The sequence below is a fragment of the Sarcophilus harrisii genome, chromosome 3, assembly GCF_902635505.1.
Source record: "Sarcophilus harrisii chromosome 3, mSarHar1.11, whole genome shotgun sequence".
Lineage (NCBI taxonomy): Eukaryota > Metazoa > Chordata > Mammalia > Dasyuromorphia > Dasyuridae > Sarcophilus > Sarcophilus harrisii.
Genome location: NC_045428.1, coordinates 562989748 through 563050695, shown reverse-complemented (window position 1 = coordinate 563050695; position 60948 = coordinate 562989748). Strand labels below are relative to the sequence as shown.

Sequence of the window (60948 nt, the reverse complement as noted above, 5' to 3'; positions counted from 1 at the left end):
GTTCAAATCCCACCTCTGAAATGCTCTAGCTAACTGACCATAGGCAAGTCACTTCACTTCATCCAACCTCAGTGGCTTCCTCTGTAAAATGGAGGAAGAAATAACTCCCAGACTATCTGCCTTACCAGGTAAGCAAAAAGTTCAGAAGAGATAATGGATACAAAAACACTTTTAAAATTAAAGCTTTAAACAGCTTGAAAAACACTAGGCAAATTTTAGTGACTTTGAATATTGAACTTGGAGCTAGGAAGGCCCAGGATGTATACCTTATACTGCCTTATATATAGGCTGATCTTCAGTATTCATATTTGTAAAATGGGTATAAAAAACAGCACCTATTTCGAAAGACTATTGCAAGCATCAAATGAGATCCATCAGGACCCTATGCTGTCCATCATTGACAGGTACTTATTTATGTAAATGTGTCTCTCATTTAAAATATAAAGTCCTTGAAAATGTAATCTGGGTGTTTTTTCTCCCTTGCACTCCCCCTTGCTTAGCATAGTGCCTGGCACATAGTAAGAGCTTAATAAATGCTTGGTGATTAAGGGCCAGATATGTGCTAAGTCACCTCCTAGGCTCTGGAGATGCAAAGCCAAAATTCAATCCTGAAGGAGCTTTCATTCTGTATGGAAATTATTTTGCAAATCTTTAGGTAGTAAATTGCATGTCAGCTCTAATCATACCTGCTTGGTGCTTGATATTCCACTGTTAGAGTGCTATTCCTTTGGCTATAAGACCAAAATTCCTCTGAAAATGCAACTGTCCTTGGCAGGGTCACACTTCAAGCAGCCATGAGTCACTGGGGCCTCGATGGGAATGAGTTTCAAATTGTTCCCCCCAGCCAATTCAGACACTTGCAGAGGACATCAGAGGAGGCTGGATGCTGCAGGGGATGGAAATTATGCCATTTATTTTCCCAAGACTGGTTACAGCCCCTTAGATCTGTGTTCCTTACAATCCTACAATCTTTCCTCCCCAGCCAGAATTTCAGGATTGTAGGAACCTCAAAGGTCCCAGGATTCGGAGCTGGAAGGAACCTGAGAGATCGCACCTCTTTAAGGAGTGGTTTTTTGACAACAAACCACTAAAACTGGCAGTTTAATGAGTATCCTTCTCATTTTAGAGGTGCAAACTGAGCTCCTGAAAAGGGAAAGGACTTTCCCATTGTGGCTCAGTAAATAAGTGTCAAAGACTCAGTTTTGCTGCTGTTGAGTCGTTTTGGCAGTGTCCATCTCTTTGTGATCCTATTTGGGGTTTTCTTGGCAAAGATACTGGAGCACCCTGCTGTTTCCTTCCCCAATTCATTTTACAGATGGGGGAACTGAGGCAAATAGGGTTAAGTGACTTGCCCAGAGTCATACAGCTAGTAAGTCTCTGAGAGTGGATTTGAAATCATGAAGATGACTCTTCCTGACTCCAAGACCAGCCCTCTAACCATTGGACCACCCACTTCCCATCAAGCCTCAGCAGAAATCTCATTTTCCAAATGAAGAAACTTTGGTTAAGTGAGTTGCAATGGAGTGATTTGTCCAAGATCTCTCCATCCCCATTAAATATCTCCAAAGCTGCTCCGCTGAGTATTCTGCCGATAGCAAAAAAAAAAAATCCAACTATCATAATAAATAGTGACTTAAAATTTGCCACACATCATTTTATTTGGGTCTTATTAATAGCCCTGTGAGGTAGAAGCACCACATCCCCATATGACAGATGAGGAAACTGAGACTCATAGGGAGAAGTAATTTACTCATGATCACAGCACCATCATGTATCAGGCAACATGGGATGTGGACTGCAAGTCCAATACTACCCACTCTGTATCACCTAGAACCCTTCCCAGAGCCCAGCTCCTGAGCCCATCCATTTATAGGTAGTCACAGGGGTCCTCAAACTTTTTAAATAGGGGGCCAGTTCACTGTCCCTCAGACTGTTGGAGGTCTGGACTATAGTAAAAAGAAAAACTTTGTTTTATGGGCCTTTAAATAAAGAAACTTCATAGTCCTGGGTGAGAGGGATAAACTGTCCTTAGCTGCTGCATCTGGCCTGCAGGCCATAGTTTGAGGACCCCTGAATAGTAAGTAATAGAGATAAGATTTGGTGATTTGTAATTAGATTTGGATTTGAATAATCTGCTTCTAAATTCAGTATTTATTCCACCATCCTATGATGCTCTCCAATGCTCCCTCACCCAGTGTTCCCTCCCTTTCTGGGGGGGGGGGGGCTCTTAAAAGCTATGTTCAGGCTCAATTGGGCCATACCCAGCTGGCAGGGCTCTGAGTATTGTCCAGGTGGCTGACTGAGTCTGCCATCCAAGGGCCCACCTAGCTATGTGCAGAGCAGAGATCATTAAGTAATTAATTTTCTTGGCTGCTAGGACCCAAGAACCAAGTTAAATTCTGAAATGGCCCTCAGTTGTCTAGGCCTGAGGGCTGTGATGAGAGCAGAACAGCCAAAAGGGAGTGGAGGGAGATAGGAAGCACAAAAGATCCTTAACCTTTATCGCGACTTGCATCCTTTTGTCAATCTAGTAAAGCCTGTGATCCCTTTCTCAGAATAATAAATATACAGTATTACAAAGGAGAACAATTATGCTGAAATAAAAATGTATTTTTTTTCTAATTCAAGTTAATAAATCCCTTGAAATCTCTCTGCAGACACCAGGTTAAAAAATTTCTGTTCTAGAATTGCACATGATTAACATTTTGGATTACTTGCTGTCTAGGAGAAGGGGCGGGAGGAAGGGAAGGAAAAAAAACTGTAAGACAAAGGTTTGCAAAGGTGAATGTTAAAAATTATCTATGTATATGGTTTTGAAAATTAAAAAGCTTTAATCAAAAAAATTCTACTCTAAACACATTAGTGGTATCATATTGTAGTAACTGGGAGCTAGCTTTGAAAGCTTTAGGACCCGGGTTCAAAAACAGCCTCTGATACATCCTCCCTCCATTCTGCATCTGCTGCACTGTTGGATTCTATTCCATGAAACAAGATGCCTCTTCCAAGCTTCCCTTCCCCTCTGATTGGAGGGCTGGAGGGTGGAGCACTGAACTCCTCCCCACGTCTTCCTTTTCAGAGGGCAGAAACTGGACTTTTAGGCAGTCCTGCATCCATTGCTTCCCTACCCCAGATACCACCTGCCCTGTTGCCTCACACACACACACACACACACACACACACACACACCCATGAGTCTGCAGAACCTTAAGGGCAAGAACTGTTTATTTTTTAAAATGTTACCTCCAGGACTTAGCTAGAACAGCTAGATGATGTAGTGGGTAGAGTGCCTCACCTAGAGTCAAGAAGACTCATCATCCTTAATTCAAATCTGGCCTCAGACACTTCCTAGCTGTGTGATCCTGGGCAAGGATTACCCTTGCCCTGTGTGCCTCAGTTTCCTCATCTGTAAAATGAGCTGACAAAGGAAATAGCAAACCCCTCCAGTATCTTTGCTAACAAAACCCCACATGGGGTCACAAAGAACAGGACACAACTAAAATACCTCAACAACAATACATTTAACACAGTGCCTGGAACGTGATGGGGGCTTAATAAATGTTTATTGGATTGATTTGTAACTCTAAGCCAGTGACCCCGAATTCAAATAGAATTCACTAAGCCCTATATAAGGATACCTGCCAGCCACAAAATGACTCAGAAAATCATATATTAAATCATCTATATTTTATTTTCTTTGTTATATTATGTTGTATTATTACATTCAACTCATGTTATATTTACATTCTGGTGGATCCTACTTTCCTTCTGGACCTATGCAGCCTACAGCACAAATGGTACCAACATATGGATGGTTCTGGATTATTTCTTGATGTATGTGATTTCTTGCCATAGTGATCCTTCTTCAGCTTGGGGACAACTCATACAGTGTAGACTGTGGCCTTCCCATGGGTCCAATATTTATTATATTTTATATGGTTCCAGTGGTCCTTGGGAGTGTTGAAGAGACTGAGTTCAATATCTCGGTATCTAAACAATTCTTTAAGACAATAAATTGTAGAGAAGCACCAATCTGTACTGGTGAAGAGACTGGTAATAGCACGGTCCCTATCCCTATGATCATTAATTGTTGGTGTTCCAAATGGGGGCTCTTTGTCCAGTGATCAACTAGTTGAACAGTGATGGTATACCATATGGGGGAAGGGAGAAGGAATGTTCAAAAAATTGGGCAGATTCCTGAGGCGATGATTTAAAGGCTGAACAGAAGATTTTATACTTGATTCTAAGAATTCTAGGAAGGGGTGAGTGGGAGAACTATCATAGAATTGAAAAGAAAACTGATGGGACATACTTTGACCACAAAATGAGAAGATGGGACTCGTTAGAAAAGACCTTGACACTGGGAAAGATTAAAGTCAAAAGGAGGAGGGGAGAGTGGATGATGAGACAGAGAGAAAGAGTGATGGAAGCAACAAACAAGAGCTTGGACAGATTTCAACTCTGAAAGATAGTGGAGAATAGAAGGGGCTGGGGTGCTGTGGTCTATAGGGTCACACAGCTGAACAACAACAAAGGATATGTGGATTGAGAGAGAATGAGAAGTCAAAGATCATGGTTAGGTTACAAAAGTCTAAGACTAGAAGGATGGTGGTACCTCAGACAGAAATAGCAAAGTATGGAAGAGGGGTGGGTTTGGGGGGGAAGATAATGAGTTCTTCTTTGGACGTGCTGAATTTGAAATGACCATAGAACTTCCACTTTGAAAGGTCTGATGGTTAATTGACAAGGTAGCGTGGAAACTGAGGGGGAGAAACCAGGGTTGGGCTTATCCATCTGAGAGTCCTCAATATAGATATGTCATGACTACTTTTCTCAGGAAGAGAATATGAAGGTGCTATGCTTGGTAAACACTGAACAACATCATCCAAAAATGAAATTGATTATATTTTAAAAAACAGAAAATTACTGTTTACTGATGTTGTGGGAGTCATTTCCGAATTAGCTTTGTGTCTGCAGTCAAATCATCAGCTGGTTTTAAAAAGGCAAGAAAGAGAGAAAAAGTAGAAGTTAACATAAAACTAGAAGAATCTGTGGAGTCTATATGTCAACTGTCCCGTTTCCTAACACAGTTGGAATAAGGTTCCCAATTAGGGTCTCTCTCAATAATAATCTCTATAAATCCCTTTGTCCCCCACCCATAGTTTCCCAAGAGAATGTTTTCTGTCCCCACAAGATCCCTTAGCTCTCTTGCAAGTATCCAAGCAACTCTCTTTCCCTTTCTGGAAGGCTTCAAGCAGCCCACATTCTGGTGGATCCTACCTTCCTTCTGGACCTCTGCAGTCTACATAACAAATGGTATCCACATATGGATGGCTTTGGATTGCTCCTTGATGTATGTGGTTTCTTGCCATGCTGGTCCTTCTTCAACATAGGGGATAAGTCATACAGTGCAGACTGTGGCCTTTCCACTAGAGGCAAGGAGGGCTGGGTCTCTCCATCCCCTCTCCCACCTTCTCTCATCAGGGTTCCAAATAAATCCCTTTTCTCTCTTACTCATTTAATTTTTCCTTATATATCTCCACCTGGCACTGGTTCCTCTCCATGTAGCTCTCCATCTGGATAAATATCTCCTTCTGTGTGTGTCTTATCTCCCTTTAAAGATGAAGCCCAAGAATCAACTTAGATTATGAACTCTATCCATTGCCAAGATGCCAACTTCGTGATCATGAGTAGTATCACCTTTCAGAATAGTGAAAAGTAGTGGAGACAGAAACACTATGGAAGCTTTGGCACAGTATAAGATCCAATCAAGCCAGACCGTCCTCTGAGAATTTATAGATGAAGTAGGTGATGCAGTGGAGAGAGCATCAGACTTAGAATCAGAAAAACTCGTGGTCCTGAGCTCAAATCTGGCTGTATGCTCCTGGGCAAGTCACAACCCTGTTCACCTCAGTTCCTTCATCTATAAATTGATCTGGAGAAGAAAAGGACAAACTAATGAAGTACCTTTGTCAAGAAAACCCCAAATGGGGTCACAAAGAATCACACAAGACCAAAAAAAAGACTGAACAAAAAGATGTGAAATGGAATAGATTTGCCAGTATTTCTATAGCAATTAACTCTCATCATCCATACAAAATCATCACATTTGGAATTTACCATCCCAATACCCAAAGCACTAAGTGGAGAAGTGAAAATGGCACTCAAGAAAATTAAGTCAGGAATTGCAACTGGGCCAAGCCAAGTAAACATAAAAGAAATTCATGCTGCAAGTGACACCATTTTAAAGGCAATAGTGGCTCAGTTTTCAAGATATCTCAAAGACAGGTAGGTTCCAAAAGAATGTTAATAATCAATACTTTAAGGATTCATGATTTTGTTTTAATAGCGTTCTCCCTCCCTCGCTGCCCTGTTCCCCCACCACCGACACAGATACATATTCCAACCCTGCCACAACATCACAAAAAATCTCTAAGAAAATCCCTTACCCGGCAGCCAACCGGTGATGAGTCTGAATTTAACTCAGTCAGCCCTCAGGTGAGGGATATATCTGAGATTTAGACCCAGAAGGGACCTTGGAGAAAATTCAGTCCATTTTTTGACTGTGTAAATGAAACCTCCCTCAAGTAAATTGCATAAGATCATAGAACTAGAAGGGACCAGGGAAAGGTCTTCATGACACAAAGCTCAGTGAAAATGCAGTCAAGACATGAAATGGGAACAAAACGGCCTCTTACTGGATTGCAGACTACGCAGAGAGGGAGAGGGGTCAGGCTGGCCATGTTTATCACCTAGATAGCTGAAGCTAGGATGGATTCCTCCCTCATCCTCTGAGAATATTGCTATTTCAGAATATTGCTAGTACTTTCTCCTATTCCCCACTCTCTCAAGTCATCCAATCCACTTTCTCCTGCTGCAGGGATGTCTTCCACAACCTCCCATTAAGTGTTCATGTAGCCTCTGCTTAAACCCTGGCCACCCAGAGAGCAGGGAGCTCACCATCCCCAGACATGGTCCCTCCCATTTTCCAGTGACAGCTCTGAGGGTTGGGAAGTTTTTCCTTTTCAATCCCAAGGCCATCCTTCTATGGTAAAAACTTATCACCTCACACCTTGGCAATCGCCTGGGCCTCCAAACTGGCCTCTCTGCTCCCAGTCTTTCCCAACAGGCTCACTCTGAACAGACTGTTCGATTCCAAATTCCAGAGTCCAGCTGGGCTCAGGTCACTTCCCCTATTCAGAGATCCTGGAGTGGGGGAAAGGGTTAGACCTGGCATCCCCCCAAGCCTGCATTTCCTACCCAATTGATTGGGCAGCAGCTGCTGGTAATGGGAGTAAAAGGGTCGGGAAGAATTGATTAAGACCAGAAAAGGGAAGGAATGAGCCAGGAGCTGAAAAAGTCACCAGATACACTGAGCAGGGCCGGACATCTTGGGCCCCATAATCTATCTCACAGGGCTGCCATGGCCCCTTCTGACATCATCATGACAGGAAGAAGGTAAGGTTAGAAAGATATTAGACCATAAGTTTGGTCCTAGTGCCAACTCCTCATCCAGCTTCCTGAGTATCCAGGGACTTCTCATTCCACCTTTCTCCAGTTATGAGAGAATGTAATTAGATGGTCTCTAAAGTCCCTTCTACCTCTCATCTCCTGTGTTCTAAGGGCCCTCCCAGCTCTGACATCTCATATTCTAAGGACCCTCCCAGCTCTGACATCCTGTGTTCTAAGGGCCCTCCCAGCTCTTACCTCCTGGGTTCTAAGGGCCCTCCCAGCTCCAGAATTCTATGAGTAGCTATAAATCTCTGCCCCTGGGGCACCCAGCAGGTAACTTTCTCCTTCTGGCTCAGGCCTGTCCACTGTGATCCTGTTCTCCACATTAAACATTTATGAGCCCTGGTCCTCCCCAGCAAGGGACAGAATCTTGTCCTGGGCTTTTGGACACAAGCCAGAGAATTATGTTCTCACACTCCAGATATCCCTTGGAATCTAGCCCCATACTGGGAAAGCTGCAATGCCCCACCTCAGAGCCACTTGCACTTTGAGAGGAACAGACCCTTTAAAATCCTTGCCACTAGCACTGGAATCACCTGACTGCAAGGTTAACTTGGTCCCCATTTCTTCCATAGGACTCAATCCCTCCTTACTCCTTTATTCTCAGAATAAATGTGTTCTTTCCTCCTGGGAGCCAGGAAGGAGTAAGGATCATTCACTGGGTTTTAGGACTGGGAAGAACCTTAGAGACCATTCAGTCCCACCCTCTCATTTTATGGAAGAAGAAACTGGGACACACAGATTGTTCCAGAGTCTCGTGCTAAATGTCTGAGGTAGGATTTGAATCTGGGTCCTCCTGACTCCAGGACCAGCGCTCCAGCCCTAACTCTACACATCCTCTTGTGAGACATTGTTCCAATGAAAGAAAACCAGAGAACTCAGAACTTGTCCAAACAGCAAAGTAGCCAGAGCTTGAAGGTGAATCATGGAATTTCAGAGTTCCCTCCCTCTTTTCCATAGAGCTCTAGGGCCTCAGAGCAGGAAGAAGCCATAAAAAACGTCGTCCATTTTTTACAGGGAGAGAAACTGAGGCCAGAGACCTCCTCCAGGATTAGAATCCTAGACCTCTGGCTCCCTGTCCATGAGGCTCTTTTCCCTATAGCGCAGCCACTCCTCCAGATATAAGATGGGGGAGTCTGTGATCCACTGGCCCCAGGGATGGAGCAGAGCCAAAAAGTGACAGGTGCAGAGAATTACTCCCCTGGAGTGTGTCCATCTGTGCACTCCTCCTGCCCCCACCCAACATCCCCTTCATTTATTGGGTCAGCCCCTGGCTGCGTTCACCCCTGGCATGAGATGCTGAGAATACTTCTTGGTTGCCATGGCAGCCCCAGATCAGGGGGCGAGGAGCGAGTTTGTGTTTGTGTGTGTGTGTGTGGTGTGTGTGTGTGTGTGTGTGTGTGTGTATGTGCATTCCAGCTTTAGAGAGAAGAAATACCTCAAGAAGCAGGAAAATGTTACCCCTGCCCCCACCACACAGAAGCTTACATTTCTAGGGCACTATGCAGGGTACAAAGCACTTTTCTCAGGACCTGGAGGTCAGAGGCTGGTGATATAAATTTTATTATCCCCCCGACTTTTTTTTCTTCAAATAAGAGACATGAGACTGTGATGGTCCAGGGTGACACACCAAGTGTCAGACCCATGAGACCACTCTTTCCATTGCACTAACATCCCTGCCCTAGATGTTCTCCCCAGCTCCCACCCCATGGCTACGACACAGATGTTGCTGGGTAAAGGAAGGAGGAGAGAAGATTCTGGGATCCCCTTTTCAGGGGGAGAGAAGATAGCAAGGACTTGAGTCCTTGCCCAAGGATTCCAGGGTCCCTAACAGGCAATACTTGCCCAGCCCTCTCTGAAAGGGATTTCACCTCCAGATGACTGGCTCAGTTATCTCCAAGAAAAAAGATGGAAGGATAAGAATTGGAATCCTCCTCAGGTCAATGACCTTGATCAAGAACAAGGGTATTTAAGATTTTTGTTGTCATGGATTCCTCTGGTGAAATTTCCGGACCCCTTACCAGAAAAATCTTTTCAAATGTATAAAATAAATTCATAGGATTAAAAAAGAAATCAATTACAATGAAATACAGTTATAAAAAATAATTTTAAAAGAAAAAAACCAGGTTCACAGACTCCCAATTAAGAATCATGGAATCTTTGGGTAAAATTTCTGGGGCCTTTATTAGGGCCCATTCAATGCATAAAATAAATTCATAGGATGACAAAGGAAATCAATTACTTAATACTTTAAATATTTTTTAAAAGAAAAAAAAAAGGTTCACAGACTCCAGATTGAGAATCATGGACTCTTTTCGTGAAATTTTTGGGCCCTTTATTAGAAGTGTTTTCAATGCCTAAAATAAATCCATAGTATTACAAAAAAATCAATTATTTTATATTTAAGATACTTTTTGAAAAGGGAGAAAAGAAACCAGGTTCACAGACTCCAGATTGAGAACCATGGGGCTGGATTGCCTCTTGCTCCCTCCCCACACACACACCTGTGTATATTCAATCATATACATCCCACACATGTCCTACATAGCTTCAAACATACAACCATTCCTATACACTCATCTCCCCACCAATCCAACCAGTCAACACACACACATTGCAGGGAAGAGATAAGAGAGTGAGTGCTGCAGGGAAACCAGAATGGAGGAGAAATCTGTGTTAGAAGACGGTCATTCTAACCTGTCAGGGCTGACATTCTCCCAGCCCTAGGGCCGACTGGAGACAACCTTAAGTTTGCTCTTTCCAGGGCTTCAGGATAAAGCACATGACCCCAGACCAGGGACCAGTCAGAGGACCTATGTTTCCCGGGTCAGAATGCCCAGGGACTAATTACTGGCAGGTGATCTTGGACCACTCACTTCCCTTTCTCAGAATCATCAATTTCCCTTTCTAAAAAATAAAGGGCCCGGATTAGATTCCTAGGCTTCTGTTGGTTCCAGTACTGAACTCTGTTCTAAAACACAAACACCCGGTGATTCTCACAGATACACACACCTCCACCCACATTCCTCTCCACAGGTCCTGTGGGTCCCACCCCCGCGCTCTAAAAGAACACAGCGGGGGACAAAAAGAATTAAAGAAGTCAGAGAGCCTGGGAATGCTGGCCTGGATAAGACAGGCTTTGCCTGGAAAGTCACAACACCCCCAAACAAGCTCGGAGCCTCCTTAGCAATGATTCTCCCAGGGGAATTTCCAGACTTGACCTTTTCAGGACTTTAGAGAAAGGGCTGGGTGGAATTTCCCTCATCCAGGGCAAGTCCCCTCCAGGGCCCAAGAGATGGGGTGGGGATTAGGGTGAGCTACCTCCCTTAGCTTGGATACAGACTCCTGTGTCTCTGTATTGATTGGCTAAGATCAATGAGCTCCAGAGTCCTTTTAGAAACTGAAATGCAGAATGGCAGAACTAGAAAAGCTCTCAGAACATAACTGGGCTAGAAAGGACTGGAACATAGAACCCAGAGTCTAGAGAGTCAGAGCTGGAAGAGGCCTTAGAAGCCAGAAGATCAGAGCTGGGAGGACCCTTAGAACACTGAATGTAGAGCCAGGAGGGCCTTAAGAACATGGAAGATCAGAGCTAAGAGGACCCACTGAATGTAGAGCTAGAAGGTCCCTTAGAACATGGAAGATCAGAGCTAAGAGGACCCACTGAATGTAGAGCTAGAAGGTCCCTTAGAACATGGAAGATCAGAGCTAAGAGGACCCACTGAATGTAGAGCTAGAAGGTCCCTTAAAACATGGAAGATCAGAGCTAAGAGGATCCCCCCAAATATAGAATTAGAAGGTCCCTTAGAACATGGAAGATCAGAGCTAAGAGGACCCACTGAATGTAGAGCAAGAAGGTCCCTTAAAACATGGAAGATCAGAGCTAAGAGGACCCCCCCAAATATAGAACTAGAAGGTCCCTTAGAACATGGAAGATCAGAGCTAAGAGGACCCACTGAATGTAGAGCTAGAAGGTCCCTTAAAACATGGAAGATCAGAGCTAAGAGGATCCCCCCAAATATAGAACTAGAAGGTCCCTTAGAACATGGAAGATCAGAGCTAAGAGGACCCCCCCGAATATAGAACTAGAAGGTCCCTTAGAACATGGAAGATCAGAGCTAAAAGGATCCACTGAATGTAGAGCTAGAAGGTCCCTTAGAACATGGAAGATCAGAACTGAGAGGATCCTTAGAACACTGAATGTAGAGCCAGGAGAGCCCTAAGAACATGGAAGATCAGAGCTAAAAGGACCCTTAGAACACTGGATATGGAGCCAGGAGGGCCTTAGCACATGGAATGTCAGAGCTTGGAGAGCCTTAGAATGTAAGTTTTTTGCAAGTAAGAATTATTTCCTTCTTGTCATTGTATCCCCATTGTCTAACAGTACCTGACAAAGAACAAGAACTGTTTGAATGATTAATTGCAAACCTCCAGAGGTTAGACCAAGGACTAGACTCAGAATGCCATAAGACCAAGTTTTGCTGGCTTTGATGGTCTCCCATACCTTAAAGAATAATGGCCCACTAGTCTGTACTTTTTTTAGACACATTCTCTCATTTAATTCTCCTAACAGCACCATGTGGCATGTGATACAAATGCTATTCTTTTTCTCCCTCATTATTGTTGTCTCACAGATGAATAATGGTCTTACAGATGAGGAAACTGAGGTCCAGAAAAGGAAAGGGACTCATACAGGATCACACAGCTTCTGAGTGTCTGAGGTCAGATTATAATTCGAGATTTCCTGACATGTCTCCTTCTACTGTCTCTGAAATTTAGAATCACAAAATGGAGCAGTCTTCTCATGTTACAGAAGGAGAAACTAAGGCTCAGAGAAAGAGCCTTGTTCAGTGTTACATAGGTAATAAGTAATTGAGCCAGATTTCAAACTCAGTTCTCCTGACTCCAAATCTAGTTGCTGGATTTGTTTGTTTGTTTTTCTTCTACCTTTCTTAAGAACAGAGTAAATTAAGAGATGCCTTAAGATTCTCCCAGTATACTGGCAGGAGTCTTAGGTTCTAGTCATTTGCCCCAAACCAGTTAAAGATCCTTCAACAGAGAAATTTCTTTTCCCTCTAAAGCAGGAGGGAGTGAGAAGGGAGCAAAACTAAAAAACAAAACCAAAAAAATACACACCCCAAACCCTAAAAAAAACCTCCAACCACCAATTTTGTGGATGCAGTTACCAGGGAAACAGCGAGAGATGCATCTGGTGCTGGTTCCCTGCCTGCCTGAGCCCCTAGCATCTCCCCAGGAGGGCATTCTCCTCATGTCACTATGGGGCACAGGGGGCCAGGGCTACGTAAGGGGACCCTGGTGATCATGTTGCCCTGACTGCCACCCATTGTCCCTGGGAACAGAAAGGCGGAGAGGAGACAATGGGACCTTCCACAATAGGCAGCCAGATGATCACCCCCAGATGCACCTGGGAATGGAGAGAGGCCTGGCTCAGCTTCCAAGAGCCAGTTTGCCCCATGGAGAAGGGGGATTAATGTTGCCAAGAATCCCACCCTGGTTGCCAGAACGTTGAGTCCTACGTGGATATTTACCTCAGTCCTTGTCACTTATATGAACAGTCAGGATTTCTACATTCCTGTGCAACCCTGAGCCCCGAGCTTTGCCCTCCCTTCTCCCCCACATATACCAGGTCATTATTAATTCATGGTCAGCTCTGGGCTCCCGTTCTAATGTTTTCTCACTCCCCAGAACTTTTATGGTCAATCCCCTTCCAGAGAAGCAGGAAAAGAGGGAGGGAGTCCAACTCTCAGAGTCCCCAGCCAGAGTCAGAGAATCATAGAATGTTAGAGCTGGAAGTGAACTTGCAATGTGGATTCTTACTGGAAAGCACCTCAGAGATCACCTAATCCAACCATTAAATTTTCCAGAGGCACAAATAAAGGCTCAAATCATCTGCTGATGAGCACATAAGCTAACCAACTCCCAGGCCAATGCTCTGGACACTAAAGTAGGCTGTGTCCGACAACACCCTTATAGTCCAAAGGAACTGAGGCCCCAGAAAGAGAAAGTAACTCTTTCTCTTTGTGTTCCTACCTCTGAGAACTGGTTTGTGTTGAGCAATCCACACTGTGATCCATCCCTGCTTATTATCAACAGCTCCAGTTTGCAAAATGGCTAATCAGAGCCAAGGGCATAGTGCCATAGATAAGAGCAAAAGTAGGGGAAACCATAAATACAACCGGATAAAGCATGTGCCCTAAGTTAGATGGTCAGTGGTCGAATCCAAGAAGATCAACTGAGGAAGGGAAAAAGTCAGACACCATAAGTGTAAGAAGGCAATGGGAATTTAACATGTATTTCAACATATTTAACATGTATTGGACTACCTGCCAGATGGGAAGGGAGTGGGGGCAAGGAGGGGAAAATTTGGAACAAAAGGTTTTGCAAGGGTCACTGTTGGAAAAATTACCCACGCTTTGTAAATAAGTAATTTTTAAAAAAAAGAAGAAGAAGAAGGCAATGGGAACAATTCAAGGCGGTGGTCATCAGGACATAGCCAAAAAATGACTTAAATAAGCAAAAGTCAGAAAAAAAGACAAAAAGACTAAGTGGTAGAGTAGACAAAAAAATAGATTTGGAGTCCAAAAAAGTCGGTTTAAATTCTGTTTCGGACACTGACTGGCTATGTAACACTGGACAAATCACTTAACCTCTCCAGCCCTCTATAAATTGAGCCACAAGCTTGATATTGAAACAATTATTGTCAGTCAACACTGGATTGGGAAATCAGAAACCTGAGTTCCAATCCCAATTTGCCATTAATTCATTATATGATGTGGGGCAAATCAACTGCACTTCCTTAGCCTCTGTTTTCAAACACAAAAAAATGAAGGGATGCCTCTCAGCTCTTTTCTAATGTTAACAAATCCACTTGCAAATCTGACAAGATAACTTCCAGTTCTTACATGCTATATTCTAAGGCCCCTCTAAGCTCTAAATTCTATGTTCTAAGCTCCTTTCCAGTTCTTACATTCTAAGTCCTAACATATTGTGATGTAATGTTTCTGTTCTACTATTCTATGTTCCAAGGCATATCATTTAGTGCTATAAGATCCCTTCCAAACTGTTTTTTAAATTCTATGTTCTAAGGTACCATCTAGTTCTAATATTCTGTGTTCTAAGCTCCTTTCCAGTTCTTACATTTTAAGCCCTAATATTTTGTGGCCCTAACATTTTGTGATGTAATGCTTCTGTTCTATTATTCTGTGTTCCAAGGTATATCATTTGGTGCTCTAAGATCCCTTCCAAACTGTTTTTTAAATTCTATGTTCTAAGGTACCATCTAGTTCTAATATTCTGTGTTCTAAGCTCCCTTCCTGTTTTGACATTCTCTGCTCTCAGGTTTCTTCCAGGTTCCAGCATTGCATGGTTGAAAGAACCCTGGGTACATAATCGGTTCTGCTCCTCCCTACTTTGGGCAAATCACAATCCCTTGAGTTCAGGTTGCTCTCCATACAAAAGAAGGGTTTGGGAAAGAAAACAAATGTTTGTTCATTGAAAAGAGATTAATTTACCAAATGAGAGGGTTTGGACTAGGTGGCCTCTAAAGTCCCTTTCAACTCTAACCTTTATGATCCTCCGTTCTGACATCCTCTAATCCTAAAATCCCACTGGCCTCCAACATTCTATAGCATTACCTGCTCCAAGTGCAGACAATCCTGGGTTTTAAAGTGTATAATAATAGCCACACCCAGCAAACTGGAGACTAAGGGCTTAGGAAGACACACAAATTCTAACAGGCCCAGAGTGTCACTCCCTGCGGTGCTCAGAGCCCAGACTTCGACCTCAGTCTTCTTAGTGCTTTCCTAATCTATCCCATGGGCCGAGCTTTTCCTAGTAGCTGATTTTCTCCTGTCATGGGAACTTTAAACAGACTCTTAGATGTAGCAATGGCTGTAAAAAAAGAAGTCCATCGGCATTTTTTTTATTCATAAAAAAGAACAGAGGGTGAACCAAAAGGAATTCAGAAATCACATAACCTCTGTGAGTCATAGTTTATTCATCCATACAATGAGGATATTACCCACATTGCCTATCTATTGCCAAGATCAAAGAAAAACAAATGGATGGAATTTACTGAATGAAGTTCCATAAAAATGCCAGCTATCATCTTTGTGTGGCAGGAAATTGGCCATAAAAGGGATGAAGACAACAAGGTCGGGGCAGCTGGTGATGGTAAAAGTAAACCCATCCCCGCTCACCCCCAAAACAAACCCATCTATCTGTACCCACAAGCCATTGTGACCTCACTGGGAGAGCACCAAATACTGGGATTTTCCCTCTATCCATTTTTCTTCCAGGTTCTTTGATGGGCTCCAGCATCTTCTGCGGTCTCATAGCCAAACATTTGACAGGTATAGACGGGGACATAAATTAGCTACAAGAACCTCCACGAGCCATAGTACAGACAAGGGGACAGGGGGAAAGCCCCTTTGAACCTTCTGCCAGACTGTCAGCTACATTTTCCTACAGTCTATGTGCTCCCTCATAGCCCTCCACAATCCACTGAAGAGCAGAGGAATGTAAGAAAGTGAACCCTGGCTTAGTAGTTATCTTAACTGTCTAATTACTTAACTTAACTACTAAGATAACTTAGTAGTTATCTTAAGGGTAAAAAATTTTCATCTGTAAAATGGGTACAGCAAGCTAGAACAGATGACCTCTTAAGTGTCTCACAGATCTACCATTCTATGTTCTAAGACTCTTTCCATTTGCAAGGGCCCTCCAAGCTCTGTGTTCTAAGGACCCTCCCTGATCTCATAATAATGGCAATCATGGTGTCGGCGATAGGGTGGATCGGGATGGCCCTAGTGGCAGCTGTAATAATGGTGGTGGTGATGTACTGATGATTATAATAATAATGATGATGGTAATAGTCAAGTGACAGAAACTCAATACATCCAAAATTCAATTCATTATCTTTGCCTCTCAAATAGCCCTCCTTCTGAACGTCCCCACTTCTGTTAAGGATACCACTATATGTCTAAGATTCTTTGACCAATTTTTCTCAAACCATGTTAAAAGGAACCCTGTAATATTTCAAGTTTCTTTTTAATCAATTTTTTGATGTTGGTTAATAAGCGTTAAGAAGAATCATTTTTACTACCAAGATTCTGCCAAAGTTTGTTTAAACTGAGGGATGCTACAAAAGGGTGCTATGAATCTAGATTTATAACCTTGTCATTACCCTTGACTGCTCATTCTTCCTGGGGCAAGTTGGGGCCAAATCCTATAATTTCTCCCTCCACAAGGCCTCTTGCTTCCTTTTCTTTTTCTCTACTCGTACAATCATCATCCTTGTTCAGTCCCCCATAACCTCGTGGCTGGACTGCTACAACAGCTTCCTGATTGGTCTCCCTGTTTCAAATCTCTTTCCTCTCCAACCCATCCTCCACAAATATGCAGAATGATATTCCAAAAGAACAAGCCTAACCACATCACTCTCTTAACTTAATAAACTCCAATGGCTCCCTATTGCCTCTAGGAACTTCCATTTCGTTTTTAAAGCACTTTTGCAACTTGGCCCCAACCTACTTTTCCAAGTTTATTATCACTTTTCTCCTTTCTGGACTCTGTAATCCAGACAAACCAGCCTATTGCCTTTTCCTACACACCACAATCTATTTTCTTTCTGTATATATTCACACTGGATGTTCCCATGCTTAGGATTCATTCCCTCCTCATTTCCATCTCTTAGAATCTTTTATTTCCTTAAAAATTCTACTCACACAAAATCTATAGGAAGCCCTTCCTTAGTCCTTAGATGATGATATCCTACCCCCTCAAAAAAGTTCTATATGTTATTTCTTTTTTTGCTTATTTTTGCTTTTTGATGAGGTAATTGGGGTTAAGTAATTTGCCCAGGGTCACATAGCTAGGAAGTGTTAAATGTCTGAGGCCAGATTTGAATTCAAGTCCTTCTGACTCCAGGAGTCCACTATTTCTATCCATGGCCCGCCTAGCTGCCCCTATATATTATTTCTGTATATTATCTGTATATATCTAAATATGAACATGCTACTCCCCCCCCCAGTATAGTGTGAGTTTCTTAAATGGTTTTACTGTTTGGTTTTTAGTTTTTTAGTCTTGGTTTTTAGTCTTTATATCCCCAGCACCTAACAACATACCTGGGTCATAATCAATGCTTCTTAAATGGTTGTTGATTGATTGATTGTGGTAGTGATCATTACAGTAATGACGGAGAAACTGATGCTAATCATAGTGATATAGTTAATCATAGTATTGATGCTAGTTTGAGGGATGATTATGTGGGCAGCAATGGTGATAATGATGGGATAATGTTGTGAGTGGTATCTGTTGTGACAATGATAGTAATGATAACATTAGGAATATTGGACAGTGATAGCGGTTGTAGCAATGATGGTCATGGTCATGGTCATGGTGACTATGTAGCGATGAGAGTAAGAGTGATTTTGGTGATGGTGGTGATCATGATGGTGATGGTCATGGTCACAGTTGTGGTGATTATAGTAGCAATAAGGGTAAGAGTGATGGCAGTGACAGTGGTGATCATGATGGTCATGGCCATGGTCAAGGTCATGGTCATGGTCACAGTCATAGTGACTATAGTAGTGATGAGAATAAGAGTGATGGTGGTGTTCATGATAGTGATGGTTATGAAGACAATAATAGTTATGGTGATGGGGAAGTTGGCAATGTTGGCGGTGGTGAAGTTGTAGTGGTGGTGGGACTGGTAATAGTAGTGTGGTGGTGAGAGTGATAATGATGGTAAGGTGGTGGTAAAGATCATCTTGGTAGTGATGGTTATAGTGATGATGGTGATGCTGAGATTACCATGGTGATGGATGATGGATAATGGTGATAATAGTGGTAATAGTGATGATGATAGTGATCGTCATGGTAACGGTGATGGCAACCATCTTTGTAGTGATTGTCATGGTGATGGTAGTGATGGTGAAGTTGCCATGGTGATGGTGATGACTGCAGTAATGGTGATAGTATTGGTGATGGTGAAATGGTGAACCATAGAGTAAGATGGGGGGAAGGGGTCAAAGTAGATGGAGGAAAAGAAGAGAATATCAGTCAAAGACAATTATCCTTGAGGAAGACACTATTGACCTTGCTCCAGTTTCCTATACCTAGAAAAATGCTTCGAGGACCTCTTCATCCCCACTTCCCTAGGGACTCCCTGAAGGACAGCTCCTGAAAAGAGCAGATTCTCTCCTGTTCTACTTCTGTCCAGACCTCAAAGCCTAAGCTACAGTCAATCTATCCAAAGCCTTTAGGCTGGGTTTTGTGCTTAAATAAGGAGATAGTTCCGCCCCCCCTTCAAGAAGCCTGAAATCTCCTGGGGTGGACAACACACAGAGGGTAAGTGTGTGCAAGAAACAGAGTCGTTCCGAGGGACATTCAGAGAAGGAGTATGGAAGAAGCAGGCGCGGCCTCGTGCAGAAAGCAGCCTGGGAGCTGCATCCTGAAGGAAGCCGGGATCCAAGAGGCACAAGTGAGGAGGAAGAGTATTCTAGGCGTGGGGGAGAGCCAGGGCTAGGTCATGGAAACTCAGTGCTGTGAGCAAGCAGCGCTCTGTGACCTCCGGCCCCTTCCCCAACCTGCCCGGCCCTTTCCCCCAACGCTCCCAGCCGGGCTCTGGCACCAAAAGCCCCATAAAACTCCCTTGGCTGGACTCCCAATTCCCCAGGCCAACTCATTGTTTCTCTGGCACGGGGCACCCTCCCACCTGGCCGAATGAGCCCTTCCACAGCTGCGGCCGAAGCCCGCCTTTCACCGAGCCTTTGGTTGGGGAGGGGGCCAGCAAGATCAAGTTGGGGAAGGGCAGAGAGGTTCTTGCTGTCGGTGCTTCAGGAATGAGCTTGGGAGCAGACAAAGGCCTCCAGATTCCCTTTTCTGACTCAGCACAGCTGAGAGTGCATGGAGGGAGAGGCGGGGGAAGGAAAGAAGAGGAGGAGGGGGTGGCTCACTCACACCAGGGAGCCCGTAGCTTGGAAATAAGCTCTAATCAAATCCAGAATCATTCTGTCTCCCCCCTGCCCCCAAGGACAGCCCCTTCGCTGGGTATTACTCATATGCTTTCCGTGAATTCTTCCGAGACTTCTCTGAAACATAAGGGAATTTGCGGAGCCGGGAAGATAAAAATCTAGAAATCTTTTTTTTTTTTCAGTTGCTTTCTTGCTTTTCTTATTTTCTCCTTGTGACTCTTTCGCTTCCAAAAAGCCCTTCAAGAATTACATTGTTTGGGGTTGTTCTTCTTGCTGATGATTTCAAAAGAACAGTCTGGTTCATGGAGCCCAGAGAGGTAGATAACAGTGTCCAGCAAAAGCTGGACACCCCTCAGGAGGAGCCATAGTCATAGATAAATCAGAGGTCACGGTGCAGGAGCCAGAAGCTAAGGACCAAGCCAGGAGCAAGGCTGGCACCACAGAGGTGCTGGGAGTTCCCCAAAGCCCTAAAGAAGATCCACACCTCCATTTACACAAACAGTGGAGCTGCTGGGCAAGCTACTCAGAGAGTCAAAAATATCAGAATCAGCTACAGTCCTTAGAACAGGATGCCAGAGAAACTAGGCATTGATCCATACTTAACGCCGTACACCAAGATAAGGTCAAAATGGGTTCATGACCTAGGCATAAAGAATGAAATTATCAATAAATTAGAGGAACATAGGATAGTTTACCCTCAGACCTTGAAGGGAAGGTCTTATGACTCAAAGAGAACTAGAGATCATACTGATCACAAAATAGAAAATTTCGATTATACTAAACTGAAAAGTTTTTGTACAAACAAAACTAATGCAGACAAGATTAGAAGGGAAGCAATAAACTGGGAAAATATTTTTACAGTCAAAGGTTCTGATAAAGGCCCATTTCCAAAAATATATAGAGAATTAACTCTAATTTATAAAAAATCAAGCCATTCTCCAATTGAAAATGGTCAAAGTGATATGAATAGACAATTCCTCAGATGAAGAAATTGAAACTATTTCTAGTCATATGAAAAGATGCTCCAAGTCATTATTAATCAGAGAAATGCAAATTAAGACAACCTTAAGATACTACTCACACACCTGTCAGATTAGCTAAGATGACAGGAAAAATAATGATGATTGTTGGAGGGGATGCGGAAAACTGGGACATTGATGCATTGTTGGTGGAGTTGTGAATGAATCCAACCATTTTGAGAGTAGTTTGAACTATGCTCAAAAAGTTATCAAACTGTGCATACCCTTTGATCCAGCAGTGTTACTACTGGGATTATATCCCAAAGAGATTATAAAGAAGGGAAAGGGACCTGTATGTGCACGAATGTTTGTGGCAGCCCTTTTGTAGTGGCTAGAAACTGAAACTGAATGGATGTCCATCAGTTGAGAATGGCTGAATAAATTGTGGTATATGAAAATTATGGAATATTACTGTTCTGTAAGAAATGACCAACAGGATGATTTCAGAAAGGCCTGAGAGACTTACACTAACTGATGCTGAGTGAAATGAGCAGGACCAGGAGATCATTATATACTTCAACAACAATACTAGATGATGACCAGTTCTGATGGATCAGGCCATCCCTCAGCAAATCTAGATCAACCAAATCATTTCTAATGGAGCAGTAATGAACTGAACTAGCTATGCCCAGAAAAAGAACTCTGGGAGATGACTAAAAACCATTACATTGAATTCCCAATCCCTATATTTATGCCCACCTGCATTTTTGATTTCCTTCACAAGCTAATTGTACAATATTTCAGAGTCTGATTCTTTTCTACAGCAAAATAACGTTTTGGTCATGTATACTTATTGTGTATCTAATTTATATTTTAATATATTTAACATCTACTGGTCATCCTGCCATCTAGGGAGGGGTGGGGGGTAAGAGGTGAAAATTGGAACAAGAGGTTTGGCAATTGTTAATGCTGTAAAGTTACCCATGTATATATCCTGTAAATAAAAGGCTATTAAAAAAAAAAAAAAGAAAGAAAGAAAAAAAAAAAGAAGAGAGGAAGTGTGAGAGAGGGAAAACTTTGGAACTCAAAATGAATGCTAAAAATTATCTTTACATACAATTGTGAAATAAAATAAAATATGATTAGGAAAAAAAAAAAAAAAAAGAACAGGATGCCAGAACTGGGAGGGCCCTCAGAACCCAGAGTGTCAGAGCTGGGAGGGCCCTTAGAACCCAGTGTGTCAGAGCTGGGAGGGCCCTTAGAACCCAGGAGGCCAGAACTGGGAGGGCCCTTAGAACCCGGGATGTCAGAGCTGGGAGGGCCCTTAGAACCCAGGAGGTCAGAGCTGGAAGGGGCCTTAGAACCCAGGAGGTCAGAGCTGGGAGGGCCCTTAGAACCCAGGAGGTCAGAGCTCGGAGGGTCCTTAGAACCCAGGAGGTCAGAGCTGGGAGGGCCCTTAGAACCCAGGAGGTCAGAGCTGGGAGGGCCCTTAGAACCCGGGAGGTCAGAGCTGGGAGGGCCTTTAGAACCCAGGAGGCCAGAGCTGGGAGGGCCCTTAGAACCCGGGAGGTCAGAGCTGGGAGGGCCTTAGAACCCGGGAGGTCAGAGCTGGGAGGGCCCTCAGAACCCAGAGTGTCAGAGCTGGGAGGGGCTTTAGAACACACAATGTCAGAGTTAGAAGGGTCCTTAAAATAGAAGGAGAAGAAGGAGGAGGAGGAGAAGAACAAAAATAAGATGATGACAATCACTGAAGTCTATGTTTTATCCTGAAGGTAATAAGGATCTCCTGAAGTTTCTTGAGCTGGAAAGAAGCAGGAATTTCCTACTGTTGGGAGAGCTCTCAGAATGGAGATGGTTCCATTCTTTGAGACACATCCACAATGTGTTTGACACATGGTAGACTAATAAATGCTTATGGATTGCTTCATTGAGAGGGAAAAGACTAGAAGCAAGGAAACCAATGGGGGTTATTTTTGTTTCATTTTGCTTTGTTCTGTTCAGTCATTTCAGTCCCATCTGACTCTTGGTAACCCCAGGTTTGTCATTTCCTTTTCTAGCTCATTTTTATATGTGAGGAAGAGGGGAGCGACTTGCCCAAGCTCACACATCTGGTAAGTGCCTGAGGCCAGATTCGAACTCAAGAAGGTGAATCTCCCTGACCCCGGGCTTGGTGCTCTTTGCACTGGGGGACCATCCAAACTATTAGAATATCCTAAGCAAGAAGAAATGAGTTGGACAATGACTGTGAGAGTGGAGTAAAAGGAACCAATATGGTAGATATGGTGGTAGTAGGAAGGGGATATGGGAACAATCATTTATTAAGCGCCCATATTGTGCCAGGAACTGTGTTAAATGGTTTAAAATATTGTCAGTTCATCCTCACCACAACCCCATTTTACAGATTTGAAACTGAGGCAGGCAGAGTGATTTCCTAGAGTCCCATAGAGTCACATAGAGACACAATAAGTGTCTGAGGCTGAATTTGAACTCAGGTCTTTCTGACTCCAACCTACTAGTTACTGTGATATCCAGTAACTAGGTTTGGGGGTCAAAAAAGAATAAAGAGTGAGGAAAGGCCCTGAGATTGTAAAGTTAAACACCTGGAAGGATAGTAGTGAATTGGTAGTAGTGAAATAAAGAAATTAAGCAGAGAGGTAGATTTTAATGAGAAAGTTAATGAGTCCTGTTTGGGACATACTGAATTTGAGATGTGTATCCAGGTAAAGATAACTAGGATATAAAATGTGATACAGGAACCGATTTGAGGGAAAAAAATTAAAACTGGATATGTAGCTATGGTTTCGCCTGCATAAAAATGATTTCGTGGATAAATTCCAAGAAATCTGAAGGAATCATCAAAATAAAGAAGAAAAGGAGAGATGGTTCAGGAGAGAGTCCCTGGCTGTAACTGACAAAACTATTCATATAATTGTTAATGTAATGACAGAAAATTGTTAATACTGATGTAATATGAACTGCTAAATCTTAATCATGGGGACAATGTCAAAATTCCAGGAATGTCCATATGTTCCTACCCGTAAAATAACCAGATTAAATTAAGCCGAACCCCACTGTAGGTCCCCCCACTCACGGATGTTGCCTTGTGGGGAGCCCAGATCAAGCTGTATCTCAGCCTTTAGTGTCCTTGGCCTTTTCCGATAGGATTCATCATATGAAGGACAAAACAGCCAGAAAGAAGCAGTTTGTTTTGCCTGAATTGCCAGGGATCGCTGACATCTCGTGATCAGACCTTGCTGCCCCAGTCTGTTTCCTCCTCCTCTTCTCCCAAAATAATAAAAATAAAACTTATTCACGGGTCTCTTTGGTTGGGAAATCCATTAGACATCCCCCAGGGTGGCAGGTTTGCTGCTGTGTTATCTCAGTTAAAGATGATTTATTCCTCAACTCATGGCTTTGATTTATTTGATTTATTTAAATATATGTATATATATTTGATAAATTTCAAAAATATTTTGATTTATTATTGACAAAAACACAAGAAGAGAATTGAATAAAGGTGAGGATCCAGCAAAAGAGATAAAGAAAGCATGATAGGAACATCACTAGTGTGACATGAAAACCCCAAGAAGAGAGTATTTAGGAGGAGGGGAAGATCAACATCATCAAAAGCTTCTCAAAAAATGGATGCAGTTTTTTCTTTCTCAGTTTTTTTTTTCCTTCTTGATCCGATTTTTCTTGTGCAGCAAGATAACTGTATAACTATTATACCTATATTGGATTTAACATATATTTTAACATATTTAACATGTAATGGACTACCTGCCAGCTAGGGGAGGGGATGGGGAAGGAGAAGAAAATTTGGAACAAAAGGTTTTGCAAGGGTTAATGTTGAAAAATTGCCCATGCATATATTTTGTAAATAAAGTTTTCATTAAAAAATTAAAAATAAATAAAACAAACAAATAAATGCATGAATAAAAATTAAAAAATAAAAAAAAATTTAAATGGATGCAGAATGGAAGAAGGGCATTAGATTTTCCATTTTAAAGGATGGTTGGTAACCTTGGAACAAGCATTTTCAATAGAGTAGATGGCTTGAAAGCCAGAGAAGATGGAGTAGAGAAGTGGGGGTGGGATGTGACAAAGGGGAGAGAATGAGCATGAGATGATCCTTCTAGGAGACTGGCACTGAGGAGGTAAGATATAGGATGTTAGTTTGAAGGGACAGTTAGGGTTGTTCTTTGATTTGGGGAGGGGGGGTTAATGGAGGAGATAAAGCTTTTAGTCACAGAGTCCACTAGCAAAGAACTTCTTGTGGATGGAATCATCCCCATGGCACCATCGATGTTGTTTGAACCTCTGCCAAGAGATCTTCACCCTCCATCTTCTAATCACTTACTGAAAAATGAAGATGAGTTGAGGAAATGATTCTTCCCTCAAAGGAGATGGAAGACAGAGAGGATGCGGACGTGGCAGAAGATGAAGAAAGCAATGGAGAAGAGGTGGTGGTCCCTCAGAAGAAAAAACTAGGGCTACACCAGCAAAGAGAGTACCTTGAGCCAAGAAAGTGGTTGCCACCTCACCTGCCAAGAAAGTACTCATGACTCCTATAAGAAGGCTGCTGGGGGCCCCTGCCAAGAAAGTGGCTACCCCAGCCAAAGCTGTCATCACACCAGGCAAGAAGGAAGCAACTCCAGCTAAAACAGCAACCACCCAGCTAAATCACCAGCCCCCATCTGCCCCAACCAAAGGAGCAAAAAAAGGAATTACAGAAAGAGGAAAGAACTGAATCTGAGGAAAAGCATGGTGAAGATGAGGAGGATAAAGAATTTGAGCCACTCAAAGCCACAAAAATGGGAGCAGTCCTAGCCAAACAGGATTCTGAAGAATGAGAGGATGAGTGAGGATGAAGATGAGACTGATTCTGAAGAAGAAACTGTAGATACCACACCTGTCAGAGGAAGGCTTCTTCTGTGACAGTTGCCCCTGAGAAAACTGGGAAAGCCGAGGAATGCAAGGAGGAAGAAGAGGAGGAGGAGGAGGAGGAGAAGGAGGAGGAAGAGGAGGAGGAGAAGGAGGAGGAGGAGAAGGAGGAGGAAGAGGGAGGAGGAGGAAGAGGAGGAGGAGGAGGAAGTGAAGAAGAAAGAGGAAAAGGAAAAGGAAAGGAGGAAAAAGAGAAGAGGAAGAGGAGGAGAAAAGAAGGAGAAAGAGGAGGGGAAAGAAGAAAAGGAGGAGGAGAAAAAGGAAGAGGAGAAGGAAGTGCCCATCAAAGAAAGTACCAAAGAAGAAGAGAAAGGAAATGGGCAAACAGAAAATCCCTGGAGCCAAGAAATTGAACTTGGAAGATTTCAATCTCTTCAACAGGACTACGAGCTTCAACAAGCCCCTTCTGAAATCTAGCACCACAGACTTCTTCATAAGAAAAAAAAAGTCAGTTGTGGACATCCATATTAGTACTCCCCACGAAGTTTTGGTTATGATGAATTTTAATCCACTTAAAGACATGGGAAAAGCTCTGAAACTCAGTCAGTGTCTCCTACAGGTTGGTTCTGAAATAAAACTGGCAAACACAAAAGAAAAGAAAAAAGATCCAAATGTAAAGATGATCTTCATGAAAAATCTGCCTTACAAAGTGACTTGAGAAGTCCTCAAGGAAGAGTTTGAAGGGGCTATTGAGCTTAGGCTGGTCTACACAAAGGGTAGAACACCAGAAGGAATCACCTATGTTAAATTCAAGATAGAAACAAATGTGGGCAAAACCTTGAAAGAGAAACATGGAACTGAGATGAATGGCTATACATTTATTCTGGACTACACATGGGAGAAAAGTCAAGTACAAGAGAATCTGAGGGGTAGGAAGAACTCCTAGAGTAAGAGAAATACAAAGCCAGAAGGCTGGCAGACACTAGTGCTTAATAACATCACCTAGAATAGCTTTGGCAGCTGAGAGATTGGTCATGGTGGCAGCCTCGTGGGTTTCAATGGAGGAAGTTCTCCAGGAAGGGGAAATGATGTGGGAAGAGAGAGTGCTGGTCAACTGGAAGGCTCATCCCTATAAACTTTTCATCTAGAGTAGTGATAAATATTTCAATTCGTCTTGTTGCCTATGCATTGTTTTGAATTTATAGTGTTATACCCTTCTGTCCAATGCTATTTTTCCTACCAAAAATAAATAAATGAAGATCTAAGAATGTTTATAAAAGCAGAGAATGAAGAAAGCCTGGAGATTAGAAAGTGAAAAAGGGTGGTGAAAGGGCAAGCTGCCAGAAGAGACAGGACTCAAGGACTCAAGTAGAAGGATTGACCTTGGCAGGGAAAAGAGATCACTTCTGAGAATAGACTGTGAAAGAAGATGCTGAGAGGATTGAATGTAGAGAACTGAAGAAGAGAGGGCTCTCAGATTTTTTTGTGAAACAAGATTTTTTGTCGGAAGGGAATATGGAGAGGAATGTATTTTGGGAAGAGAAGAAAAGGCCCGAGACAGCCACCTTAGAGAGTGCAAGAGGAAATCTGTCAGGAAATAATAAAAGGTGTTATGCAACAGCAAAAATCAGGAGAAAATCGGTAGTAGATTGCAACAGGAGAATTCTATGACTTCCTCCAAGAATATTCAGCAAACTCAACAGGGAGCAAATTAGAGAGATGGTGGGGGTAATCTAACATGGGAGTTTGGAAAGGAATGAGTGGTAATAAGTAAGAGAGAAATGAATTTAGAATTGGGAAAAGCATGAAGTTTAATTGATTCTCTGTGGCAACAAGATTTCAAAGGGAAGGAAATGGGGCCATAGCAGGAGTGACAGACTAGGAAAGAGGGAGTGGATGGAGTAATTAAGGGGGCAGGGAGTAAGCATAAGGGGAAACACAAGGACATTTAGAAGGCTATTCCATCCAAAAAGAGGAATTTTGTGTTAAGAATTGTGAAAGTGGAATAAATTTGAGTGATGATGAGCTCAAAGGCATTATCTTTGGGGAAAAGGTGGAGTAAAGGTGCCGATTATGAAAATTGAGAAGGTTGATGAACTGGGATATTTAAAAAGACATCAGAGGGAATATTGAGAACTAAAGGAAGGAGAAATTGCTATTCAAGACAGCACTATGGAGGATTATGCTTTAAATAATGGGGAGAAATTGGGCAAATAGGAGTGATGAGCTAGGGTTGGAGATAGTAAAGGCACCCTAGAAAGGAGGAATTATATAATTATAAAATAATAAGTATATAAGTAAAGATTTGGGAATTTGAGATACAGCAAAAAGGGAGTTATCACTGCCCTTGTACTGATCTCATCTCTAGGGGATCCTCCACAAGACACCAGGCCTTTTCCCAGCAAAGAAGATATAATCTACTTTTTCTGGGATCATGGAATTTCCCTGAAAAGAAGATAGTGGAGAACACCAAGTTTAGTGAAGCAGAATGTGCCCTAGGAGGGGACAATGGCAAGCTCGAGAAAGGGCATAGCACAGAATCCATATAGGATGTCCCCAACAAGATCCGCCTACCAGGGACCATTCTGGGTGATACATCTTTGTATCAATAGCATTTTTCAGTACATTGAAAAGGTGGCCCATATACTGGGGTCATCACATTCCAGCCTAGCCCACCCAAAAAATTAGAGCCAAATCAGGACATTTGGTGATTCCCAAGACCCCAGCTAGGTGATACAGTTCTATTGTCACATCTTCTGCATTCATCTCTGCCATCCAGGCCACTAACAGATCCATAGAGAGAGCCAATAATGGGAACTAGCCTTAGAACCCAGGAGGTCAGAATGGGAGGGCCCTTAGAACCCAGGATATCAGAGCTGGGAGGGCCCTTAGAACCCAGGATATCAGAGCTGGGAGAGCCCTTAGAACCCAGGATGTTAGAGCTGGGAGGGCCCTTAGAACCCGGGATGTCAGAGCTGGGAGGGCCCTTAGAACCCGGGATATCTGAGCTGGGAGGGCCCTTAGAACCCAGGATGTCTGAGCTGGGTGGGCCCTTAGAGAGAGCCTAATTTAATCCCTTCCATCCCACACTGCCTAGAAGCAGCTAGGATCCAGAATCAGGAAATCTTGCCCCAGATACTTACTAGCTCTGTGATCTTGGACAAGTCACTCAATGTCCACCTGCCTCTATTTCTTCAGCTGTAAAATTAGGACCTCACATGGTTGTCATGGGGATCCAATGGTACAATATTTTTATAGTGCTTAGCATATGTCTGGCAATGACTGCTCCCTTCTGTCCCCATCCTTCCCACAATGTTATAGGTGAGGAAGGAAATCGAGAGGAACTGACTCGCCCTATCACACACCTGACCTGCACAACTTGAAACCATAACTCAAGCACAGATCTCCAGAATGAAGACCCAGGGCCCTTCCTATCATGATGGCGTGATAGTTCAAGTAACGTGCCAAGTTCTGACTCCTATTTATGGGGAATACTGGGGGCAGATCAACTGGGGGTGGAGGGATGGGAGTGGAAGAGCAGCTCTCACTGCAAACTATGTAAAGAAGAGAGGAGAAAGCATCACTTCAGGTTGGCAGGAGAAGAGAGCTGTTAGGGTGCCAGCCATCTCAGGGAGAAACAGAAGTAGGTCATACCCCACCTCTTCTCTTGTTCCTTGGATCCTTCATCTACAAAATGAGGGGATTAGAGCAGATGATTTCTGGTGTCCCCTCCAACAGTTTTTGTTCCGGAGTCACTGCCAGGTCTAAAGTTCAATTCGATCCAAGTCAAGCCAATTCAACAAACACTTACTGAATTGAATTCGATGTTCTATAGCTCTAGCAAGATTGTGTGATGATCAACTGTGATAGAATTTAGCTCTTCTCAGCAATACTTTGATCCAAGACAATTCCAATAGACTTGGGATGGAAAATGTCATCCGCATCCAGAGAAAGAACTATGGAGACTGAATATGCCGACGCATATTATTTTCACCTTTTTTTGTTTTCTTTTTCTTTCTTGTGTTTTTTCCCTTTTGTTTTGATTTTTCTCTCACAAAATGACCAATATGGGAATATGTTTTAAATGATTGTACATGTATAACATCTATTAAATGGCTTGCTGTCTCAGGGAAGAAGGAGGTAAGGAAGGAAGGGGAAAAAATTTGGAACTCAAAATGTTAAAAAACAAAATTAAATAAACTATCTTTACATGGAATTAGAAAAATTAAGTAGTATTGAATTTTTTTAAATTTCTCTATAGTTCTACATTCTGAGGTCCCTTTCACTTCTTTTTTTTTTATTATAGCTTTTTATTGACAAAACATAGGCATGGGTAGTTTTTCAACATTGGCCCTTGCAAAACCTTGCATTCCAATTTGTGCTCTCCTTCCCCCTCACCCCCTTCCCCAGATGACAGGTAGTATAGTACATGTTAAATATATTAAAGTATATGTTAAATACAATATATGTATATAGTTATATAGTTATCTTGCTGCCTAAGAAAGATCAGATCTTGAAAGAAGGTTAAAAAAAAAAACCTGAGAAGGAAAACAAAAATGCAAACAAACAACAACAGAAAGAGTGCAAATGCTATGTTGTGGTCCACACTCATTTCTCATAGTTCTCTCTCTGGGTGTAGCTGATTCTCTTCATCACTGAACAATTGGAAATGGTTTGGATCATCTCACTGTTGAAGAGAGCCACAAACATCAGAATTGATCCTCATATAGTATTGTTGTTAACATGTATAATGATCTCCTGGTTCTGTTCATTTCACTCAGCATCAGTTCATATAAGTCTTGGCCTCTCTGAAATCATCCTGCTGGTCATTTCTTACAGAACAGTAATATTCCATAACATTCACGAACAATAGCTTATTCAGCCATTCCCCAACTGATAGGTATCTACTCAGTTTCCAGTTTCTGGCCACTATGAAAAGGGCTGCCATAAATATTTTTGCACATGTGGGTCCCTTTCCTTCCTTTAAGATCTCTTTGGGATATAAGTCCAGTAGTAACACTGATGGATCAAAGGGTCCCTTTCACTTCTAATAGGTTATGTTCTAAAGTCCCTTTAATTTTGCCATTCTAAATTCTATAGACTACTTCCAATTTCTATAGAAAAAATGTCATTGGGAAATAATCTAGAAAAGAGGGGCTTTAGGGCAGTGGATAGAGCACCAATCCTGAAGTCAGGAGGACCTGAGTTCAAATCAGATCTCAGACACTTAAACACTTCCTTACTGTGTGACCCTGGGCAAGTCACTTAACCCCAATTGCCTCAAGAAAAAAAAAAAGCAAAGAAAAAGAAAAGAGGGACTTTAAGGCAAACAGTAAGAAGTGCTTGAAGTAGTAAGCATTAGTGAAGAAGGGCTGGGCTTGAATTTGGGCTGGAAAGACTTGGAGAAATTGAAGAAAATTTGAGAACCAGATACTAGTTCAGGAGCAAGAAAGCAAGATCAAGGACAATAAAGGAGGATATAAATGATTAAAAGCACAGAGGAGTTATGAAACCAAAAGAGATAAACTCAAACAGAAAAAAGAGAAATAGTCGGCAAGGCAAGTCAAGACCAAATAAAAGAAAGTTAAGAGAGACAAATAGAGGGTTAGGTAAACTTAACAGAGTGGATTGGCGTGTAAAACAAACTGATTGTAAAATGTTTTAACTTTAAACAAATTAACAATTGGCTTTTTTTTAAGTTTTAAGTGTTTAGGGTTAAGATATAAACACTTGAAAGTACTTTCAAGAAACAAAGCTGAAAATCATAGGGTCAGGGAAAATTGTAGAATCAATTACAGGTAATTTCTTTTGTTTGTCACCAGTCAAGTGACTATTATCAGTATTTCAAGTACAGTCTGAACAGCCTCTTAGGAGAACTGGTGAAGGACTATTTGAAAAACAAAAACACCTCTTTACACTCTAGGTTGTTAGGGAGATTGAAGGGCTGCTAAAAGCAATAGAACCAAGGCTTTAATTCAAAAGAAAGGTAAGTTCTGGAGTGAGTTAAAAAATACTTGACCTTCATTTGGATTATAGAATATGGAAGAACAATACACAGAAAAGAGAGAGAAGGAAAGGATCACTTGTATAATTTTAGTTTCATAACTGGCTTGAGGTCCTTCTTAAAGACCTCTTAAGACCTTCTTAAAGAGGAGAAAGTATAATAGAAAGAGGATAAAGAAGTTGCTAGTCCTCCCAAGAATGATAAAGTGGCAGAAGCTATCAGTTGTGAGATAAGAAGAAATATGAAAATGACTTAAGTGAAAGAGGAAAAGAAAAGGAAAAGTAGTTAGTGATTCCCTACTCAAAGATGGTGACCAAAAACTAAATTTTAAAAGATAACAATGCATTTATTGGTTAAGCTGATAAGACCTACTGGGGCCATGTCTATACCCAAGATATGAGAGAAAACATTCCAAGTTTTATCAAAAATGATAACTACTCCTTACAAAAATGATGATAACTACATCCTTCACATGGATACAAATAAATGTGACAGAAAAAATCTTCAAAGTATAATCAATTATTATGAAGTTTTAGGCAAGAAACTGAAGACTGAGGGGATAGAATGTACTTTCCTCACTTTTGCCCAATGAAGACAAAGAATATAGAACAGAAAAGTGGATTGGTGGGAAAACTGGGATTTGGTTTTCTGGTTACTGCATAGATTTCTGGCCAGAAGATAGAGTCACTTAATAAAGGTAGGTAAGAATGTATTGGTAAGCAGTTGCAAATCTAATCAAAAAGGCTTAAGCCAAAAAAGATAGAAGAGGAAGAAGGCACCCTATGAATATTCCTCATGGTATACCCTATAGAGAGAAGCCAAAGAAAGAAAACTAGAAGCTGGGAGGTCCATAGATTCCCAGAAGATAAAATCTAAGCAGAGATCCAGTAGTAAAACCCACAGCCTCTTGGGAGTATAGACATATGTTGAAAGTTTAAGCATCAAATAAGAGGGACTAACCCTAACAAAAGGATGCAAATTTGACCTTATTAGGTGTCACTTAGACCAATGAATAAAGAAATATTAAGCACCTACTATGTATTTTTGGGAAAACAAAAAGGCAAAACATAAGCCCTGCCCTCAAAGAGCTTACAATCAAAAGGTGAAAACAACATACAAAGCAGCTATATGAAATATAGATCACAAGAGGCAGCTAGATGGTACTCCTAACATCAGGAATACTTGAGTTCAAATCTAGCCTCAGACACTTAATACTTACTAGCTGTGTAACCCTGGGTAAGTCACTTAACCCCAACTGCCTCATCAAATAAATTTTTTAAAAACAATAAATAACAGAAGGAAGAGGTGAGATTTAAGAGGAGTTGGGGAATTCTTCCAGTAGAAGATAGGATTTTAATTGGGACTTAAAAGAAATCTGGAATGTCAAGAGGTAGAACAGAAGAGGGAAAGTGTTGCTAACATGAGGGACAGCCAGAAAAAAAATGTCAGGAGCCAAAAGAAAGGATATCTTGGTTACAAAACAACCAAGAGACCAATGTCTCTGGATCAAAGACTCCGTGTTGAAGAGAAAGAGATAAGAAGTCTGGAAAGGTAGAAAGGGGTTAGGATATGAAAGCTTTGAATGTAACATGGAAGACTTTCTATTTGATCCTGGAGATGATAGAGAGCCACTGGAGTTTGTTGAGTAGAAAGAGGGCCATGATCAGACTTGAGCTTTAGGAAAATCACTGTAGAGATTAAATGGAGAAGAGATTTGAGTGAAGAGAGATTTGAGTCAGGCAGACCCAACTAGTAAGTTACTGGAGATTTGGTGGAATGAGATCCATGACTTGATCTTGGCTCTCAGTGGCTATACTGTATTAAAAGGATGTAGTATATAAAAAGAAAAAAAATTGTGCAAAGTGTTTTGCAAAAATTAAAGTAATAAACAGATGCTAGGTTATTGTTCTCTTTGTTGTTTGATTTAAAAAAACTGAGGAACAAGAGCAGGGAAGCATAATAAAGAGCGTTTGAGCGAAGGTCAAAGGAGAAAGTGAGTGAAGTTATTTTGTCATCACTACCAACCATATGAAAGGATTAATGAAGGAAGAGTTTGGGAAACAGGTCACAAGTCTTGCTCAGGAGTGCATTATAATTGTTATGGGCAACTCCAGCTATCCAGACAGCTCCCTCTGTCAAAAGATTTCTTCTCATTTGTTTTAGTTTTGTGTGTGTAAGACAATCAGGGTTAAGTAACTTGTCTAGGGACACACAACTAGGAAGTGTTAAGTGTCTGAAAGTCCTGGAGTCCAGTGCTCTATCCACTTTACCATCTAGCTGCCCCATTAGCAACTCATTTCTTAACCCCCTTTAGTGACAATTTTATCCTAGAAAAGTAGAAGACTCAACAAGGGGGATTCTATTCCAAATCTGATTCTCATTACCAAAGAGGAACCAATTTCTGAGATTAAATGATAGGAATAGAGCTAAAAGAAGGAGGGAAGAATGGAAAGAAGTGAGCACACCATCCTGGAGTCACTGATAGATAACAAAAAGAATCTGGGCATAATAATCTAATATTGGAGAGAAGAGATGTTCAAAAGTGCAGAGGAAAGATAATTAGGAGTTCATAAAATAAAATGTTCCAGGAGAAGTCAGGCTAAGAGGGAGAGGAGATGTATAAGAATAAAACTATAAAAATACAAAGGAAAACAGTTTCAGTGAGGAAGGGGGAAAAAAACCAGAATTTGTCTGAAGAGATTTGTGGATGTGGATACACAGAGAGCCCATCAATCAACTTAGATTTTAAAAAGATGTATTAAAGGTAGAAGTAAAGCCAGGTAAGAGATGGTATATCTAGATGAATGTGCATGGGATTGTCCTGTAAAAATAGTGTCAGAAATACTTAAGCTCAGAATCAGAATCAGAGGCTATAAAGGGAAGCTAAGAACAATTAAAAAAAAAAGTTTTAAGCTATGTTGGAAGAAAAAAATCCTATGTTGAGGATTAAGGAAGAGAGAGGACCTGTTTGGGGGGTTTACATGATGATAACTTATAATGAAGGGGAGATAGAACTCCTTAATCTTATTTCATTTATGTTTTCTCTTCAAAAGAAAATGACTTTCCAGTCACAAAATCTGTCAATGGATATGACAGATCAATAGGGATTATCAGGGAATTGATACCTATGATAAGGAAGAGACCCCCTTGCTGCCCTGGATGAATCAAGTGACCTGAAATGTCATGGGTATAGTTTACCTGGATTTCAGCAAAGTTTTTTGATAGAGTAGCTTATGTTATCCTTATGGAGCAGATAGAAAGGTAAGATTAAATCATAATACAATTAGATGGATTCCTAATTGGTTAGATGGTCAGACTCAAAGAGAAGCTGTTAACGGTTTGGTGTTTACATGGCAGAAGCTCTCCTGTGGAGTGCCTCAAGGATCTGTGTTATGTCTGTGGTGTTTAACAGTTTTATTAATGACTTGGGAAAAAAGGGCAGCTAGATGGCTCAGTGGTTAAAACGCTGGGCCCACAGTCAGGAAAACCTGAGTTCAAATCCAGCCTCAGACATTTACTGATTTATTATCCATTTGTCTTAGTTCATAAGGAACTAAGGAGAAGGTATCTTTGGAAGAAAAAATGAACAAAAGACAACATGTCCAAAGAGTCATGAAGAGTCAGACACGACTGAGCAAATGGAAAAAATGTGTATACAACATGCTTATCAATTCTGCATGTGACCCGATGTTGGGAAGGATACCTAATACGGTGGATAGCAGAGTCAGGATCCAAAAAGGTATTAATAGACTAGAGCATTGGGCCAAATCTAAGATGAAATGCAATAAGGATAAATATAAAGCTGTACAGTTACAAAACAATCAAATTCATAAGCACAATGTGGGGGAGACCATGACTAAATAGCAGCTGTTCTGAAATAAATCTGGGAGTGTTAGTGGACCACAAGTTCTATCAACAATATGATTGGGTATCCCCAAAAGTTAATGTGATCTTGAGTTGGGTTAAGAGAAACAGAGCTTTTAGGAATCAGGAGGTGATGGTCCTGCTGTACTGTCTGTTCCAAAATCTGGAGTATTATGTTCAATCTGAGAGACCATTGTTTAGAGAAGACACTTATAAGTTGGGGAGAATTTTTAGCCAGGATAACAAAAGATCTCAAGTTTATGCCATATAAGGGTTGAATGAACTGGATATGTTTAACTTGGAGAAGACTAAGGGATACCGAAGAGCAGTATTCATGGATTCATGATTTAGAAGAGGAATTAGAATTGTTCTTTTTGGTGCTAATGAGCAGTACCAGGAACAATGGGTCAAAGCCACAAATTTAGGCTTGTTCAGTCACATCTGATTCTTCATGACCCCATTTAGGATTTTCCTGACAAAGATACTGGAGTGGTTCGCCTTTCCTTTCCCAGCTCACAATATAGATGAGGAAACTGAGGCAAACAGGGTGACATGACTTGCCCAGGGTCTCACAGCTAGAAAGTGTCTGAAGCTGGATATGAAAATGAAATGAAATGAAGACTCATGAAAATGAGTCTTCCTGACCCCTGACTCAGGTATCTATTCTGTGAGCCAACTAGCTACCCTCCTAACACTGAAAGTTGTCCAAAAGTGGAATGGTTTCATTGGGAGGTTGTAGAGGGCCGCAGATAGCAGGTTTCCTCTGGACTGAAGGGTCTTATACCTCACCCAGAGTTTCCCCACTATCTGCGGCCCTCTACATTTCCCCTTTTCTTTTCTTTTAGTTGAAACATGCACATTTCAAACAGAGGCTGGATGTGCACTTCTCAGGAAATTACAGTGGGGATGATTTCATGGATTTCATCTCTTCTAACTTTCAGATGCTGTGAGTATTATTCCATCTCTAGTGCTCTGTTTTCATGTCCTTTTGAGCTTTGACTCTCTCTGTTCTAAAATTTCTTCCAGTTCTGACAACCTGTGTTCTAGATCTGGCATTCTATTATCCTTCTAAATTTGACATTCTCTGTTCTAAGTTTCCTTCCAGTCCTGACATTCTCTGTTGTTTTTTTTCCCAAAAAATTTTATTAAAGCTTTTTATTTTTAAAACATATGCATGGATAATTTTCAGCATTCACTCTTGCAAAACCTTGTATTCCAAATTTTTCCTTCCCCTTTCCCCACTCCCTCCCCTAGATGGCAAGTAATCCAATATATATTCTCTATTCTAAGAATTCTCCCAGCTCTGATTTTCTGTGTTCTAAAGATTCTTAAGTCTGACATTCTGTGTTCTAAGGGCCCTCGCAACTCTGATAGTCTATATTTTAAGGGCTCTCCAATTCTGATATCCTGTGTTCTAATAGTCCTTTTAGCTCTGGCATTCTCTGTCCTTCATAGTTTTGACAATCATACTTTATAAGAGAACTTCTGTTCTGACATGGTATGTTCTAAGGTTCCATCTAGTTCTGCTATTTTATATTCTAGGGCCCCTCCCACCTCTGACATTCTATATTCAAAAAGTCCATAGCTTTGAAATTCCAGGTTCTAAGTTCCCTTCAAGCTCATCCCCTCAATATTCTAATGGCCTTCTCACATTCTATATCTGAAGGGTCTTCCCAGTTCTGTCGGTCTATGTTCAAAGTTCTCTCCCAGTTCTGACATTCATATATACTATATTCTCTGTTTCTTCCTTATTCCGGTTCTTACAATCTATGTTTTGAGATGCCTTCCAGTTTTTACGTTCTACATGCTAAGAGTATCCCCAACCTTCTCTATCACCTCCCTGCTTCAACTCTGTGATTCGGGGAGTCTTTAAAAAGTATGTTAGGTCGCTCTCACAGTCAGGGGAAAAAGAGACATGGTAGGATGACCTACTCTTCCGCTATTAAAAGTCAAACTGGGTGCTGACAAGGCTTGCCCAACCACAGTTTTAATTTACTGAGCTAACAGATGACTTCACTTCCTAAACAGGGAACTACCTCACCTGACTCAGTTCATTACCAATGGGAACACCCCTGGTGAATAGACACAGGTAAATATTATTCTTTAGCCTGGATCAACAGCTTCCAGGTAATCTTTTCCCAAACAGATCTTGCCATACTGTCCTTACCTCATCAGTTTGTTTAATAATTTTAAACAATGCTTATCAAAACAATCATCCCAGCCGTTTAAATAACTAGAACCATAAACATTCAACCTTCGATACTGAAAGGAAATCCCCAGGCTGGGGGTTTTCAGGAGAAAAACCTCAGCTAACTCATCCCACCAACATGAAAGTCACCCTCAACTCTCTCCACCCAGAGTGTGATACTTTCCAGAGGAATAAATGCCAACCAGCAGCTCTGGAAGGATACCACCATAAATCAGGGAGTCAGTGCCTTGAGGTCTTAGTCATGGTATCTTAGGATTCTGGGTTGAAAAGGACCTTATAGATTATGTAAGCAAAGCCTACCCTGTGAGGAAAGCACAGGCTTCGAGACTGGAGTCCTACATTCAGATCCTAGCTCTGATATTGTGTGACCTTGGGCGAGTCCCTTCCCTCATTAACTCTCACTAATGAAGATAATAGACTCCAATGGGGCTCACAGGAAAGCAAACTTCAAATCATGGAAACTGGAGTGAGAATGATCTTTCTTGCCCTTGAATGGGGTTTTCTGAGCACAGATGAATGTAGTCTCCTTTCTTTTTTCTCTTTGATAATAATAAGGTGGCATTTGGAGTCAGAGGAACCAGATTTGAATCCAAATTTCTACTTTCTAGCTGTGACCTTGGGCTTCTCTCTCTCTCTGAGCCTCTTCTATAAAATAAGGATATGTGATCAGATGATTTCTAAGACTCAAAAAGCTGACATTCTAAAGGCCTTTTTCACCTCTCATAATCTACTTTCTAAATTTCCCCCAGTTCTGACATTTTATGGCCTTTGGAACTTCCTAGATCTAATGTTCTATTACCCAGAGTCCCTCCAAGATGATATTCAGTGCTCTAAGGTCCCTCCAAGCTCTACCATTCTGTATGCTAAGGCCCTTTCCAGCTCTGACAGTCTGTATTCTAAGGATGTTTACAATTCAAATATCCCATGATCCTGTAGTCTTTGAAGAGGCAGAAAAACTTGCTCTAAGAGTACCCAGTCACAAGTAAGTTCCTTGTAATTGCCTTTGGAGATAGTGATGTTCTGACCTGCCCCGCTGGTTCAAAGGATTTCTAAGAACAGCTGAAACTTATCTGATATTATAAAACAAAGCACTTTACTAACATTATTTCGCTGGATCCTCACAACAATCTGGACACAGATGTTATGATTATCCCTATTTTACAAAGAAAGAAGTTGAGGCTGAGAGACATTAAGTGATAGCTCAGGGTCAGTGGCCAAAGCAGGATTTCAATCCAGCTCTCTCTGATTTGAAGTGCAACACTCTATACATAAGGAACCAAGGCTCGGGCAAGGCTCTGAGGTGAATCCATGGTATAATCTGTGTGATTCTGAGCCATCCATATAACTGGCATTGGTAAAGAGCTTCATGGATGACAAAGTACTTTTATATCTATCATCTCATGTGATTCTCACAGCAATTCTGTGTGATAGAGATTCCAAGATAATAATCCATCATTTTACAGATGAGGAAACTGAGGCCCCAGGAAGAGACTTTAGCACAATCACATAATTTTATGGTGATCCAGGGCAACTGGGGTTTAGGAGCACTAGGCTTATAATCAGCAAAGCTTCTCTTCATGAGTTCAAATTTAGCCTCAGACATTTACTAGTTGTGTGACCCTGAGCAAGTCACTTTACCTTGTTTGTCTCAGTTTCCTCATCTGTCAGTGATTTGGGATTTTCTTGGCAAAGATTCTGGAGTAGTTTGTCATTTCCTTCTCCAGTTCATTTTACAAATGAGGAAACTGAGGCAAACAGGGTAAAGTAAGTTGCCCAGAGTCACACAGCCAATAACTTTTTGAGTTCAAATCCAGTGTTCTATCCATTGTGCCATTAAAATGTCCTACAATGGCATCGTACAGTAGAATTCCCCTTGGACTTGGATTTAGAGAATTTTAGATTCAAATATTGACTCTTAAATAAATCCCTTCCCTTCCTGAGTCTCCATTTCTTCAACTGTAAGGGGGGCAGAGGAAATAGAATTGAACCCCAAGACCTTTAAGCTTCCTTCATACTCCAAATTTTTGCTTTATTATTGTTATTATTATTATTGATTAATGTACCTAGAATTTTGTAAGGGATGTCCAGTAGAATTTTCAGTACCCATACTGGGTACTCCATGGCAGTCTCCCCCATCCAGGCAGTATCCAAAACCTTGTGGTCTGGGGAATTACCTGAGAGGTTGAAACAGGATGATGGCTGAAAGGGGTTGGAGAGTGGGGAACAGTCCCTTCGACCAGGAGAAACTTTAGAATAAAGGGTTATGGAAGGAGGAAAGGCATTGGAACTGAGCAGGGTTTGGTTCTACAAGGCCTGGGTTATAAAAGAGGCTCTTTATTTACCACCTACTTATACTTGACTAAGCTACTTTTCTTGAAGTCATTGCCCTGGTTTCCTCATCTATAAAATGATGGGAGCCAGACCGATGATCTCAACGATTCATTCTAGTTCTCAACCTCAGTCTAACTCTTTTAGCATCGGGCTGTAAGCAAGCCGCTTTCCCTCAGTTTCCCTATTTGGAAAATGAATCCAGTCATCTCAAAGGTCTCTTTCATCAACAATCCTTCTGGGGCAGCCCCGGCTGAAAATGGTAGTTGTCGCTGGGGGTAGGGAAGCGGAGGAGGAGACATTCAGGGAAAGCAGCCAGAGCAGGAGTAAATAATTTACACTGATGAACCGGAGATAACATTGACTAGTAGGGGATTGAGTTCAGGCCCAGAGATGAAAACTCACCCTACCTTCGGAGAGGGAAAAGTTACTGGCTCTCTCTGGTCTGCCTAGAAAACAGAGTCTCAGAGGGTGGCCTGGCTTCAAGAAGGACTGAAGGGGCTCCCCTTCAAGCCATGCTGGCTACCCAGGCCATATCCCTGAACTGGTTCCCATGGCAACAATAGGAACTACTTCTGGTTCACACATACACACACACACACACACACACACACACTTATTCACACACTCACTTACCCAAGCAAAGGAAGTCAAAGTTCAAAGAAACCTTACAACTTGGAATAGTAAATCTGGGAAAGGCTTTAAACTTTGAATATCAAAGTTATAAGGGTCCTAGAACATAGGATGTTGGGAGAGAAGAGCCATAGAACATAGAATGTCAGAGATGGGAAGGTCCTTAGAACCCAGGAGGTCAGAGCTGGGAGGGCCCTTAGAACCCAGGAGGTCAGAGCTGGGTTCTCTCCCAGGCTTCCCCAGCCACCAGTTCTTGGCACCTTCCTGCATCCCCATCCTGTTCTTCTGCCACCCCCACTTCCATGTCTTGCCCAAAACAGACCCTGGCATCTAAATATTTGCTGAATGAGGGAGTGAAAGATTAAGTGAATGAATAAACAGATGTATGAGTGATAACACACACACACATACAAGCTCCTGTTGGTGATACCTCCTTGTAATGATAACTTCCTGTCATTTGGCATCCCATCTCCTTGACAACTTCCTGTCCCTCCCATCCAACTTCTGACCCCAGCTTCCTGCCCTATTGGACTGTCCAGTTTCCTGAGCATCTCCTCTACCTGTTTTCCTTGCCTACCTTTCCCTTTCAATGAGCTCTACTGTTCAAAGCAGCCATTCAGAGACCAAAAGTTCTTGCTCATTCCAGTGTCTAGATCTTTCTAAATCTAGATCAGTCGAAAGCATTCTTTGGGGTTTATAGCTGAAAGGGAAGATGTCCACCAAGCCCCCCCCACACATTTTATCCTGACATAAGAAACTAGGGGAATGGTCATATGTCCCCTCCCCATCCAGCCCCCCTGTGGCCTCCTGCATTGGAAAGCCATCAGATCCCATGCTGCTGGGCTGTCTTCCCACCAAGCCTTCTCCCCCAGAGCCCTGGATTGCCAGCTGGACGCTGTCCTGAGCCACCCCGGAACTACCATTGACTTGGATTTGCATGTGGTTGAGAGAGTTATTCTCTCCACTCCTGCAATCATGGCATCTTTCCCTCCCCAAGCCCTACCCCCACCCCCATCCCAACCCTTTCTCCACAACAGGCAGGTTTTATAAAAACAGAGCAGCTGCTTGGAGATTTGAGAGAGAAAATTCTGCACAGTTTCTAAGTCAGGGTGACAGGTCTCCTCCACAGGAAATTGTTTTTATGAAGTTCTCTCTCCCTCTCTCCCCGTCCCTCCCCCTCTGTCTCTGTCTCTCTCTTTGTCTCTCTGTCTGTCTCTCTTTCTCTCCTGTTTCTCTATCTCTTTGTGTGTGTCTCTCTTCTCTGTCTCTGTCTCTCTGAATCTCTCTCTGTCTCTCTCTTTGTGTGTGTCTCTGAGTCTGCATGTCTCTGTTTCTCTTTGTATCACTCTGTCTCTATCTCCTTCTGTTTCTGTCTCTATCTGTCTCTACCTCTCTGTGTATGTCTCTCTCTGTCCCTCTCTCCCTTTCTGTTTCTCTGTCTCTGTCTCTGTCTCTTTCTATCTCTCCTTTTCTTTCTTTTCTCTTCCCTTCTCCTCTACTGTCTTCTCTGTTCTCCTCTCTTCTGTTTTTTCATTCCTCTCTGTCTCTTTCTCTTTTCCTCTCCTTTCTCTCTCTCTCTTTCTTTCTCTCTCTTTTCTTTCCTGTCTCTCCCCCTGATTTCTCCTCCCTTCTCTCTGTCTTTCTGTCTTTTTCTTTTTCTGTCTCCTCTCTGTCTCTCTCCCCCTCTTTTCTCCTCCTCCTCCTCCTCCTCCTTCTTCTTCTTCCTCTTTCTGTTTCTCCCCTCCCTCTTCTTTCTATCTCCTTCCCTTTTTCTTCTTTTCTCTCTCTCTGTCTCTTTCCTCCTCCCCTCTTTTTAAAAGCACTTTCCTATCTTGTTCAATGCAGAGACAGGGAGGAGTTACCATGGACACTCTTATTTGTCTGAAGTTTATGACAGTGTTCAAATTGAGTTGATACAACAACATTCATAAGCATCATGCTAATAATGAAGATAGAATATCAAATTTGGGGGAAATTAGCAGGCTGAGTTTGAGATGAAAATCATGTAGGGAAACATAGAATGAAAAAAGAAAAATCTAAAAAACAGGAACCCAGGGTCTTGGACTTAGAGCTGGTGATCATCTAGTTCAATTGCATAATTTTAAAGAAAAGGAAAATGAAGGCCAGAAATGTTAGTGAACTTGCCAGAGATTATGTAATTAGATAGTAAGTGGTAGAACTCTGGGTGGGAGTTACATGTTGGAGCATCTTCCAAAGCTCTGGGCTAAGTATTTTTTAATAATATATTTTATCCCTGGAGTGATAGGGAGCCATGGAAGGTTTTTGAGCAAAGGAGTGATATGGTAAGACCTGTGTCTTTGAAATAATAATTAGGAGCTGGATAAAGAACAAATTAGAAATGGGAGAGATCAGAAGCTATGAGTTTATTTGGAAACCTATTGAAATAGTCCATGTGATAAAGGTTTAAACCAAGTACTGGCTGTGTGAGTACAAAGAAGGGATCAAATTTGAGAAATGTTCTAAAGAAAGAAATGACAAAACTTGGCAATTGATTAAGTATGTGGTAGCGTTGAGGAAGAGGAAAGAGTAATAAATGTGACAATTTATGAATCTAGGTAACTGGGAAAATAGTAGTGCCCTTGATAAAAAGAAAAAAAAAAATTAGGAGGATAAAGGTAAAGCCTTTCATTGTAGACATGACACGTTTAAGATGTCAATGGCATATCCAAATGGAGATATCTGGCAAGTAGTTGGTAATACAGGAATAGTGTTAACAGAGAGATTCTAAATAGATAGATTAGATCTAGGTCTGCTTTTACTTGATCCCATAGTGAAGAAAAATTGTTTACAGTTTCTTTAATACATGTACCCAATGGCATATGTGGCCCCATTGAAACTATTTCCCCTAATCTGGTTACTCAACTCCAGGGGTCCTCAAACTTTTCAAATAGGGGACCAGTTCACTGTCCCTCAGACTGTTGGAGGGCCGGACTATAGTAAAAACAAAAACTTTGTTTTGTGGGCCTTTAAATTAAGAAACTTCATAGCCCTGAGTGAGAGGGATAAAAGTCCTCAGCTGCCGCATCTGGCCCACGGGCCATAGTTTGAGGACCCCTGCGAGTCAACTCCATATTTTTTCTTGATGCTTCCCCAGTTGGGTCCTCCCTTCTCTGCTAAAGGTGTTCACCTTTTAGCCGTTATTGCTCGCTGAGGTAGAATGGTGAATTTTAATCTTTATTATAATATAACCTCAAGGAGAGCAGGGTCTTCAACAGATCTCTCTTTGCTTCCCCAGAATTTAGCATAGTCTTCCATACACAGAAATTTAGTGTTAGTAGGATTTAATTTGTATCTCAGATGTTCACTACCATCCTCTTTTAATCCTAAACCAATTCTATCATTGTCAAAGAGACTAAAGACAGCCCTAACAGAAAGCTGCCATCTTTTTTAGCTTCCTCTTCTAAGGAAAGAAGCTCATAAGATGACAGGAAAAGATAATGACGAGTGTTGGAGGGAATGTGGGAAAACAGGGACACTGATGCATTGTTGGTGGAAGTGTGAACGGATCCAACCATTCTGGAGAGCGATTTGGAACTATGCTCAAAAAGTTATCAAACTGTGCATACCCTTTGACCCAGCGGTGTTTCTATTGAGCTTCTATCCCAAAGAGATTTTAAAGGAGGGAAAGGGACTTGTATGGTGCAAGAATGTTTGTGGCAGCCCTCTTTGCAGTGGCCAGAACTGGAAACTGAATGGATGCCCATCAATTGGAGAATGGTTGAATAAACTGAGGTATATGAATGTTATGGAATATTATTGTTCTATAAGAAATAACCAGCAGGATGATTTCAGAGAGGTCTGGAAAGACTTACATGAACTGATGCTGAGTGAAGTGAGCAGAACCAGGAGATCATTGTGCACAGCAATAAGATTATACAATGATCAATTCTGATGAATGTGGCTCTTCAATAATGAGGTGATTCAGACCAATCAGTTCCAATGAGCTTGTGATGAAGAGAACCATCTACTCCGAGAGAGAGGACTGTGGGAACTGAGTGTGGACACCAACATAGCAGTTTCACTCTTTTTGTTGTTGTTCATTTGCATTTTGTTTCCTTACTCATTTACTTTCCTCTTTGATCTGATTTCTCTTGTGCAGCAAGAGAACTGTATAAATATATTTACACATATTGAATTTAACATTTATTTTAACATGTATAACATATATTGAATTGCTTGCCATCTAGAGGAGGGAGTGGGGGGAAAGATGAGAAAATCTGAAACATAGGTTATGCAAGGGTCAATGTTGAAAAATTATCCGTGCATATGTTTTGAAAATAAAAAGCTTTTAAAAAAATAAAAAACAGAAAGAAGCTCAGTTCTCATTGATTCCCATCTGGAAAGCTGGCCGAGGAGGCTTTCTAATAGCTCTACATTAATACCTCTTGGTTACATAAGGGATATGTGGTCTTCCATGGACCAAGTCTTTCATTTTCCAGTGTTCTGTTTTATTAAAACTCCAATGAAACCTTTACTGAAGGAGGCTTAGGTAGTTTAATTGGTCTAGCCCAGATCCCATCCAGGGATTTAATCTTTGACCCTGGCCAGACCTCTGGGATTCACATGAGAAAAAGCTCCAACCTCCAATTCTTTGGTTAATAGAATAAAAGAAAGTCAGAGCTAAAACATAGTACTTCAAAGGAAGGGCCCTCAGGACAGAGAATGTTAGAACTGGGAGTAACCTTAGAATACAGAACTGGGAGGGTTTTTGAAAGATAAAACAAGCCCAGAATGCAGAATTTTAGAAATGGGAGAGCCCTTAGAACAGGGAATGCCAAAGTTAGAGGGGGACATGAAATATGAGATCTGGGCAGAACCTTAGAACATAGAACATTAGCTCCTAGAACATTAAACACAGAAGGGCCTTTAAGAACCAGCTTGGCTGACTTCCTTTATCTTTGAAGAAATGACTGAGCCATGCAGCTAATATCTTTCAGAAGCAAGACCTGAATCCAGCTCTCCTACCCCACAGCCCTGGACCCTCCCTATTTCTCCCCCATAGCCCTTTGACTAATGAGTGATACAGCTTAAAATGCTTTAGGAAAAAGATGCTCATTTCTTTCCCAAAATTCTGCTGGGCTCGAGCCAGAGGTGCTGGGAGACAGGAGAGCTCCCCGGCCCCCTCACCCCCACCCGGGGGATGTCACCCAGTCCTCTCCCCACCCCTGCCCCCAGAACTTCCTTTTTCCCTCCTTCACCTGTGGTCTCGGGCTTGCCAGTAATTTACAAGTCTCTTACATTTTAAAACTTAATTTGCCAATTCCCCCCGGAGGCATTTTTTATTCCCGCAGACTGTCAGCCTGGCCAGGCCACAGGAAGCGGAATCCATAAAGGTTTACATTTATTACAGGCTTTCAATTAGCTAAGTTTGAATAATGTGGCCCTTGACTCACCAATCAATAAAGCAGGAGCGCGGATCAGCTCCTCCCAACCCCCTCCCTGGACCACGTTCCCCCCCCCCCCCCCCCCCCCCCCCCCCCCCCCCCCCCCCCCCCTCACGCCCCTTCCATTCCGCCTGCCTTTTCCCTATTTATCAAAGGTAGCCTGCAACCGGCATGATTTAGTGCCAGCCAATCCTCTGCCCTCTCGCTGAAGTGCACAAATGTTTACTTGATACTAAGTTGCATTTAAAGACTTGGCTACTTTGATGCTAAATGGAAGCCTGGGAAGCTGCTGAAACCCAGAGAACGGAGCGCATTTCCCCAATCTATAGCCGTGGTCCAGAGCCGCCGTAAGTGTGAGTTAAATACAGAATTCATTAAGACGGACCCCAAGGTCCAGGACCACAGCTCTCTGCTCCTGAGCAGCAACCAGCGCCCTCATCCCTTCTGATCCTAAGCCACTGGAAGAGAGGCCCTGGGTTCAAATTTCTGCCCACCAGGATTCTATTCAACAAGTACTTAGTAAGCCTTTCCCAGGTTCCAGGCACTCTAGCTGTGTGACCTAAGGCCACAATCTTCCTGGAGCTGGCTTTCCTCATCAGGGAAAACGGGGGTTTTATATACATGATGTCTAAGGTCCATTCAAACTTTGGGTCTGGGATAGCAATCCAAATAACAAGAAGCTGTTAAATAAGCAAGCAAACGAGAAAATGCATACACAAAAATAGAGGAAAATGTTACAATTCAGAGACGCAAGAGGTATTTGACCATTTGATCTTAGAGCTAAGAGAGATGGGAGGAACCCTAAAACATCAGACCTGAAAATGCCTTCCAAATCTCTCACTGAAAGGAGAAGGAAACGGAGGGCCTAGAGTACCCCAGCTCCCACAGGTTGTAAACTACAAAGCTGGACTTTAAACATACAGGTCCACTGATGACAAACCTTTATGTGCAAGAACTGACAAAAGAGAGCGCGGGGCCCACAAAGAAATCCAGCTGGGAAGTAGCAGAGGCCATCATTTTGAGGAGACAGAAATACCCTCCCCTTCCCTCTCTCCTACAAAGGATTTTTTGCACATGGCCCTAAGCCACCCACCCCCACAGCCCAGTAGATTTCTGCTTAAGAAGAAGGAGAGAGAGAAAAGAGACAGGGAATGGTAAAGAGAAAGAAGATAACATTTGAGAAGACAACTGATTTCCCCAAGCACCCTGCCTGTACTGCCTGTGGATTTCCGATTGTCACTCCTAGGTTAATTAATGGAATCATATGATTATACTTATTACCATTATTATTAACACCCGTGACAGTAATCGCAGCTTCCATATAGTGCTTTAAGGTTCACAAAGGCCTTACCTTACAAAAGTCCCCCTAGTAAGATCACTATTATTATTCCTATTTTATAGATGGCAAAATTTGATGGGAAACAATTTTCCCATAGCACTGCAGCTAGCACCAAACTCAGACCCGTTTGCAGCTCTTCCAGCTTGAGTCCAATGTTCTGGATCCCCAGTGCAATTGTCAGAGCAGCTTTTGAGTCCTGTGGGACTGGCCCAGACCCCCAGCCAGGTAGCGGGTTTGCTCTTTTCCCTCCCCTCCTCCCAAGTCCTGTCTTACCTGATGTCTGAGTCACACTGCTCCTGCTGTCACCACGAACAGTGTGTTGTGACTCCCCAGCCTGACAGTTTTACAACAAACATGTTAAGCTCACAGTTGGCGAAGCTAGTGAAAGAACCCAAGGGAAAAAGCCCCTCGAAGGGAGCGATGGTCAAAAGCGATCCCCCTTTGGAAAAAAAATCCCAGCATCCTTTGTCCCATCCTACCAAGAGGTTAACGCTTCAGGAAATGGGATCGAGACTCTGTTTGGGCAATCCCTGGCTATATACCCCTGGTCAAGTTGAAATTATTGTGCAGCTGGAAAATGGAGGAGACTAGGGCTTGTACCATGGAGCTCACCAGGCTGTGTGGAGGAAGACTTTTGCATGAATTACCATCCCTGTTCTCAGGCTCATCTCAGGAGACCAGTTTGCAGAATGGAGGCTCTCCGGTGAGGATCAGAGACACACTCTGCCTCTATGTGCCACTGGCATTTCTCATCTCCTAAGCAAATTCTCACACTTCCCCTGAAATGGTTCCGCCAGACTGGCACCTCGGGGACCCAGCTCTTGGAAGGTGTTGGAGGGAGACAATGGCTCGGCAGCCACGCCTTGGAGGAGAAACGGGAGCCTTTTCTCCTGAATGTGCTGGGGGCTGGGGAGACAGTACACATGGATTCTCCTGGCCCTATCCCAAAAAAGGGAACGCTAGTCTGGTCCAACAACCGATGGCAGACATTACAAAGAGTGGGGGAGATTCCCCAAAGCAATCCAACGACGAACAGCCATTCACTTGCTCTCCCAATTCCAGCCCTGGCAAGAGAATCCCGGTAGAAGCCACTCTCTGTCCCTCCCTCTCTCTCTCTCTCTCTCTCTCTCTCTCTCCCTGCTCCTCTCCATCCCCACCACCCTTTCTCTCCCCATCCCCTCCCGCTCCAATAGACCACCGAAATAAGACACAGAGGTTAGACACAGGAACAGTCCCTTTTATTGTACATTGCAGAAATAGCCCTGTGTAGTGGTTAACAGTGCACCATATACACAATATTGAATTAAGAAAAGGGAGAGAGGGAAGGGCAAGGGGGCAGCCGGAGGGAAGGCAAAAGAAACCTCTTTGAGGTTTGTCATCCAAAGTTGCAAACCCAAAAGAAGAAAGAAAACAAAATGGTGAAAAGACCCCCCCACCCCCAGCCCCTGCACAAGAGGCATCTCTGCAAACATCATGCAAAAAGGAGAGCGGTTCTGCCTTAAGAGAAAGCCCGATAAATAACCCAGAAAAGAGAGACTCCAACGAAGCACTGCTTTACATGGGCTCAGGGAGCACAAAAAGGGGGAACCAAACCAAACTGCCTTTTGGCATTTCCAGGTATTTGGCACTCTCGTGATCACATTTTGTACAATCCATTCATTGAAGAGGATGAATCGCCACAACACCGGGAGGAGGAAAGAACAGGGGTGGGGGCTCATACAACAGAGAGGAGGCTTTTTCCCCCCTTCCTCCTCCCCCCCCCCCCCCCACCAAATTCGTCCATGTGAACTCGAGTCCGGATTGCTTGCAAGCAGTCCAGAGAACACAAGCTTCACAGCACATTGAAATCAGGAGAAAACTCTTCCTAGATGGCAATCCTTAGGGAAAGTGGGTTGGTTTTGTTCAGTGGAGCGCACGCACATCCCACCCAGGAAGACCTTCCAAGGTGGCGGGAAAACGAAATAGAATAACTATCTATATATTTATATATAAGTCATTCTGGGGTTTTTTTTTCTGGTTTTTTTTTGTTTGTTTGTTTTGTTTTACACACATCAAAGATATGAATATTTCTGTAAAAATGAAACGGACAGCATCTCACATCTAAGTGCACAGAATCGTTTTTGCCAGATGGGAATAATGTAAACAAAGGGCTGACTTTCAGGGCAGCCAGATCAGCAAAGGGGATGCCAGCCCCCCCCCCCCTCCCACCAGGAACCCAGAGGCATTTTGCTGGGCAGGCGGTTGCTGCTGCTCCTGCTGCTGCATTATTTAAAGTGGCTGGAAATCCAGGTCTAGAATTGCGCAATATTCGCTGTATATAAAAGGAAACGCATATTAATTTAGACAAACAGCTGCAGCTGATGTCAATTTCCTTATGAGTGTGTGTAAATCAATTAATCTGTTGAATAATTTTTTAAAATTTTTTTGCTCTTTGTTTTTGTTTCTGTCCTTGCTATGCTCACACCTCTTCCGTCCCCAGGCCTGACACAAGATACAGGTTGGTGGTGTGTCTGCATTGTGGACTGCAGGCTAGAGTAATGAAGATTTTTTTTTTTCCAAATTGCTTTTTTTTTTTTTTTTTTTTGCCAATAAACTGTGTGAAGTTGCTGTGTTTATTATCATCTTTTTGTCCCTTAACTCAGTGTCTTTGGGGGCTTTAAACACCAGGAGGTGCCTTGTCTGTCATATTTTTCAGCACGTCATCAATCCTATCATCTTCAATAACAACTGTAAGGCAGAAAAGAAAGTGAAAAGTATAAGCAGGCCTTTTCTCCTAGAGAAGGGAAGGGGGAGGAGGAAAGGGAAGGGGGGGGGGAGAGGGGGGCTTCTCCCTCTCCAGTAGATGTCCACTATGGTCTTGGGCTCCCTTACCTCCAGCTATCCCTTAGCTTTCCTCTTCTGCCCTCAAGCCTCTGCCCTTGTCAGAGCTATTTGGGGGTGGGGGGGGGCAAGGAAAGGGGGAGAAGAGCCCAGGTTAGGGACGATGGATTACAGACAACCCAAGAGCTGGTGGGAGTGGGAGTGGCCCTGTGGCTCCCATCCCCCAGCACACCCACTCACTTCCCCCCGGGACTTATTTATTTGGAAAAAGAGCTCTGCTGGCATGGAGGGTGGGGTGGGAAGCGGTGAAGCACCCGGAGACAAGCTAGGCAAACAGCAGCCTCTCTGCTCCGTCAGCTCTGGATAACACGGCCAAGGGTCCCTATGGGGCTGGAGGCGGGGAAGGGGAGGGATGAAGATGGCAACCCAACCCTTTGCATTGACCTGGCCTAGGTTCAGCGAAAGAGGGGAAGGGAGAAAGTGGATTTCCCACGGGGTGGAGAAAGGAAGGGGAAATCCCTCTTCTGGCCCTCTCTCTTCTCCGCGCTCACCCAAACTCAGCTTTCCCAGTCATGGGTGAGGGAGAGAAGGCAGAGAGGGAGGCTGTCTTTCTTGCTTTCTGTGTGCATGAGCAGGAAGAGGGGACACACCAGCCGGGTTTGGGGCTCCCTGGTCTCCCCCCAGCCCATCCCACCATCCTTCTTTCCCTAAGCCCCAAGGAAAGGCAGCAGCAGGCAGAGACTGGCTCTGCACTGGCACTGCGGTGTTGTGGAGGGGACTCTGTCCCTTTGCAGGCCCCCTCCCCCGCACTACCCCAAGGGGAGGCCCCAAGTCCCTTAGCGTCCAGGGAGAGAAAAGACTTGAGACTACACTGCGCAAAAAAAAAAAAAAAAGTTTGGCGGGGGCGGGGACAGTCGGATCTCGCTGGGGGCCCCGCTAAGGCCCCAGCTCCGGCTGAAAGCGGTGGCTCCTAAACTGGGATCGATGTCGAGGGGGCAGAGGCCCCGAGACCGAGCTGGTTCAAACAGGCTGGGACGCGAGGGGGGAGGGCAGAAAGGAAAGGAGGAGGGAGCGCCAGCCCTTGAGCTGCTGGTCCCAGCCGGACCCCGCAGTGTGCCAACCCTCCCCCCTCTGGGGAGACTCCCCTTCCCACAGGGTCCAGAGATCCCCCCGAAGCACCACCGCCTCCCTTTCTCTGGTCTCTACAGAGCGCCCCTCCCTGCAGCTTGTGGGTACCCCTCGGAGGTCTGCGTCTCTTCCCCATCCCCCTGCCTATGGGATCCCCAGTGGAACCAAGACCCTCGGAAGCCTTGCCTCTCATCTCTCGGCTTCCGAGAGCACCTCGAGGGGCTCACTATCTCTTTTCCCTTTAATTGATGGGTGCCCCCGATCCCGACTTATGGGGGATGCTGCATCCCTCACCCCACTCCTAGCCTGGTAATGTCCCTGGGGTCATCCCAGGGATACAGAAGGGTGAGGCTCAGCCGACTGACCGCGGGAAGGGGAAAGCACTTAAGGGACGGGGTTCAAACCAAACTAAGTGCCCCCCTCCGGACTAGGGGAGATGTGAGAGTCGCCCCCTGCTCTTGTCCGCCTCCTGCAAGCCGGGGGAGGGGGGGGCTGCCCGGGAGAAGGGGAAGGGAAAGGGAAGGGGGAGGGGGTCTGGGCGATCCCGGGGCTCGCTCACCTCTCTTGCTCCTGCCGATCTGGCCCAGTTTGGGCGGTCTCTTGTTCTGAGCCGCCCCGAAGAAGTTGTTGGTATCCTGCAGGCGGCACGTGAAGATCTGGCCCACGTCCCCCCCGTCTCCATAGTGCCCCAGCTTTTCCTCGTTAAACGGCAGCACTTCCGACATGTTCTCGCCCGGTGGTTCGGCGGTGCCGCCTCCTCCTCCTCCTTCCCCGCCGGCGGACAGGGTCAGCGCTGGAGCAGGCGGGCGGCCGGAGAGGGGCGGTCCGGGGCAGGGGAGGGGAGCCCCGAGGCGGCGAGCCGGGGGGCGCGGGGCCGGGGCAGTGGGACGGCCGGGGGCCGCGGAGGGAGGACCGGGGGAAGCGGGAGAAGAGAGGGCGAGAGAGGAGAGAGGGAGCCCCGGGCGTCCGCAGCTTCACTCCGACCGCCGCCGCCGCCGAGTGCACCCTCCGCCGCCGGGTGCAGTCACATCCTTGTCTCCGCCGCGCGGTTCCTCCGGCTCTGTAGGGGGGCTGGCGGAGGGAGGGGGGCTGGGATCCTGGGGCGCTGCAGGGGGGGACTGAGCAGAGAGAGACAAGGGGGATCCCCTTCAAGCAGAGCTGGGAAGGGCAGGGCCGGGAGGAGGTGGAGGAGGGGGGATGGGAGCCCCGGGGAGGGGGGGGGGGGAGCCGCTGGCTACCCCTCGCCTGCTGCCTGGGCCGCCGAGGTGCCGCTGCTGCTGTTGCTGCTGCTGCTGGCGGCGAAGGTCCGGAGAAAGCTGATGGAGAGAGATGTGCAGAGACAGGGATTCGAGGGAGAGAGGGGGAGGGGACAGGGAGGAGGGGTGGAGAGGGAGAGAGGAAAGAGGGTAAGAGGGAGGGGAGGGGAGGAGAGGAGACTAGAGATCCCTGGAAGATGAGTAACGTCACGGAGGGCCGGCCGATCCTGGCCGCGCTCGAACTACGAGGGATGGCTTCCTGCTGGCGACACTCCCCGCTCCCCGGCCTGCCCCTTCTCCCTCCCCAGGCACACTCTGTCCTGGCGGGGATCTCTCCGCCGCGCGCTCCCTCCCCGCCCCCTGCTCCGCGAGCGGCCCGGTCGTGGGCTCGCCCCCTTCCCCTCCCTTTTTCCTCCCCTTCCCTTCCCCCTCCCGGGGCCGGCGCGCAGTGTTTACTCCTGGCCCGGGAGGGAGTCGGGGCACAGCGGCTTTGTGCCTCCTCTAAGGCCGGGCCGGGCTGCGGGTCTCCCGGGGCCTTAGGCTCCGCGACCAGGGCGCCTTTCCTTTGAAGGGAAATTAGTATTCTTTCCTCCTGGCTGGAACTGGCCGCAAAGAGTACTTCGAGGTCACCGCCCTCCAGCTGCCCCCCATCCCCACCACCACCACCCGGACCCGGGGCGGGAGGGGGGGGAGAAGAGCCGAGAGATTGGGAGGCTCGGGCGGGGGGGAGGGACAATTAATGCAATTTAGGGTGAAAGGCTCTGGTTTGGGAGAGTTTATACCAAGAGCATCTCTCCCCGCCCCCAGGGAACAGGGTGGGGGCGTTCGGGGACACGGGCTTGGGAAAGAGCTCTGATTTGGGGAAGGGGGAGACCTCCCCAGGACTGTCTACCTCTCCTCCGGACCAGGCTGAGGTGAAAGAGGGGAAATGATTTCAGTAAAATGCTGAGAGAATGGGATGGGAGGGGGGGGGGAACTCTGGTTTGGGGGAGGGTGAAGCCTTCACGGGAGTGTCGCATCAAGACAGAGGCGGGGGTGCATTAGTGTTAATACCCGCTTTGGGAATGACTGAGTTGGGGGGCGGCGATGCCAATCTGCAGAATCTCTCCCCCTTCACCCCGCGTTGGCCCCGGAAGAAGCCGAGTTCAGGGACAGAAGCTGGCAGGGCAGCAGGCGTTTACGTTTGGGGGCCGAAGAGGTGCGAGGGAGGGGGAAGGGGCGGGAATAACGCGACATCACTCGCAGACGTGGGGAGGGGGCCTGGACTGGAACGCACCTCTCTTTCTTCCCAATGCTCCCCCCCCCAGAAGTTAGCCACTCAGGGAACCTGATCTCCCTCCCACCCCTCAACTCCCGATGGGGGAGACTAGTGTACCAAAAGCGAAAGGGGGAAGTTAATGATTAATGGGCGTAATTCTCCCTTCTCTTCCCCCATCCCCAGCCTAGTTCGCTCCACCTTAGCCCGGGGAGAGAAAGTGCCTTCATTTGCTCCCTAGGAACCTCAGTCTCTTTTCATGCTCCACGGCCTCCATGCCCTTTCCAGGTCAAGGCTGGGCCTTCCTCACCTTCACCCCACCCCCCTCACAGCCCCGGAGGGAGAGGTAATGGGAGGGAGGGCTTAAGCAGGTAAATCTTCGCTCCCCAGCTGGTGCTCCAGGGGCGGCCTTCAGGGAAGATGAGGATTCCCTCGCTGGGGGATTAGACTGGTACTTCCCGAACTGTCCCTCCATTCCCCGCCTCCCCTCATCTCCTGGGAGCCCAGAGGCTCCGAGTTCCCTGAAGTGAGGAGAGCCGCGAGCCCTCCTACCCTAGCCACCACTCATGCCTACCCCGCACCTGCTTCTGCCATGGGAACTGCGGTGACCTCTGCCCAGGCAAGATCAGCCACCATTGGTCCTCTGAGCCGATCCTCCCTCCTTTCCCGCCTCCCTCCGTTTCTTTGTATTCCCAATGTCACAATGCAAAGAGGTACACCTGCTCCCCTGTTCTCAGGAGGGAGGGGGATGGGATCTGCAGCCGCTTGGAAGAGCAAGGGGAATCCCAGGGCTCTAAGAGGCTTGTCACCTACCCAGATGGCTTGCTAGGAGGAGGCCGAGGAGTGTGAAGGATGATCATTAGCATCCCAGAGTTCCTGTGACACCTGTTCTCCCATCCTACAGATGTTTTGTCAGCTGGAGCTGTCCCCCACAATAGAGAGGCAGTCATCCACCCAAGGTCACCAAGCATCTTGGTAGTAGAACTGAGAAATTAATCCTTATCTGCAGTTCCCCCGGCAGGGTAGGTACCTGACCTGCCTTAGCAGCTATGGGGACCTCCCCAAAAGACCTCGGAATAATCAGTCATGGATCCCCCAAAAAATGAAACAAAAGAACCAAAAAGCCCCTTCTAACCAAGACATAAAGCTGGAAGGGGCCCAGGGGGTGAGGAAAGTAGTCAGGAGAAGTGGGTTTCTACCCTCTCTGATCTACTTAATGCATGACCTTGGGCTGGATATCTTGGTCTCAGTGACTCCCATTATAAAGCTGGGATAATATTTGCACATCATTCACCTTACCTTCCTTAGAATAACACTATTGTAAAGAAAGCTCTTTGCCAGACTTGGTCTATTGTGGACGTGAAAGCCGAGATCCTCTTTGCTCAGGGGGCTCAGGTGTAAGGGAGACTCTTACATTCATTTCAGAAAGACACTGTTGTTCTTGGAGCAGAAAGCAGAAAAACTCCCTCAAGGAGAGGCACCCAGAATGAAGGGGAAACCAGCCCTGCCGCTTCTCATTTTGGCGAGATGGTGTTCAGACTCCCTAGCAAGAGTTATACCAAGAAAGGGCCCTCAGCTCCAAGGGATCTGCCCTATGGGAAGCCAAGCCTCCCAGAGCATCACGGGGCTGTCATGGGCCAATTCACACTGCTGGAGGATCAAGGAAGATTGAAAAGCAGCACTACTTCCAGTCAATCATGGACCTATAAGGAGCCTTAAGAAGAAAAGATGTCAGAGTTGGCCCACAGAATATGGAATATCAGAGCTGGAAGAGCCCTTAGAATTTAGAATGTCACAACTAGAAACTTAGAACGTCAAAATTTGGAAGGTCCATAGAACATGGAATATCAGAACTAGAAGAAGGCTTAGGACCCAGAATATCTGCACTACTGAGCCACTTCAGTGCCTCCATCTAGCACCTAGTAGGTATTTAATGTACATGCTTCTTGCCTTGGAAGCTGTCTTTTAGCTCATTGGTCCAGTACACAATCTTTGTTTAAGCTAAAAGTTTGTTAAATGTGTCTGCATAGGAGCTGGATGACCACTTCTTAGGGATGCAGTAGAGTGATTACCTGAATGCAGGCAGATGATTAGATTAGCTCAATGGTTCTCAAAACATGATCCAGAGCTGCTTGGGAGAGGTGCTCCTAAAAACTTTTTCAGGGAGTCCTTCAGGTCAAGATGATTTTCATAAAAGTACTTTCAAGTAAAAGTAATTTCAAATAGAGTAAATATCAATAGATATAACCCCCACAAAAAGAGAGCTTTTTAGTTCTTTGGGAAGCAGAGTCCCCAATAATTTTTAAGATTCTAAAGACAGATGAGTTTGAGAACTGTACAATCCTACAAAACCCATTCAACTCTCCTCTTTTGCAGAAGCCATCAAAGGTTGCCTGAAGATTGCAAGGAGGTACTCGATCTTCCTCAGATACTCTTAGCTTGGTATAATGGAGTGGGGGTTCGGAGCCAAAAGAAACCTGGGTTAACATCGTCCCTCTGACAGAGACCGAGTTCGAGATCCTGGGCAAGTCCCCAGATAAGTCTTCAAGAGGAAGAATCATAAAGGAGCTGTCCATTGTGTAAGATGGTGGAGAGAGTTAGCGTAGAGAATTTACTCAAAGTTCTCTGAACCAAGGAAATCAGAATTTCCTGACACCCCCACAATAAAAATCCATATTATTTACAAATGGGATGGTGAAAATCAAATAAGATAATATATTCAAAGTGCTTTGGAAAGTTTGAACTAATGTATAAATTGTCATTATATATTATTATTATTGTCACACATAATTCAATATTATTATGGATCCATAATCTCAACTATGTTATTCCCTTTCTCGATAACATTCACTAGCTCCCTATTACTTTTATATTCAGATACAAACTCTGTTTCATTAAAGCCCTACACAGCTTGGCTCCAACTTTATTTACTCTATAGCCAAATCATCCCCTGTTCTGTTGCCTGAACTCAGCCCTCTATGGAATGTCTCTCTTTCTTGTACGAGATGTCCCTCTTGCCTGAAGTGAGATTTCTCCTCATCTCTACTTCTCAGAATTCCTGTTTGAATCTTTAAAGTTTATATGAAGTAACACCTTTTATGTGAGACCATCCCTAGTCACCCCTCCAGGTGCTAGTGCATTGATTCCATCACTATTTCTACCCCCCCAAAAAATTTACATTGTCTTGAGTTTATGTGTGTGTATATAAATATATATGTATATAAACACACATACATATACATACACACACACACAAACACACACCCTCCCTTCTGATGCACTGTAAGTTCCTGGAAGGTAGGAATTGTTTAATTTTTACTCTGTATCCCCAGCTCCTAGCACAGTGCTTAGCACATAGCAACTACTTAATAAATAATAAATAAATTGTTCATTGATTTGGACTCTCTCTCCCCTCCAGTATAAATAATAGCTAATAATTAGCACAGAGACAGCATGATATCCTAGAAAAGGAGTTACCAATAGTCAAAGGACCTGGGTTCAAATTCTGCCTTAGATAGATACCCTATGTGAGATCTGAGCCTCAGTTTCCTCACATGTTAAGTGAAGGGTTTGGACTTGATGGCTTCTGAGAGTAGAGCCATAATGCTTTTGGATCCTGTGGTCTTTATTTTTATTTTTTCTTTAATACACATTGCTTTATCATTCATATTGGGAGAGAAAAATGAGAGCAAAAGGGGAAAACCATGGGAGAAGGAAAAAAAAAAGGAAGTAAACATAGCATGTGTTGATTTACATTCAGTCTCCTTAGTTCTTTTTCGGGATGCAGATAACATTTTCTGTCCAAAGTCTATTGGGATTGCTTTAGATCACTGAACCACTGAGAAGAAAGAACCAAGCCTTTCATAGTTGATCATTGCACATTCTTGCTGTTATTGTATACAGTATATTAATCCTGGTTCTGCTTGTTTGGCTCAGTATCAGTTCATGGAAACCTTTCCAGGCCTTTTTAAAATCAGCTTGTTCATCATTTTTTTATAGAACAATAATATTCCATTGCCTTCATATACCACAATTTGTTTAGCCTTTCTCCAGTGGATGGACATCTACTCATTTTCCAATTCTTCACTACCACAAAAAGGGCTGCTACAAACATTTTTGCATATGTGCTCCCCTTTTCTCCTTTATAATTTCCTTGGGATACTGGTCCAGTAGAGAACTGCAAGTCAAAGGTTATGCACAATCTGATAACCCTTTGAACATAGTTCCAAATTCTTCTCCAGAATGGTTGGATCCTTTCACAATTCCACCAACGATGCATTAGTGTTCCAGTTTTCCCACAACCCTTCCAACATTTATCATTGTCTTTTCCTGTCATTTAGCTAATCTGAGAAGTAAGAGATGGTGCCTCAAAGTGGTTTTAATTTGAGAGGTGTAAAAGGCTATTAAATAAAAAAAATAATAATAATAATAATAATAATTTGAGAGGTGTGAGATATTACCTCAGAGTTGTTTTAATTTGCATTTCTGATCCCAAGGTTTTTAAAAGGAAGTGATTAGATCCAATGTTCCCTCAAATCTCTTCAGCTCTAAAATTTAGGAAAATTCCAATTATCATTTCCTCCCAGAACATCACCCAGTTCCCCTTGGCAATGCCCTCTTTGTCTCTCTCTGTTCTCTCAGTTTTACAGATGGAGAAACCAAGACGTGGTCTACCGAGAAAGGAGGATGTGTCTGGGATAAATGTCAAAGACTTGGAGGACATTGGGGACATCTGAAATCCCAGGCTCAGGCCAAAAAAAGGCCTTTGATCAGCTCAGAATTCCAGGCACATGTTTTAAAAATCAAAGCCTGGCTCTGATTCTGGGCCAGTCAGTGGGGAACCAGAACTGTGGGCACCCGTCCTTCGGAACACCAGAACTGACTGCCTTAAAGGCCAGCTGCCTGTTCCCAGGAGGCCAGGTCATGGCTAAATGGTTGCCAGACTGGGGTAGCTAGGATGAGAGCCAGACAGAATCAAGGAAAGCTGCTTTCCCTCAAAGGCATTGAATGCCCAGCAGCTTCCCACACACTGGGCTGGGCCCTGCTTACAAGTGGCCCCTGCCATCCCCATTCCCCCATTAAAAAATTTAAAAAACAAGCAGATGAATTGGCCATGTACTGCTTGAACTTAAAATCTTAGACCATTAGAACTCGTCTTCTTTAAGACCCTCAGTTTACAGAGGTGCTGAGGCCCAGAGAAATCCCTCTCACCTTTGCTTCAGCAGTCTGTCCGGGTCTCTCTGTGTCACCAGCAGTGCCAGGGAAAGGACCTTGGAAAGAACCTTCATGCAGATAGAGATTGCTCCATTTAGTGTAATTGTATCCCCAGCTTTAAGATGGTACCTGGAACATAGCAGGCACTTAAATGCTGTACAGCATAGGATGTCAGAGCTGGGAGGGCCCTTAGAACCCAGGATGTCAGAGCTGGGAGGGCCCTTAGAATCCAGGAGGTCAGAAAAGGAGAAGCCTTAGAATACAGAATATTAGAGTTGGGAGGGACCTTTGTACATGCAAAAATCTTTAGATAGCATTAGTATCAGGACTATATTAGATTAAAATGAGCCAGTTCCTGCTCTCATATATATATAGTGATTTGGGGAGCAGTAGGAGCTCTTTTTGGGGTGGAGGAGAGCAGGCCCTCAAGTAGGAGGTGACACCATCGCCGAATATTGAAGGAAGCTGAGATTTTAGTGAGGTGGAGGTCAGAAAGGAATGTTTTACAGGCATGAGGAACAACAGCTTTTGCAAAGATATGGAAGCAGGAGCCTGACAGTCAACCAAGATCAAGTCCTACAACTTTTTTTCCTTTTTTTTTTTTTTAACTGAGGCCACTGGGGTTAAGTAACTTGCCCAAGATCACACAGCTAGCAAGTGTTAAGTGTCTGAAGTCACATTGGAACTCAGGTCCTCCTGACTTCAGGGCTGGTGCTATACCCACTGGGCCACCTAGCTGCCCTAGTCCTACAATTTTTGACAGCCAGACCAGGACCCTTTTTACTAAGGCTAATAAAGAGTCAAAAAAGAACTCATAAACTCTCAGGTGAGGGGATGGGCTAAAGAGCTAGTTTTAAAACAAAAGAAACACAAACTACCTCCCCAGAGATTTAATTCTTTTCTCCTCTGAACTCTCTGCTCCAGGTAATTGGAGTAGCCACCCAAGACGGAGCCCTGACAGCAACCTCCCAGCACCTTTAGAGAAGAAATCTTCTCCTTGGATTCAACTGGCAAGAGGACAGGCAGCTGGGGAGATGGGAGAGAGGCTGGGGAGATGTGACTCACGAAACATTCATTAAGTAATGACAGCAGGGAACAAGGATTTAGGTGAGATGCAGGGTGGCAAGTGGGGGGGGGGGGGGAGATGGATCAGCTTGGAGACAGGACAAGCCCTCCAGAGAAGAGCAGACCTGCAAGTTTGGGGGTGTCACAAGTCACTACTGCTTAGGGGTCTCAAGGTGGAAATCTCCAGTGATGAAGAAGCAGAAAGCGGCCTGGCCCCCAGGGCCAGCAGGGGCAATGGGGAAGGGGCCAGAGTGTGCTTTTGCCTTCTGGAAGGCCATGCTGACTGTTGGCTGACGGGGAGAAGGAGTTACCCCAAAACATCATGGGGCTTTTTAGGTCACAGACTCACAGAATTTCAAAACTGGCTGACTCCTCTGAAATTATTCATTCTCACACCCAGAAAAGACTCTCATTATAGACTTCCAATAAGGAAGGCCACCCAAAAGTAGCCTGTTCCGTTTCCGGACAGCTTTAACCAGTAGGAAGGTTTTCCTGATAGCAAGATCAATTTGCCTCCTCACAACCTTCACCCACAGGTTCTTCATGTTCCACATCCTCCTAGTCCCTTCCAGGGCAAGGTTGGGCCTTTCACCCTCACCACACCCCCTTCACAGCTCCCATAGCCCCCAGAAGCTAGATAAACATTTATCAAGAGTTTTTCTTTGTGCCTGGCACTATTTCATTTGATCTTTCCATCAACCCCGGGAGTTAGCAATAAGCCTATTAGTATTCCCATTTTAGAGATGAGAAATCTGAGACAAGTTAGTATCTGAGGTCAAATTTTCTGAACTCAGGTCTTCCTGATTCCAGGCCCAGAACTCTATCCACTATAGTTACAGAATAAGGCTAATTCCTCTCTCTACAGAAGCCCTTCAAATCCTTGAACACTGCTTTCATATCCCTCCCCAATTTTTTCTACCCCATTTTTTTTCTTCTCCAGGCTAAACCTCCTCATTTCCTTTAACCAGTTCTCATATAACAGGAATTTAAGTCCCTTTCAACCCTGGCTGCCTTCCTTTAGTTTGTCAATCAATCGGTAAGCATCCATAAAGTGCCTACTGTGTGCTCTGAGCTTATCGA

The 60948-nt window shown here is 43.9% G+C and overlaps 1 protein-coding gene and 1 pseudogene across 1 annotated transcript; one reads left to right on the top strand and one right to left on the bottom strand.

The window, feature by feature from the left end:
• The first annotated feature begins 18405 nt into the window (after positions 1-18405).
• Positions 18406-41290, top strand: LOC116422637 (annotated as a pseudogene).
• A 7059-nt stretch (positions 41291-48349) lies between these two features.
• CAMK2N1 (calcium/calmodulin dependent protein kinase II inhibitor 1) lies at positions 48350-52589 on the bottom strand. The gene is made up of 2 exons (XM_031962716.1): positions 51638-52589; positions 48350-49857 (listed from the first exon to the last, which is right to left on the bottom strand). The coding sequence occupies exons 1-2, from the start codon at positions 51801-51803 to the stop codon at positions 49787-49789; spliced, it is 237 nt and encodes a 78-aa protein (XP_031818576.1). The 5' UTR covers positions 51804-52589; the 3' UTR covers positions 48350-49786.
• Between the last annotated feature and the right edge of the window lie 8359 nt (positions 52590-60948).

Bases quoted from the DNA above. Each gene is read 5' to 3' on its own strand.
- CAMK2N1 (XM_031962716.1), bottom strand. From the start codon at position 51,803: ATGTCGGAAGTGCTGCCGTTTAACGAGGAAAAGCTGGGGCACTATGGA. The intron at 49,858-51,637 runs GTGAGCGAGCCC...TCTGCCTTACAG, and splicing joins GATCGGCAGGAGCAAGAGAG to TTGTTATTGAAGATGATAGG.